The sequence below is a fragment of the Lactuca saligna genome, chromosome 7 (genome assembly GCF_052625555.1).
Source record: "Lactuca saligna cultivar CGN05327 chromosome 7, ASM5262555v1, whole genome shotgun sequence".
NCBI classification, from domain to species: Eukaryota; Viridiplantae; Streptophyta; class Magnoliopsida; order Asterales; family Asteraceae; genus Lactuca; species Lactuca saligna.
This window is the reverse complement of record NC_136423.1, coordinates 176,135,839-176,207,927: the sequence shown is the minus strand read 5'-3', so window position 1 is coordinate 176,207,927 and position 72,089 is coordinate 176,135,839. Positions and strand designations below refer to the sequence as shown.

The window sequence follows — 72,089 nt, the reverse complement described above, 5'->3', positions numbered from 1 at the left end:
TGTTATGAAGCTTATTTAGTGATTGTTTATGTTAAATAAGATTTAATCAATTTGAAGTTTATCTTATTTATGAATTTACATAACAACATTTTGAAGATGCAAAATTTTACTAGCTCACTTATTGGAAAAAAATTTACTAATCAAGTGATTTCGGATGGTTCAACTTTTCATGTGTTTTTTTTCCCTATTGGGATGTAGTTACATACTTGCCAAATTGACCTATTTGATGTAAATAAACTATTAACATGTATTTGATTTAAATTTCACATGCCGGTGACTAAAGATATGTTTTTCAAGCAAAAACTGCCAATACTAGATTGTTGTGTTAAGAGCGTTGAAATGGAAGATACAAGAAATGATGCTTAATCATGTAAATTAAAGTCAAACCAAGTTAAGATCTATGATGTTGAAGTTCACCCAATTACTATTAAGTTTAACCAAAGGTAAAACTTCATAAGTTTACGTAAAAATTCCAAGTTTGAGCGTATGAATTAGTAATCTCAAAATGCCAAGATTCATTGTATGAATTAGTAATCTCAAAATGCCAAGATTGTTTTGTATTTGTTGTTTATTTATATATATATTTTTTAATTATTGTTTTTTCTATAATTAATTATCACGTCCATCCTGCCAAGGTGCAACAAAGCAATCTTCAAGAAAGTTTAGTGTTTATAAAATACATACTTCCTCTTATGGTTTTCATTTTATCCAAAGCAAAATTTCCTAGATTGTTTTTGTTTTTGTTTTTTAATATTTCGATTAGCATTTGAAATTATAAAAGATTATAGTATGTTTCTTTTCAGTGGAAAAATATATAGTTTTCATAGTTTGTAATGGTTAGTTTTGTGATTTTAAATGACAAACTTTTAGAAATGGCGTATGCTTAAATCCCCCTTCCAACTTTAGAAATGGCGTATGCTCAAAGCCCCTTCTATCAGGTAGGACTGACACATTTGTTCAAATTTCATGAATTATGTTGAAAAGATCTGTATGTTTTTTGGTCATTATTTATATAGACATATTTAGTATTATGTTGCTAATTTTATTATCTCGTGGATAAGGGAATAGGGTAGCCAAGGAAACATGACATAATATACATGGGTAATTGAGGCAACGAAGCTGCCAACATGGCCATCTTTGAAGAAAACAAGACATAAGATACAAATTTCGCACCTGTCGCTTAGCACGGGTAAATGGCTAGTATATATATTAACAGTGTTTGCATTTGGCTGCTCTGTTGAAGATGAAGTAACTCACCACACCACACACATGTTGGCATGAGCTGTCATGAGGGTATTTTAGGAATAAATTCTTTTATGTAAATTCCTTGATTATAGGAGTAGATTAGCCTCTGTCCTTTTTTAGCTTCTTATGCTCCTATATAAAGTATTTCCTTCCTGTTATGAATTGATGAGAAATCACATACAAAAATACACTTTTTATCATGGTATCAGAGAGGCTTTGACTTGCCCTAGAAACTTAACCAGGTACTCCATTATACAACGTCTGTTAAACCTCACCAGGTACCTCCTTTTTCATAAGACATACATACTTAGTTATAATTCTAAGCTTTGGTGGTCACATGGATTTTTGGTGCATAATTGTTTTGATGTCTACATGTCTCAGATTTTGATTATGTTCTTGTGTTTGTTCATCTAAATACAGAATTTACACTTAACATTCATGGGTTCAAGATTTTGATTTTTTGGTTTTACCATTTAGGTAATCCAGGGATAGCAAATTAACTAGTCTTTTTCTTGATTCATCTGGTGGAAGGACTAAAACATGCATCATTGATACATTATCTCATGTCATGTGTAACAAACACAACCTTAATGTACAAGGTCTTTGTGATCCACCTATTTAATAAAAATGATAGTAATCCTTACTTACATGCTGTTTCTTTTTAACTTAATGGACATAAAGGGGACACAACTTAATCTTCTATGCTATATATACTTAAAGTAGCCTTCTGAAGATTTGAGCAAAATAAATACTTGAAGTAGCCTTCTGAAGATTTATGAGATTAACTAATCTAATTTGTGACTCTAGATATGTACTTACATGTTGAGTCTTTGTTGACTCTTTGTTTCATATAGTATTTTAAAGAATGTTGAGTCTTTGTTGACTGATTGTTGTTTTTTGTGCAGAAAGGTGCTTTATGTTCTGATACTAGTATTGGTCAAGGGGGTACTACTGCATGGAAGGTGCTTCAATACACACTTGCTTACAACAATAGATTGTATTTTTGTGAAGAAAGGTGCTTTATGTTGAGTCTTTATGTTTTGATACCAGTATTGGCTGATTGTTGTTTTTTGTCCATGGAACGATTATTTGTATGACATTAAATTTTATGCAATGGATTGTATTTTTTGTATATGATATTTTATTTTTTCTTATGAAACATTAAATACAAATTTAATTTGAAAATTAGTAAATTTATAAATATTTTTTTTAAACATTTAAAATTATGATACGCAAAAATGTGTGTCATCTTCAATTATCAAATAGCCTTTCTTGACATGGGCTTTCTTGATATGCATTGTGTGTCATTAACTCGCGCATCGTAAGGTTGCGACAAGTGTATGTGTGTCGTCTTCTTTTATGACATGGCCTTCCTTGATACGCATTGCGTGTCGTAAACGTGCGTCGTAATTGCGCGTCATAAATGAGCATCGTAAATGCGCGTCGTCTCTCTTTATGACAGGGCCTTCCTTGACGCGCATTTGCGTGTCGTCTGAGCCTTTTACGACGCGCAATGAGCGTCGTAAAAGGTTGTTTTTCTAGTAGTGTGTGTAGACCCACTTGCATATGGTGCATTAGCCTTTTGACTAATGAGTATTTTAGAGTGAGAGAGAGACATGTAAACACCTCTATATAAGGTGGGGTTGTCCACTTGTAGAGGTGTGCTTGAGAGATGTAGTTCATAGTGATTAGTGAGTGAGATATTTTTGAAGCTCTAGACTAGACCCCTTTTTGTACTTATTTACTATGATTGAATATATCTTTTAGCACCCAAATCACCATGTTCAATTGTGCAAACTTGAATTCCGCATGCCAAACCATGTTCTTTGTCACTACAAATGTATCGTTTGTTGTTCTTTAATATCTTTTCTCATTATTGTTTCATAATGGTGATTTGCGTTATTAAACGGGATATAAAGCACTAAACTAATTTTATGGTTGACCAGTTATTGACAATTCTTTATCAATGAATCCAAAACCTGAACAAGCTATTGCAGAGTTAATATTCTTACCTCATAAGGGTGAGACTCTTTTCTTATTATATATTTAATAATTTATATAAATTATGCCTCATCGATTTCTTATATTGAAAGGGAGTAAAATATTTTTGAAACCAAGTTAATAGGTGCATACCGATCTAAGGACCTTGCTGTCTTGCAGGTAAAACCTTTTTCATATACCTTTTTTTTTTGTAATGAACCATTATTATTTTTTTAACAATTTAAAAAACCATTTTCCTGGTTACTCTGTTTTGGAAAAAGGTTAAAATATAAAAAAGCAACATTTTATCGATTTACCCCTTAACTATTTTTTTTATTATTATAATATAATAGTTCAATTACTAAATGGATATCAAAACCAGGTGATTGGAAACATTTTTTTTTGTAATAAACCATTAATAACTTTTTAACAATTAAAAAAAAAAAAAAACATTTTCCTGGTTACTCGGTTTTGGAAAATGTTAAAAAATAAAAAAAAACACAACACCTTTCACCATTTTATCGATTTACCCATAAACTATTACTTTTTTATGATTATTATAATAATAATAGTTCAGTTACTAAATGAATATCAAAACCGTGTGATTTTAAACATTATTTTTTTCTAAATACGGTTAATAAAATATAATGGTTTTATCGCTGCAGAAAAAATATGCTTTTATTTTTCAAAAAGGGTTAATAAAGTATATCAAGTTATCCTCTCATCTATTATTTTCTGTAATGATAATTAGTGAATTCAAAGAAAAATAATAATTGTGTGGCTAAATCAATAAATGGTGAAAATATGTTGTGCTTATAGCCTTATCTTATTTGTTCTTATCTGTTGTATTTCACTATTTTCCCCCTGATTTGTAATAGGAAAAAAGAGTTCCTTGAATATGCTAAAAAAAATATTAATGGTTTAATTATAATAGTTTGGTAGGTAAATTGATAAAAATGGTGAAATTATAGGTGAAAGCATCTACAAATCTTTTAAGGGTAATCAAGATTGCCCAACTGTCTTTCTTAAAAGTTGGTTAACAATGTTTAACCATTAGGAATGGTTTGACCACACGCTCACTGTAGCTGCCTTAACAGAGACATATTTAGTTAAACTGGAGTCACAAGATGATGAATATCGTTTGTTTGATGGAGAAGAGATACACTTTTCAAGTTACATTTTTTTTCATTCATTTTGAACTTTATGGTGTTGTAACTTTATTTTTCACTTACTTAATATATATGACTACTAATATATACATGAACTTTATGGTGTTGTAACTTTATTTTTCACTTACTTAATATATATGACTACTAAAATTATACTTCTACTTACTCTGGTTTTTTGTTCATTTTCTATTGACATTAACTAGGGATTGGTTCCCTATCAGATTTACATGACATGTCAACTACTTTTCCAATGGTCAGCTTCCTTTCAACCAAACTATACTTCTACTTACTCTGGTTCTTTGCAATTTTGGCAGGATTACTACACATACAAATATGCACCTTCATTTACACTTTGTGAACAAGAAATCTTCATTTTATAAGTTGTTTTTGGAACATAAAAAAAGTCAAAACTGTTGACATTAGTTATTATTTTTTGCATTTATGGCAGCTTTACATGCAATACTTAACATGATGAAAAAAGAGCATGTTCAACCTCATTTTTAGTTTAAATCTTTGACAGGTTGTTTTTTTTTTTTAGGTGCAAACGCGGCTGAGAAGTTATCTCCAATATTGGTAATTAGCTAGATTTTTGAAAATACAAAGATGTAATAGTACAAAATGAAAGAAGGCTGGTATAATAAATAAATATATTAAAGTAGGTTGTTATTTCTTACAATCTAGATATGGATTAATTGAATCCGTCTAAAATATGGATGTTCTATATGTCTGGACTTCTACATACAAAACTTTTAACCAATTAAAAAAAATAAGCCTTATAATCCATGCAAAACATGAGTCACTTCCCTAGTTATTATTATTATTATTACAATTTTAATTTTTCTAACGTGTGTATATTTAAAATCGTAATTTTTTATTTTTAAAAATATATTTATATCGTAAAAAACGTATTTTAACATATTTATTAGGTATGCACATATTTCTTTTTATAAAAACATATTGATGCATTTCTATGTGTATGAAAATATTTATATGTCTAAATATGTATAAGAATGTTATTTATATGTATAAATAAAAGGTTATTGATGCATTTTTATATGAATGAAAAACATATATAAACGTATAAATATGTTTTTTATAAATAAAAAACACATCAATATGTTTTTATACGTAATTATGTGTATACATTATGTATAAAGATGTTTTGTGCATATTTATATGTATACATTATGTATAAATAGTGTATTTAAATGTATTTAGTATGTGTACATGTATTTATTTTGTATAAAACATATTGTATACATACAAATATGAAAAATACCATATAAATACATTCAAAAATATTTCTATATGTTTATATATGTATAAAAAATCTTGTGTATATGTATAAATACCATTTTTTTTACATATAAATAACGTTGTTATACATATTTAGACACATAAAAACGTTTTTCATACAAATAAAAATAAATCAAACATATTTTTATTAAATGTTGCAGTCTTTTGTTCCACCTCTTCTGCTACAGAGGATTGCAGAGGTGGTCCGCATACTTAAAATATTTCCGCTTCGAAAAAACAAATAGCACCTAACACATTCCAACACCAACAGATCAAACACGTTGACCTAGATATCCACTTGTTTGGGAAAAAGTTGTAGTCGGACACGTTCGGATTCTACATGTTCCATCATAGTACCGGTATTTTGATATTTTCACTAAGGAGTCAACTTCTTTGTCAAATATACATGTTCTAGTTTGAGTGTTGGCGAGTCTTCTGCTTAAATTGTGATGGTATATTAATAGCCATTGCTCTGATTTCGACAATTAGTGTATTTTTTTCTATTAGGTGTACGTCTTGAAATACGAATGCCACTATTAATTTAGATTTGTAGGAATTTTTTTTTTAGTGTCACCACTACTCAAACTTTCTATGTCCGCCATCTGTTAATAGCTATTGTGGGGGCATATGTGTACGTTAGCCTAAGCCCATACATCTATGCATATATTTTTGATTGTTTATCATAATGAACATAAATAATTATTCAGATCCATAATAACAATGTATTTATATTTTTTTTATATAATAACAACATATATGCATTCTTTACCAATAATAACATCGTAATTACAAATTCATTATTTATGATAACAAATTACTAAAAAATTTAGTTGATAACAAAAATATATAACAAATAAAGTATATTTATCCATATTAGCAACACAATACAAATAGTTATTTGTAGCTAGTGTGGGTGAAAAAAATCATGTACTTTCTTATTTGAATTCCTATGGTTTGTATATATTATTTTTTTTTTACTTTTTTTACATGATTATCTACAATTCCCATTAATGATTCTTATTTCTTAGTAAACCATAATAAAATCATTATTATAGAAATACATATCGATTACAATAATTGATTTTTAATAATTGTTCGATCTTTCAATTTTTAAACACGAGCAACTTCATGCAAAGAACATCGAGTGCTTCTATATTTTCAAAATCGATTAAAAAACAATAAAAGTGGCGTTTACTTTTTCAATGCTGTTTTATTTACTTTGAAAATCACCAAAAAAAAAAAGCTTAAAATTGGCACCAAATTTCATTTAAGTTGATAAGGACACAATTGATTGTCATGTTTGATCTTGACAAATGACAACTAATCTGGTCTATATTATATAATTAATATGAATTATCTTGTCTAAAAAATCACAACATGTTATTAGTGATTTTAAAATTAAATATACATAAAAGAAAAACCATTTTTTACAAGTACCCCCCATAAAATAACGGACAAATTCGGCCCAGCCCACAGATATTTAAAAGTTTAAACCGACGGACTTTTAACAGTTTTGGACATTTCGTTATGGCGCGCTGCTTGTTGTTACCGCCATTTTAGTGAAGGATTCAAGACGTACTGGTGAAATTCTCTTTCCAAATTGCATAATTACTTTGATTTCAATTCCGATTGCTTTGTTTTTGTTTGATTTCATTGCTATAATCGAATGATTTGAATTGGTATATTGTTTCGTCATCGAAGGAAGTTAACGAGGGGATACGAACTACTAGGGTTGAGTTTTCGATATAGAAAGTTTCAGTTGGTATGGTATACAACGATAGGATTCAGGAGAGATTATGCTTTTTGCATAATTTCATTCTTGTTGCTATACTTGGAATACATGATTCTTTTTGTGTAGATTTAATCGTTTTCGAAAACAATCTGAAATAAGAACAAAATTCTCATCGTTTTAAACAAGAGATTCACGTGATTTGATTCCACGCTTGCTCTTAAAGCAAATAATACGTGGACTTCATGATCTAAGATTCATAGTACTTTACAATATTAAGTTTAATTAGCAAAGCTATTTTGGATCTCCCAAAGCTCTTAACCTAGGATTCCTGTGATCTGCTTCGTCTTGAGAAACGCCAATCTATTTGTTTTTTAGAATCATAACAACAATATGTGTTTATGGAATGATGTGTTCTTTTTTTACCTTATCGATACTGAACAAATAGCTCCTAGTTTTGTCAGATAGTTAGTTCCAATCTTTACACAAGGCTTGGATTGCTATCAGCTAATAAGCACAAATGAAATCAAATTGATCTCTCTCTCTCTCTCTCTCTCTCCATTTCTCCCCATGGATGCCATAACTTTTGCTGTCATTGAAGGTGCCAAATCAATCTTTAAGTTAAGTCTTTCAGGAATCAAGACCCTTTCCAAATATGAAGAAAACATATGTGAACTCCAGGAAGAGATTTCATACCTAAGGAACAAAAAGATTTTGATTGAAGAAGAAGTCTCCATAGCCATAATGGATGGAAAAACTCCAAAACAGCAAGTAACAGAATGGTTAAGGAAGGTTTCTCGAGCTGAAGATGCTGTAAGGGCCACTGCTACAGATGCTACAGACGCCTGATCAACATATTGATGGCAGGAGCTTCAAGATTCTGCAACAATACCAGCAGGCATGGAGAGTAGCAAACAAACTCGAGCATGTGAAAGAGCTCAATTCTACTTATTTTGAACCGTTGCCCCTGAGAAATGCTCTCCAATAAAAGCTATGGAGGAAATGCAAGTCTCATCTCTTGTTGGGCAGCAGGCAGCTTCAGATATGATGAAGCTTCCTGAAATCTTGAAAAGTGACGATAACAAAAGGATTGGTGTGTGGGGGAAAGGTGGCATAGGGAAGACAACTTTAGTCAAGAACTTGATCAATCACTTGTGAAATTCCTCTCCAAATTCTTTTAATATCGTGCTCTGGGTTCAAGTCTCGAGGGACTTGAATTTGAGCATGATTCAGACTCAGATTGCCAAGAGACTTCATTTAAAAGTGGAAGCAGGAGACACCACTCACAGTTTAGCCAACAAAATTCTTCGAAGACTGAAGATGAGGGTGGAAGCTACCAGAAGGAAGATCTTTTTAGTCCTTGATGATGTCTGGGAAAAGATCGATTTAGATGTTGTGGGTATCCCTTCAAGGGATTCCTACTGTAAGATCCTTTTAACCACTCGATCTTTCGATGTCTGTAGGGACATGTCTGTTGATGTTCCTTTTCAGTTAAATCTCATGAGTGAAGATGATGCTTGGAATCTTTTCGTTCAAAGTGTTGGATCTGTACTTTATCTAGATGGGATACAATCTCCCGCAAGGAAGATCGTGGCAAGCTGTCGTGGACTCCCATTGGCTATAAAGACTCTTGGAAAATCCCTGAGGGACACACCACAGACTGCCACCTGGCGAAACACGTATCTTAGGTGGCGATGCTCATCACCCTTGTTCAAGAACATTGAAAAAGAAGTCTTTAGGCCTTTGCAGTGAGTTACCATTTTTTACCAAGTAAGATACTCCAACAATGCTTTCTGTTTTGCTCTTTATACCCTGCAAGCTTCTCCATAGATGTTGTTGAGCTAATCCAGTGTTGGGTGTCCGATGGGTTAATCCATGAGAATCAAACTGTTGAAGAAGCATTCAATTGTGGGATTGCTTTGATTGAACGCCTCAAGGATTCCTGCTTACTTGATCAGGATGGAGGACAAGGAAGTGTGAAGATGCATGATGTTTTTCGTGATTTGGCCATACTTTTATCTCAGAATGAAGAATTGTTTGGTTTCATTGTCAATCAAGTCTTCCATTTAACCAGATGCCAAAAGAATCTTCCAGAAGGGTATCTTTAATTGGATGCAAAATCTATAGGTTGCAAGAGTATCCTGTAAATTCCAATCTCACTGTTTTGTTTCTCCAAGGTAACCCTATAAAGATTATCCCGGATGACTACTTTCTAAATCTCAAGTCTCTAAGGGTACTGAATTTAAGCAAAACCGAAATTACATCTTTGCCCTCATCTTTTCTTTGCTTAGTCGAATTACGTTCTCTTTATCTCAGAGGCTGTTTTTCTTTAACAAAACTACCTTCTCTTGAACCTCTTTGTAAACTCCTTGTTCTTGATCTTTCTAGCACCCCAATACGAGAGCTTCCGGAAGGTTTAGGAAGTTTATGTCGTTTGAGGGAATTAAACCTCTCATACACTCATTTGTTGAAGAAGATTGCTTCCGGAAGCTATGACATCCCTATTTTCACGGCCAGAAAAGACCGATTTTGTTTATGCTTTATAAAAATCAGAGTTCTTCTTTTAATAAAAATGTTGCGGAATTTGTTCCCAGAAAAACATGATAAATACGTTATTAAAATATTTCCGAAGAAACGTACTTTACTCATTTTAAAACGTTTGGGATGTCATCGTCAATACAGGAACATGAGCATAAACAGAACTTACATTTATTTACACTAGTGATCTACATCTCTTTAAATCTCTCAGTGTAAAGTGACTTCGTATCAACACCTGTGATATAAATAAACTGAGTGGGTCAGGTTGGGAAACCTGGTGAGTACATAGGGTTTTCAACCCACAATAATATAATTATTATGTTTAAACAATCAAACAATCAACCCAATTACCCATCCCCATTATCTTCTTTAGTCTTAAGGATCTACCCTAAGAATCAGCTATTCCTCGTTTATTTATTCCTAAGGATCATCATAAGGAATCGACACGAAGTCCATCATTACCAAGACTTATAGAATATATCTGGTGAACACGTAGTCCGAAACATCTTGTAAACACTTAGTTCAAAAGTAACTAGTGAACACACTTAGTTCAAAATACCTAGTGAACACACTCAGTTCAAAGATACGTAGTGAACACACTCAGTTCAAAAATACCTAATGAGCACCTAGTTCAAAAATACCTACATGTTACGAAACTGCTATCGTTCCACTGGACCGTCTAGTATCGTCCATAGTCGTCATCTATACTCCACTAGATGACTGGATCACTGACAACACTGATGTCTCCCATCGTGTTATCACAAAACAACTATTTCATCTACCCATGTTTTTCCCAACACGTTTTGTAGATATAAAATACGTATACAGTTTAAATCATTTAAAACATGTATAAAAATCTTTTACTCATCATAGACAGCAAGTATTCAGACAATATGTACACATAGCACGTAATTTATATTAAAATACTTCATATCTAAGTGTAAGATGAAAGAGACTATGCACTCACAACACGTAAATTATATAATAAATACTTCATATCTATGTGTAAGATGAAAGGGACCATGCACTCACCTGAGAAGGTGGTGACTCGGTACTCGGACAACGCTTCGTTTACTTTAAAATAATTTCCTTCGACGAAACCTAGTATTATCACCAATAGATTTTAGTCTATTATTCGCCGAGACTAATTAATAGTCTAGCTATTATTACTATTATATAAGCGTTAAAAAAATTATATAACCCATAATAATAGCCCAAGTATTTATTATATGTTCTTAATAACGTTAATATAATTAAATAAAAACTATATTAAAAATAGCGTAGGCGTAGCTCACTTACAGCGGGTTTTATAGAAAACCAGGCTTTGCTTGGAGCAGCGTTTCCGAGCCGGAAATCTCTTCTTCTCGGAGCCGTCGAGCACTCCGGGGATTCCACCTCGTGCTAGGGAGGTTCCTTAGGCTTTTCGGGGGATTTCGGGGCTAGAGAGAGGTTTTAGAGAGAGAGTAAAGAGAAGAAAGAATGGGAAAGGTGTGAAGAAAATGAGGGAGGGAGAGGTGGTATTTATAGGGTGAAAATGGCTGAAGTTGGTGCCACATGTCACCCTCTAGTGGCAAGACTTGGGGAGAAAGCAATGGCCAAGATTGTGCCACATCAACTATTTTGGCACAGCACACTTCCGACTTCTAAAATTCGTAACTTTCACATACGACCTCCGTTTTTGATGTTATTTATATCCACGCGTAGGTAAAAATAATATCTACAAATTTCATTTTGACTCCGTCGGCTAATTCTCGACCGATCTTAAATTTAACAGTACGAGGCGTTTAGACTGTTAAATGACCGCGAAGAATCTGTAACTCCTTCATACGGACTCTGTTTTTGTCTGTCTTTTTACCGTTGAGTTCCTATTAATGAGATCTTCAACTCTCATTTAGGTCGCATAAGCCAAAAACCGCTCGAACTAAAATTCGAGTTTCGGGCTGTACACTGCTAAGCCGAATCTTAGAAAAATCATAACTTCTTCATACGAAGTCAGATTTGGGCGTTCTTTTTATGGATTTTCTCGGTTTAACATATTCTACGACTTTCGTTTAGATCACTAAGGCTAAATATCGCTCTGTTGTAAATTCACTTTTTACGCTTCCCGGTGCCGTGCCGGTTCCGTCGCGAAACTTCGACGGGTCATAACTTCTTTGTTATAACTCGGATTTCGGCGTTCTTTATATGTACGGAAATCTTGTGACATATAATACAACTTGGTTCAAATTATTTATTCTAAATAATATTTTGTCAAAAAGTCATTTTCGACCCCTATTATCTCTAAATTGACTAGCTCGGATCTACGGGCGTTACAATTATCTCCCCCTTAGGATGATTACGTCCCGGAATCATCAACGAAACAGGGCAGTGTAATGACTCCATACGTTATCTCTTCATCCTAGGTAATAACTGTAACTTCTATGTTGCTTCGAACGGGTATCTAACTCTTGGACTCCTTGATTGCAGGTGGTGCTTATTCTTGCACCTGCTCGTTAGACTTTCAGTCATGAACTTCATGTCACAAGCTCATTCTTTATCAGAGACACCTTCTTCTTCTTAGGATAAGTTAATTTGATTTCTACAATTGATCGAGGTGTCATATTCTAATGACCTATTATCGTACGTAACAACGCTTAGACTCAGGTCTCTTAGAGTCAAATTCCGGAATGAAATATGCCTTCCTTCATGGTCTAACGTGATATAATCACATTTTAACATGTAGAATTTCTAGCTACCAACTTTTTTTTAACAACGAGCGCAATACTTCTATTGATCGCTTTGATTTCAATCGTTTGGTTTAAGTCGGACGCTACATCAAACTTGGTTCTCTGAACCACGTAACCTACTCATCGTAGTCGGACTCAATGTGATATGACCACTAGGGTCGGGATAACAACAATTTTCTTAGTCATTACCGAAACAATGGTAACGGCATACTTGAATAAAACGAAATCAATTACTAGCTTCTTGGTAACCTTGTGACTTTCCCTGATCCAAGCGTGAGTCCTGTGCTTCCGGTAGTATATGCATCTACTACCTTTCACACCTACTCATACTCGTCCCAAGTATTGTCTCGCAGTTTTCCAAGTCACCATTCAAGAAAATCACATAACAGTTTAACACACCAGATAACAAAACGAAGATTTTATTATTTCTTGAAACTATTACATAGGTGTTCAAGTTCACCCTAGACTATGCCTCTAATAGGCTACATCATATGGTTCTATCTCTTTGGCTACCTCATAGCTTGATCTTCGGGTATGAATTCCTCATCCTTGGTTCCTTGCATTGTTTTCTGCTTCGTCGAGGATCATGTGGAATGCCCTTGGCCTCGGTGGCGTTTCTGGTCTTGCTACTTTATTTTTCTTTGGGCAATTCCTTGAAAGATGCCCCCCTTCTTTACAATCATAACACAACCTCTTGTTGGATGTACACTCATTGGCGTAATGCCCAGACTTTCCACACTTGAAACATGTAACCTCTTCGCCGCATTTTCCAAAGTGTTTCTTCTTGCATTTATCACACCATCTTGCTTCACCTCCTCCTCCAGGCTTCGAGAATTTTCTCTCCTGGTTGGACCTTGAAGATCCTTCAAACTTCCGCTTCTCTCCTGCCTTATCTTTTTCTAGACCCTTTTCCCTTATCTGGGCCTCTACATTCTTAGCTGCCCTAACAGCTGTTTTCAAGGTAGTTGCCATTTTGACCATTGGGCCAAAGTCAGTGGGTAATCCGTTAGCAAACCTATCAATCTTGGAGATTTCAGTAGGCACCAAGTAGGGGAATAGCTTCATCCTCTCGGTGAATGCGGTGGCATACTCATCAACACTCATCTTCCCTTTCTTTAGGTTCTGAAACTCATTGTTTAGGTCTATCAGATCTATCTCTAAGCAGTACTGCATTTTCAACTGTTCCAAGAACTCTTCCCATGACATCCTTAAGGCTTCTCCTCGTGGCATCGTATCTGCCAATAGCTTCCACCAGCTCAAAACTCCAGTTTTTAGTTGTCTTACAGCGAAGACGGTCTTCTGTTTCTCGCTACAGTCACAGCTCTCAAACACCATCTCCATCTCGGAGATCCAATCCATAATCTCAATAGGCTTTGGGCTTCCTGAGAGACTTGGTGGTTTCGCACCCAAGAAATTTTTGTACATTCGCCCATCCTTGTCGTTTCTCCTCTCCGGGCCATCCCTTTGATCACCTTGAGTCCCCACTTGACTCACTTGGCGGCTGTAGTTTCCTTCCTCCGATTGCTCAGGAATCAGCTCGGGTTGCTCAGTGGGCATAGTTGGTTCGTCCCTATTCAACATCCGCCTCATTTCTTCCCTTTGTTCAGCTAGCATAACCCGAATCATGGCTTGAACTCCAGCCATGGCGACTGGCTCAGGTGCAACTTCTTCTACAACATGTATTTGCTGAACCACTGGGGTTGGTTCCTATTCTCATTTGCATTCACGTTTCCGCTACGGGTCCTTGCCATCTTGATCTATACACCGAATAAGGTGAATCTAGACCCTTACATAGGATTGACGTTTAAATCATCCTTATCGCTCCGAAACGTTTATATGCTAGTTCTAATATCGTATTCGTACGTTTAGAATCCTAAACACATAAGGTTTCCAGATCCGGTCAGCAACAGACCATAGATCCGATCAAACTATAGCATAACAAATCATTTAGCACATAAAAGTAATTTAGGCATCATTCCTAAATTAAGCAAGTGCTCACACCTCACAATCATCGCTTAGCATCCTAAGTTTAAGTCTAGAAATAAATCCATATTCCTAGTTCGCTTAAACTAATGCTCTGATACCAACTATGACATCCCTATTTTCACGGCCAGAAAAGACCAATTTTGTTTATGCTTTATAAAAATCAGAGTTCTTCTTTTAATAAAAATGTTGCGGAATTTGTTCCCAGAAAAACATGATAAATACGTTATTAAAATATTTCCGAAGAAACGTACTTTACTCATTTTAAAACGTTTGGGATGTCATCGTCAATACATGAACATGAGCATAAACAGAACTTACATTTATTTACACTAGTGATCTACATCTCTTTAAATCTCTCAGTGTAAAGTGACTTCGTATCAACACCTGCGATATAAATAAACTGAGTGGGTCAGGTTGGGAAACCTGGTGAGTACATAGGGTTTTCAACCCACAATAATATAATTATTATGTTTAAACAATCAAACAATCAACCCAATTACCCATCCCCATTATCTTCTTTAGTCTTAAGGATCTACCCTAAGAATCAGCTATTCCTCGTTTATTTATTCCTAAGGATCATCATAAGGAATCGACACGAAGTCCATCATTACCAAGACTTATAGAATATATCTAGTGAACACGTAGTCCGAAACATCTTGTAAACACTTAGTTCAAAAGTAACTAGTGAACACACTTAGTTCAAAATACCTAGTGAACACACTCAGTTCAAAGATACGTAGTGAACACACTTAGTTCAAAAATACCTAATGAGCACCTAGTTCAAAAATACCTACATGTTACGAAACTGCTATCGTTCCACTGGACCGTCTAGTATCGTCCATAGTCGTCATCTATACTCCACTAGATGACTGGATCACTGACAACACTGATGTCTCCCATCGTGTTATCACAAAACAACTATTTCATCTACCCATGTTTTTCCCAACACGTTTTGTAGATATAAAATACGTATACAGTTTAAATCATTTAAAACATGTATAAAAATCTTTTACTCAGCATAGACAGCAAGTATTCAGACAATATGTACACATAGCACGTAATTTATATTAAAATACTTCATATCTAAGTGTAAGATGAAAGAGACTATGCACTCACAACACGTAAATTATATAATAAATACTTCATATCTATGTGTAAGATGAAAGGGACCATGCACTCACCTGAGAAGGTGGTGACTCGGTACTCGGACAGCGCTTCGTTTACTTTAAAATAATTTCCTTCGACGAAACCTAGTATTATCATCAATAGATTTTAGTCTATTATTCGCCGAGACTAATTAATAGTCTAGCTATTATTACTATTATATAAGCGTTAAAAAAATTATATAACCCATAATAATAGCCCAAGTATTTATTATATGTTCTTAATAACGTTAATATAATTAAATAAAAACTATATTAAAAATAGCGTAGGCGTAGCTCACTTACAGCGGGTTTTATAGAAAACCAGGCTTTGCTTGGAGCAGCGTTTCCGAGCCGGAAATCTCTTCTTCTCGGAGCCGTCGAGCACTCCGGGGCTTCCGCCTCGTGCTAGGGAGGTTCCCTAGGCTTTTCGGAGGATTTCGGGGCTAGAGAGAGGTTTTAGAGAGAGAGTAAAGAGAAGAAAGAATGGGAAAGGTGTGAAGAAAATGAGGGGGGGAGAGGTGGTATTTATAGGGTGAAAATGGCTGAAGTTGGTGCCACATGTCACCATCTAGTGGCAAGACTTGGGGAGAAAGCAATGGCCAAGATTGTGCCACATCAACTATTTTGGCACAGCACACTTCCGACTTCTAAAATTCGTAACTTTCACATACGATCTCCGTTTTTGACGTTATTTATATCCACGCGTAGGTAAAAATAATATCTACAACTTTCATTTTGACTCCGTCGGCTAATTCTCGACCGATCTTAAATTTAACAGTACGAGGCGTTTAAACTGTTAAATGACCGCGAAGAATCTGTAACTCCTTCATACGGACTCTGTTTTTGTCTGTCTTTTTACCGTTGAGTTCCTATTAATGAGATCTTCAACTCTCATTTAGGTCGCATAAGCCAAAAATCGCTCGAACTAAAATTCGAGTTTCGGGCTGTACACTGCTAAGCCGAATCTTAGAAAAATCATAACTTCTTCATACGAAGTCAGATTTGGGCGTTCTTTTTATGGATTTTCTCGGTTTAACATATTCTACGACTTTCGTTTAGATCACTAAGGCTAAATATCGCTCTGTTGTAAATTCACTTTTTACGCTTCCCGGTGCCGTGCCGATTCCGTCGCGAAACTTCGACGGGTCATAACTTCTTTGTTATAACTCGGATTTCGGCGTTCTTTATATGTACGGAAATCTTGTGACATATAATACAACTTGGTTCAAATTATTTATTCTAAATAATATTTTGTCAAAAAGTCATTTTCGACCCCTATTATCTCTAAATTGACTAGCTCGGATCTACGGGCGTTACAGAAGCATTTCAGGGTTATCAAGTCTCGAGACTCTAGACATGTCTTTCAGTGCTTATAACTGGAACCCTAAAATGGGTTCGTGTCATCAAAATGCAACATTTGATGAGCTGCTATCGTTGGATCGCCTTTCGGTTTTAAAAATAAGGCTTGACTCGGTTGAGTGTCCTGCATCTGCATCTTCATGGATCAAGAAATTAAGAAAGTTTGATATTCAAATCAATCCAAACGACTCGAATTATGATGCTCAATCCAATGAAAAAAGATTGGTTCTCAGAGGAGTCGATCTCCTTCAAGAACACCTTCAAAGTCTTCTACACAACACGACTTCCCTCAGCTTGTTAACATGTGAAGGCATGGCCCAAAGACATTGGCTTAGCTTATCCTCGCTGATGTCTCTCACAATATCCAATTGTAGTGGTATAAGAATTTTGATAAGTCAAGAAAAAAGTTCACATGCAATGTTCCCAAATCTACAACACTTGGTTCTCGATCATTTGAAAATTTTTGAGACTATTGTTGAAGGGATACTTTCTAGAGGGATCTGCCTTAGCAATTTGAAGACAATTCAAGTTCTTGATTTCCTGAAGCTAAAAGGAACCGTTTTGTATGCAATGCTTAGGCATGTTAAAAAGCTTGAGGAGATTAAGGTGAGTGGTTGTGAGAATATGTGTAGGGTTATTGAATTAGGGGGACAAAAGAAGAAAAATCTTCCGGTTTTGAGGGTGATTGAGGTAAAGAACATGGTCAAATTAAGAACAATATGTGATGGGATGTGGGTTTGTCCAGTGTTGCAGCAGATTGAGGTTTCTCATTGCTTTGAGTTGAAGAAACTTCCTATTTCGGTTGGGGATTCGTGTAGTTTGAAAGAGATTAGAGGTGATGTTAAGTGGTGGAATAATTTGATATGGGATAATCATGATGATAAGAGCTTCTTTCTGAAACACTTTCAAGCCTACCCTAGGGAGGACTGCTTGAAAAGGCAAAAATACAAGTAAGAACATCATGTTTTATATAAGTTGTGGTATACATAAGGTTTGTATTTTTTATTTTTTTGGGTACCAATTTACCCTCTCCAATTCCAAAGAACAATTTTAACAATATTCACCATTGTTTAATAAATAGAATCATAAATATCAAGCAAGAAAGAATTGAGTAGAATATGGCAAATGGAAAATGGCAAAAGGCAAAGCAAGACATTCTGTTTCCAGGTAAGTGCTAATAAAAGCACAGCCAGCATAGACGAATTTGTTGAATCATAGGAAAAGGAATGAGACGCTAAAAGTAGCATATGTTTATTAATTTCCCAAGTACAAATCGATGTCATCATTTTCCATAAGTTAACAACCAAAGAACATATGGACTATTGAAATGGAAATTTCAACACCACTTTCCACTAGAAATTGACACCCATGTTCCTTGGAAATTCCAATAAAATAATAGGTGGGTCTAATCATCTCCACCCCTACTATCATAAATATTAATTTATATTATGAAATTAATACTTGTTGTATTTAAATACTAATAAAGTTAAAAGGTAAGGGTGGTGTGGAGAACTAGACCAAAGTGGGAAGTATTTTGTAATGGCATTATTGTTTAAAGTATATAATCACACCATACCTTGAAGCAATGAGGATATTTGTTTCATGTCGTCATAATCTATCATGTGTGTATCTAACTCTATTAAATTGGCCTGAATTTTAGGCCAATCACATTTCATGAAGACCAAGACATTCAGACTCCACAATTTCCATAACCTTCAATTTATGTAAAGATGTAACATATATGGTTCGCCTTTTATATCTTGTATCTGATTTATGTAAATACACAGTATTATATGAAAATTGGTTGATGTGCGACTTAAAATAGTTTTTTTCCTGAGTATAAAATTGACTTGTTGGCTCATGATTTCCATGACATTTAACCCAATTTTAGATGTATTTGAACAACCATGTATGCGGGTTCTTTAGTTGACATTTCAAGTTGAAATCCTTATGCTTCACGAAACAAAGTTGTTAATGATGTGTTTATATCTCTCTTAATTTCCTCAAAATGTCAAACTTTGACCACTTTATATTTGAGATGATGATTTGAAGGCAAAGCCATCCGTCCATTATTAACTTCACACGGTTTAATTCTCAAGTATAGTTAGAATTCTTTTTCTTTATGCATAAACTCAAATGTTATGCAAACTATTAAATGAGTTGGACTTACTCTAACAACTCAAGAAGATGCATCTTATACTTGTTTTTCTTATATGATCTATCAACATCATGTGTGGAAACACATGGAATAACTCTTAACGTTTGATGAATGAAGAATAACTCTTCTGGCTCATTAGATATATCATTTGCATGATAATAAAAATATAGCTCCTTCTTGCAAAAAACGACAAAAGAACTTGAATTTTAGTGTTACATGCTTTCTTTTTAATTTTATTTTCTCTCTTGCATAATGTATGGTTTTTAGTAGATACGTTATTTGGAACTTTCTCTCGGTACTGATAGAATATCATGCGCATTCATTTTTTTTTCTTGAAAAATTTGCCACCAAACAAACTTCATTACCAAACGGTCATATTACATATGGATGGAATTCCAAAATGCATGTGTTATGTTTTTCACATACCACTTTTAACATCCATATTATTCTATGTAAGGTTATGTCCTTGGTTAGTATAGACACAAATTAGGTTCTATCTTCATACAGATTAAATTCTTTACACATTAATCCTCTTTACATATTAATCATATTAAGTAAAAAAAAAAACAAAGACCATCTTAGTCTTTAATGACATCAAATTCTAAGATCAATTTCAAAAGAAGCATAGTTTCTTGCAAATCACAAATCAAATGATTTAACTCATGTTAACATAGATAGGGAGATTGTTAAATTACTTGGGCTATGTTTGTTATCCACACCTAACTTATAATTTTTTTTTTCTAAATTTTCTAGATTGTCATTTTAGCAAGTCAACAAGTTGAGTTATTTAAAAATTTACCCACGCTAACAATTCAACAAGCCCATGATTTTTTTTTTTTAATTTTTTATAATTCCATCAAATATTTTCTTTATTAATTATAAAAAACGCATCCCCTAACTTTTTCATAAACAACACATATTTTAGCTTCATTGTATTTTGTTAGCTTTGTTGTAGTCAATGCATTCAATACATTTAACCATAACTAGCAACGTATTGAAATTTAATCTACTTTCATGTTTATTTATTTTAATTATACTTGAAACATTAACTAATTATAAACATTTTTAAGAGTTGTAAACAATAATATATATATATATATATATATATATATATATATATATATATATATATATATATATATATATATATATATATATAGGCTCACTGTAAAGGTCTAGTGTGATATTCTAGTGATATGTCATGCACAAATTAAATTTGCTTTTTATATGTTGAATGTTTGATAATTAAACTTGATAGATGTGGCTTTATCAAAGCCATGTGTTTAAAGCAACCATTGTTTAGATGAGATATTGATCTAGTCATGTGTCTAGAGCAACCATTTATATTTTGGGATCCAAGTAATCGAAGATAATATTAATAATGTTAAGTTTGCAAGAAACGTTATCTGAAGAATTTAGCTTGGCTGTAATATTTTTTAGTGAAATGTTATCTTTTCAAACTTTGTTGATGCTAGTATTTAGTTGGATGTTTATTCTTAATTTAATGGCATGTATAATGTATGTCATTTACATTTAGGCATTTAGCTAATTTATTAGGTAATTTTTATCAAACATTATTTTTTATCCTTTATTTCTTGAATTGTCATCTAATAGCTAATTGTTTAGCTATTAATTAGTTTTGTCAAACATAGTCATACACATTACTAGATGCTCCTCCTTTGATACATCATTATTATTAGGATTAAAACAACAAATTAATCAAAAAGAAATTATATTAAGAAAATATGGATAGAAAAACTATATGTTGAAACTTTATATATTAGGAAGAAACACATGAATCATTTTATAAATTACTGGTTGAAAGGTTGAAATACCAACTTTAGATAAAGATAATATAAAAAATGAAGTTCGAGTAAGAAACAAAATGAATATAAATCAAAACGATCAATTTTAATTTTTAAGTGCATGCTAGAATAGTTGGTTAGATCCACCTAGAGGTGCAGAACAGGTTCTGATAAGACACAAAAAAAAAAAAAAAAAAAAAAAAAAAACACCATTTTTACTAGAACCGGTTAGGTTAAAACCGAACCACCAATTAGGAATAGGTTTTTATAAGAAACAAATAAAAAATTTCTCGGTTTTTTTTAAAATCAGAAAAACGAATCGAACCGTTTTTAACTAAAAAAACCGATTTTTAATGCAATTTCATTTTAGAAAAATCGATTATAACCGATAATGATCTAGAAAATACCAATTTATTTAAAAAATAAAAACAGATTAAAACCAATCCACGTGTTAGATTTTTTGACATCATGTAACTTTACCAAGCCTAGCTAAAATGAATCAAAGAATTAAATCTCAAGTATTCGACCAATTAGTAGTCAACACATTCATGGAAGTGTCATTTTCCTATTTAGGAGATGTGTTTACGTCGCCCAGAAATAGAAAAATAAATATTACGTATTTTAAGTTTTAAATATTTGGATGGTAAATAACTTTAAAGCCAAACCATCACCAAACTACCCCCTCCTTTTTATTTTTCTACTCTACAAAGTACAAACCTTGAATCAAATAACATATTTTAAGATACATATTTTAAATGATCTTTTTCATTTACATAAACTTCTATCTAATATTAATTAGATGAAAGCATAGTTTAACTACAGCAACTATAAGGCTTGTACATTTCTAAATCCAGTATTCTATAAAACTTAAAACCTTTTTTAATTTTGCACTTCTGAGGATAAATTTTATGTAAGTATAAAATATATTCTTTAAACCATAAAAAACATACATAATTATTTGAAATAATTTTTTCCAGTTTAACCGCTAAGAGTTTATTTTAATTTTCAGAAAAACCACTACATAAAATATTAGATCCTGTACAATTTGAATAACTCTGATTTGTTTCTAAAAAAAACCCATCTTTAACAAAAAAAAAAATGTTCCGAACTTCCGATTGTTGACTGATACTAAGTTAGTGTTATAAATGTTTTGTGAATGTTGATAAGGGATATACACTTTAAAAAAAACTTAAAATATATATTATAATAAAAAGAAGGAAAAAAAACACTAAAGCTTAAGCAAGGTAAAGGTTAGGTAGAAGATGGGAAAACCTCAACAACATTGAATATAGGAATAAAGCATCCCCTTCAATTTGCAAACCATCTTCTCCCATATCTACCCAAAACATAGTATTACCAAAATCGTATCACGTTAAACCATATCAGAAGAAGGTTCCAATTTTGAGGCCTTAATTTTACGTATATATATATTTAGGGTTGGGTTTCTTGTTTTAGTGTGTTTGATAAACAACAAAATGCAGTTACATATATCTCCAAGTTTGCGACACGTTACACTGTTGCCAGGGAAAGGTGTAAGAGAGTTTATAAAAGTTAAGGTTGGGTCTCGAAGGTTGTCTTACAAGATGTTGTTTTATTCGCTTTTGTTGTTCATATTTCTTCTCAGATTCATCTATGTGTTAAGTACAGTTGACACCATTGATGATGAAACCAAATGTTCCAATATTGGTATGTATATGCATATTTTAATATGTTATTACTTATTTATTACTTCTTAGATATTAATTGTTTGATTTCTTGATTATTTGGTATGTAGGTTGTAAGGGAGAAAAACTAGCATCGGGTGTTTTAAGGGGGAGAAGCCTTCGATTGAATCCAGCTGTAATATACCAAATATCCAATGTTATTTATTTGAATTCGGAGAATTTTGAGACTAAAATGTTTTTTTTTTTTTTTAATCTGAGAAGGTACCAGAAGTAATATATGAAATCTTGGAGGACCGGTCTAGCGAAGATGAGATAGTGGGAGGGCCTGATATTCCTCAGACATTGGAAGAATTTGTTAATAGTATGAAAGGTAGCAAAAGACTAGATGCAAAGACATTTGCCATCAAGCTTAAGTCCATGGTATCCTCCCAATTTCTCTTCTATAACACACACACAAATACACAATATACATAATTAATTTGGTTAGCTAAATTGATAAATAAATAAAAAATCACTGACTAAACGATAAAAAATAGTTCACTAATTAAAATGTTATGTGTGTGTATTTTTTTTTTTTTTCTTTTGGATTTTGTTGATATCAAAACTAGTTAACTGAAGAATATAAGTTTGTTTTATAAATAGCATAAAGAAAATGTAAGATCATCATTAACATGTAACACTATTTTTTCATCAAAATGGTGTGATAATTTATATAAAAAAAATATTTTATTTTTAACTATGTACACAATTTTTTAGACAAAAAAATTCCAAGTATATATAAATTCTTTTATTTGTAACTTAAATAGATTTTCAAAAGACATTCCTTATTTTCATACTTTTTACGAATTTGTCTTATATTTTATTTTTAAAATACTTCTATTATTACTAATTATAGCCAAATAAATTATCAATCCATATGATCAATTAATATCATTTTTATATACAACATAACATTAAAAAATATTTCATTTATACTATAACTATAATTAAATTAACTGAAAATACATAAACTCAAATTTAAAAGATTAAAATTATACACATGAAAATTTGACACCATGTTCAATGTAACATTAATAAAATAACATAAAAGTCAGATTTACTGTTGGGTTGAAAATAATTTAAAGTTTTAATCGTTCCAAAATAGTTAAAGTTAACTGGTTTTTATGCTTTTCTAGGTGACACTTCTTGAAAAGAGGACTAGAACAGCCAAAATCCAAGAATACCTCTACAGACACGTGGCATCCAGTAGCATACCCAAACAACTCCACTGCCTCTCCCTCCGCCTAGCCCACGAACACGCCACCAATGCAAACTCCCGCCTCCAGCTCCCTTTACCGGAGCTAGTCCCCACCCTCGTCAACAACTCCTACTTCCACTTCGTCCTTGCCTCCGACAACATCCTCGCCGCCTCCGTCGTAGCAACGTCTCTCGTTTACAACTCTTTACGCCCTGAAACGGTGGTCCTTCACATAATCACCGACAGAAAGACGTTCGCTCCGATGCAGGCGTGGTTCTCCTTGCATCCTTTATCTCCGGCGGTGATTGAAGTCAAGGCGTTGCATCATTTCGATTGGTTCGCAAAAGGAAAGGTTCCGGTTTTGGAGGCCATGGAGAAGGATCAAAAAATTAGAGCTCAGTTTAGAGGCGGCTCGTCCGCCATTGTTGCTAATAACACCGAGAAACCTTATGTCATCGCCGCAAAGTTGCAAGCTATGAGCCCTAAGTACAATTCCGTCATGAATCACGTTCGGATTTATCTCCCACAGGTGAATTTTAAGAAATTCGTGTAAAATCGAGTTTAATCGATCGACGCTCATCGGATCTGGTTTTGTAGATGTTTCCGAGTCTAAACAAGGTGGTGTTCCTAGACGACGACCTGGTGGTTCAGTCAGATCTATCGCCGTTATTTGAGATTGAGATGAATGGAAAAGTGAACGGAGCGGTTGAAACATGTCACGGCGGCGATAAGTTCGTGATGTCGAAGCGATTCAAAAGCTACCTAAATTTTTCTCATCCATTAATATCGAAGAATTTTGACGCAAACGAATGTGCTTGGGCCTATGGGATGAACATTTTCGATCTGGAGGCTTGGAGAAAGACGAACATAAGCGAGAACTACCATTACTGGCTCGAAGAGGTGAGTGATTCAACACAGATCATTAACACACACACACACAAACAACATCTAAGTATCTAATTTTTTATATTTCGAATGCAGAATTTGAAATCGGATCTAAGTTTATGGCAGCTAGGAACGTTACCTCCAGGATTGATCGCGTTTCATGGACATGTGCAAGTTATCGATCCTTTCTGGCATATGTTGGGCCTCGGCTACCAGGAGAATTCAACCATGGCAGATGTTGAACGTGCTGCTGTTGTTCATTTTAATGGCAGAGCGAAACCTTGGTTAGATATAGCGTTTCCACAGCTTCGTAAACTATGGACTAAATATGTCGACTTCTCAGATAAGTTCATCAAGTCCTGCCACATTAGACCATAGGCCACAACAATCGCAATACTTCATGCGCTTTTTTTTGTATTATATATATACACATAAGGCTTTGTATATTTGGTTCACGATTTAAAGGAAACATACGGATTTTTTTTTCAAGGGGCATTTCATCAAACAAACAGTTAGAGTGCAAGTTGTGAACACAAATCACACACATAAACGGTTAAATTATAATAATAGTGTGTTTGATCGTAGTTATACAAACGGAAACCTAATACAGAGTCATAGATCAATGACAACCTGCCTGAACATAAATGCAAAGATCGCCGGAATTAGGCCACCGGAGGGTGGAGGACATGATCTTGTGAGGTGTCAACAGCAGCAGGCGGCATGAATTGCCACATCGCCATGCCTGGGTAACTAATCATCGGAACCAACTTATTGCCTCCATATGCAGCAGCAGGGATTGCAGGTGGATGATGAGCCATTGGCATGAAGCTTGGTTGTGCGTTCATGGTGTTTACCTGTTGCTCAAGCTTCTCTTTCTCAATCTTCAACCTCTGCTTCTCATCACGAAGCTCGTTCTTTTCAGTCTACAACCAAACACCAATTCAAAAAAAAAAAAAAAATGAAATCACATTATCAAAACACACAGATTATTGAATATATATTTTAAAAATAGAAAAAGATTAAATAAATACCTTGAGCTCTTTGATTTTCTCTTGAAGATCAGAACTAGAATCTTTCAACTTCTGTGCTTCTTTTCGTAATTGAGTGACTGTTCGAACAGCATCAACCAAAATTGCAGCTTTATCTATTTTAGGTGGTCTTCCGGGTTCCAGAATTGAGGCCAATTCAAGAAACCTAAAATAGTAAAATGTAAGTGATAATTGATGAGAGGACTAAAGAGGACACGTGGCAGAAAAAATAAATTGTACTTGTCATTTAGTTTATCTCTTCTCAATTTCTCTCGACATGCTTTGCTACTTGTACCACTGCAAGATTCAGATCTTCCCCTATCAAAGTAACAAATTTTGTTTATAAATCTAACAGAAAAAAATGAAGAACACATCTTTTCACAGCATTCGTGTATACGAACTTAAAGAAGGAAGAAATAATTACCGTTTTTTGGATCTGGAGTCATTATGGCTGTCTGAATCCACAGTTGAGCCATCAAGATCCAAACTAGAAGCAAATTTCAGCAAACAATATGAATTAATGGAGGAAACAGTAAAATAGTTGAGAAACATCAATCAAAGTCCTTTCATCTCCTATAAATTGCATCTAATGTGAACAGAAGAAGCCAAATTAGTGAAAATAAGATTTGGTCAACGCCATTAAAGCTCTACCACCAACCACTCCAAGGTACTGATACGATTGTCAATGTTTTCCACCACAATTTCATGAATCTATATAAAGCATCTGTTGGACCAAAATTAGGGCAACAACAGAGGAGACCTAGAATTCTGCTAAAGGAAGAGAAAAGGCATAAACGATGCCCTAGATACGTTGTGTGATTAAGCTGTAACTGTGTAACATCTACTAACACCCCCAATTTCGGTAAATCATTCTCTAGTTCTCCGTACTTGCTCTATGGAACTACTTTGATTCCTCCATATCATACATCAAAACATGAAAGGTTTTTACAGCTCATACATTTGATCGAGCAATCAATGTTTCTGATATAATTAGGTCGATTTTGATGATAAGTGCATTAAACAAAAGAAGAGAAGAGAGTACCTAGGGTTTGATGAGGAACCGTTTAAGGTCGCTTGAATTGACCACTGAATCCAGAAACAGGAACGGTGTAATTAGCATCAGGTACAGCAATATCATCAATCAATCCGTATTTGTAGATCCAATTGGTGTTTTCCGGGGAAACCATTGCCGGAATATAAACAAATTGAAGATTTCCCGATGGAGGTTATGGTGGAAAGGAAGAACACAAATGGGGTTTGGGTTATTGTGTAGAGATGGGAGAGAGAAAATGGAGATTTGAAAGGGAATAATTGGTTGATTGGTTGTGTTGCTGTGTTGGGGTTCTTTTAGATTTTATTTTTTTATTCGTCCACTAGAAAGTTTTAGTTGGTATGGTATACAGCGATAGGATTAAGGAGAGATTATGCTTTTTGCATAATTTCATTCTTGTTGCTATACTTGGAATACATGATTCTTTTTGTCTAGATTTAATCGTTTTCGAAAACAATCTGAAATAAGAACAAAATTCTCATCGTTTTAAACAAGAGATTCACATGATTTGATTCCACGCTTGCTCTTGAAGCAAATAATATGTGGACTTCATGATCTAAGATTCATAGTACTTTACAATATTAAGTTTAATTAGCAAAGCTATTTTGGATCTCCCAAAGCTCTTAACCTAGGATTCCTGTGATCTGCTTCGTCTTGAGAAACGCCTATGTATTTGTTTTTTAGAATCATAACAACAATATGTGTTTATGGAAGGATGTGTTCTTTTTTTACCTTATCGATACTGAACAAATAGCTCCTAGTTTTGTCAGATAGTTAGTCCCAATCTTTACTTAAGGCTTGGATTGCTATCAGTTAATAACCACAAATGAAATCAAATTAATCTCTCTCTCTCTCTCTGACTCTCTTCTCTCTCTTTCTTACTCTCTCTCTCCCCCCATGGATGCCATAACTTCTGCTGTCATTGAAGGTGCCAAATCAATCTTTAAGTTAAGTCTTTCAGGAATCAAGACCCTTTCCAAATATGAAGAAAACATATGTGAACTCCAGGAAGAGATTTCATACCTAAGGAACAAAAAGATTTTGATTGAAGAAGAAGTCTCCATAGCCATAATGGATGGAAAAACTCCAAAACAGCAAGTAACAGAATGGTTAAGGAAGGTTTCTCGAGCTGAAGATGCTGTAAGGCCACTGCTACAGATGCTACAGATGCCTGATCAACATATTGATGGCAAGAGCTTCAAGATGCTTCAACAATACCAGCAGGCATGGAGAGTAGCAAACAAACTCGAGCATGTGAAAGAGCTCAATTCTACTTATTTTGAAACCGTTTCCCCTGAAAAAAGCTCTCCAATAAAAGCTATGGAGGAAATGCAAGTCTCATCTCTCGTTGGGCAGCAGGCAACTTCAGATATGATGAAGCTTCTTGAAATCTTGAAAAGTGATGACAACAAAAGGATTGGTGTGTGGGGGAAAGGTGGCATAGGGAAGACAACTTCAGTCAAGAACTTGATCAATCACTTGTGCAATTCCTCTCCAAATTTTTTTAATATCGTGATCTGGGTTCAAGTCTCGAGGGACTTGAATTTGAGCATGATTCAGACTCAGATTGCCAAGAGACTTCATTTAAAAGTGGAAGCAGGAGACACCACTCACAGTTTAGCCAACAGAATTCTTCGAAGACTGAAGATGAGGGTGGAAGCTACCAGAAGGAAGATCCTTTTAGTCCTTGATGATGTCTGGGAAAAGATCGACTTAGATGGTGTGGGTATTCCTTCAAGGGATTCCTGCTGTAAGATCCTCTTAACCACTCGATCTTTCGATGTCTGTAGGGGCATGTCTGTTGATGTTTCTTTTCAGTTAAATCTCATGAGTGAAGATGATGCTTGGAATCTTTTCGTTCAAAGTGTTGGATCTGTACTTTATCTAGATGGGATACAATCTCCCGCAAGGAAGATCGTGGCAAGCTGTCGTGGACTCCCATTGGCTATAAAGACTCTTGGAAAATCCCTGAGGGACACACCACAGACTGCCATCTGGCGAAACACGTATCTGAGGTGGCGATGCTCATCACCCTTGTTCAAGAACATTGAAAAAGAAGTATTTAGGCCTTTAGCAGCGAGTTACCATTTTTTACCAAGTAAGATACTCCAACAATGCTTTCTGTTTTGCTCTTTATACCCTGCAAGCTTCTCCATAAATGTTGTTGAGCTTATCCAGTGTTGGGTGTCTGATGGGTTAATACATGAGAATCAAACTGTTGAAGAAGCATTTAATTGTGGGGTTGCTTTGATTGAACGCCTCAAGGATTCCTGCTTACTTGATCAGGATGGAGGACAAGGAACTGTGAAGATGCATGATGTTTTTCGTGATTTGGCTATTCTTTTATCTCAGAATGAAGAGTTGTTTGGGTTTCATTGTCAATCAAGTCTTCCATTTAACCAGATGCCAAAAGAATCTTCCAGAAGGGTATCTTTAATCGGATGCAAAATCTATAGGTTGCAAGAGTATCCTGTATATTCCAATATTACTGTTTTGTTTCTCCAAGGTAACCCTATAAAGATCATCCCGGATGACTACTTTCTCAATCTCAAGTCTCTAAGGGTACTGAATTTAAGCAAAACCGAAATTACATCTTTGCCCTCATCTTTTCTTTGCTTAGTCGAATTACGTTCTCTTTATCTCAGAGGCTGTTTTTCTTTAACGAAACTACCTTCTCTTGAACCTCTTTGTAAACTCCTTATTCTTGACCTTTCTAGCACCCCAATACGAGAGCTTCCGGAAGGTTTAGGAAGTTTATGTCGTTTGAGGGAATTAAACCTCTCATACACTCGTTTGTTGAAGAAGATTGCTTCCGGAAGCATTTCAAGGTTATCAAGTCTCGAGACTCTAGACATGTCTTTCAGTGCTTATAACTGGAACCCTAAAATGGGTTCGTGTCATCAAAATGCAACATTTGATGAGTTGCTATCGTTGGAGCACCTTTCGGTTTTAAAAATAAGGCTCGACTCGGTTGAGTATCTTGCATCTGCATCTTCATGGATCAAGAAATTAAGAAAGTTTGATATTCAAATCAGTCCAAACGACTCGAGTTATGATGCTCAATCCAATGAAAAAAGATTGGTTCTCAGAGGAGTCGATCTCCTTCAAGAACACCTTCAAAGTCTTCTACACAACACGACTTCCCTCAGCTTGTTAACATGTGAAGGCATGGCCCAAAGACACTGGCTTAGCTTATCCTCACTGATGTCACTCACAATATCCAATTGCAGTGGTATAAGAATTTTGATAAGTCAAGAAAAAAGTTCACATGCAATGTTCCCAAATCTACAACACTTGGTTCTCGATCATTTGAAAAATTTGGAGACTATTGTTGAAGGGATACTTTCTAGAGGGATCTGCCTTAGCAATTTGAAGACAATTCAAGTTCTTGATTGCCCGAAGCTAAAAGGAACCGTTTCTTATGCAATGCTTAGACATGTTAAAAAGCTTGAGGAAATTAAGGTGAGTGGTTGTGAGAATATGTGTAGGGTTATTGAATCAGGGGGACAAAAGAAGAAAAATCTTCCAGTTTTGAGGGTGATTGAGGTAAAGAACATGGTGAAATTAAGAACAATATGTGATGGGATGTGGGTTTGTCCAGTGTTGCAGCAGATTGAGGTTTCTCATTGCTTTGAGTTGAAGAAACTTCCTATTTCGGTTGGGGATTCGTGTAGTTTGAAAGAGATTAGAGGTGATGTTAAGTGGTGGAATAATTTGATATGGGAGAATCATGATGATAAGAGCTTCTTTCTGAAACACTTTCAAGCCTACCCTAGGGAGGACTGCTTGAAAAGGCAAAAATACAAGTAAGAACATCATGTTTTATGGATAAGTTGTGGTATACATAAGGTTATTATTTTTTATTTTTTGGGGTACCAATTTACCCTCTCCCATTCCAAAGATCAATTTTAACTATATTCACCATTGTTTAATAAATAGAATCATAAATCAAGCAAGAAAGAATTGAGTAGAATATGGCAAAAGGCAAAGCAAGACATTCTATTTCCAGGCAAGTGCTAATAAAAGCACAGCCAACGTAGACGAATTTGTTGAATCATAGGAAAAGGAATGAGACGCTAAAAGTAGCATATGTTTATTAATTTCCCAAGTACAAATCGATGACATCATTTTCCATAAGTTTATAACTAAAGAACATATGGACTATTGAAATGGAAATTTCAACACCATTTTCCACTAGAAATTGACACCCATGTTCCTTGGAAATTCCAATAAAAGAATAGGTGGGTCTAATCATCTCCACCCCTACTATCATAATATTATATTATGAAACTAATACTTGTTATATTTAAATACTATTAAAGTTAAAAGTTAAGGGTGGTATGGAGAATTAGACCAAAGTGGGAAGTATTTAGTAATGGCATTATTGTTTAAAGTATATAATCACACCATACCTTGAAGCAATGAGGATATTTGTTTCATGTTGTTGTAATCTATCGTGTGTGTATCTAACTCTATTAAATTGACCTGAATTTTAGGCCAATCACATTTCATGAAGACCAAGACATTCAGACTCCACAATTTCCATAAGATTCAATTTATGTAAAGATGTAACATATATGGTTCGCCTTTTATATCTTGTACCTGATTTATGTAAATACACAATATTATATGAAAAATTAGTTGATGTGTGACTTAAAATATTTTTTTTCCTCAGTATAAAATTTGACTTGTTGGCTCATGATTCTCCATGACATTTAACCTAATTTTAGATGTATTTGAACAACCATATATGCGGCTTCTTTACTTGACATTTCAAGTTGAAATCCTTATGCTTCACGAAAAAAGTTGTTAATGATGTGTTTATATCTCTCTTAATTTCCTCAAAATGTCAAACTTTGACCACCTTATATTTGAGATGATGATTTCAAGGCAAAGCCATTCATCCATTATTAACTTCACACAGTTTAATTCTCAAGTATAGTTAGAATTCTTTTTCTTTATGCATAAACTCAAATGTTATGCAAACTATCAAATGAGTTGGACTTACTCTAACAACTCAAGAAGATGCATCTTATATTTGTTTTTCTTATATGATCTATCAACATCATGTGTGGAAACACATGGAATAACTCTTAACTTTTGATGAATGAAGAATAACTCTTCTGGCTCATTAGATATATCATTTGCATGATAATAAAAATATAGCCCCTTCTTGCAAAAAACGACAAAAGAACTTGAATCACGTTCGGATTTATCTCCCACAGGTGAATTTTAAGGAATTCGTGTAAAATCGAGTTTAATCGATCGACGCTCATCGGATCTGGTTTTGTAGATGTTTCCGAGTCTAAACAAGGTGGTGTTCCTAGACGACGACCTGGTGGTTCAGTCAGATCTATCGCCGTTATTTGAGATTGAGATGAATGGAAAAGTGAACGGAGCGGTTGAAACATGTCACGGCGGCGATAAGTTCGTGATGTCGAAGCGATTCAAAAGCTACCTAAATTTTTCTCATCCATTAATATCGAAGAATTTTGACGCAAACGAATGTGCTTGGGCCTATGGGATGAACATTTTCGATCTGGAGGCTTGGAGAAAGACGAACATAAGCGAGAACTACCATTACTGGCTCGAAGAGGTGAGTGATTCAACACAGATCATTAACACACACACACACAAACAACATCTAAGTATCTAATTTTTTATATTTCGAATGCAGAATTTGAAATCGGATCTAAGTTTATGGCAGCTAGGAACGTTACCTCCAGGATTGATCGCGTTTCATGGACATGTGCAAGTTATCGATCCTTTCTGGCATATGTTGGGCCTCGGCTACCAGGAGAATTCAACCATGGCAGATGTTGAACGTGCTGCTGTTGTTCATTTTAATGGCAGAGCGAAACCTTGGTTAGATATAGCGTTTCCACAGCTTCGTAAACTATGGACTAAATATGTCGACTTCTCAGATAAGTTCATCAAGTCCTGCCACATTAGACCATAGGCCACAACAATCGCAATACTTCATGCGCTTTTTTTTGTATTATATATATACACATAAGGCTTTGTATATTTGGTTCACGATTTAAAGGAAACATACGGATTTTTTTTTCAAGGGGCATTTCATCAAACAAACAGTTAGAGTGCAAGTTGTGAACACAAATCACACACATAAACGGTTAAATTATAATAATAGTGTGTTTGATCGTAGTTATACAAACGGAAACCTAATACAGAGTCATAGATCAATGACAACCTGCCTGAACATAAATGCAAAGATCGCCGGAATTAGGCCACCGGAGGGTGGAGGACATGATCTTGTGAGGTGTCAACAGCAGCAGGCGGCATGAATTGCCACATCGCCATGCCTGGGTAACTAATCATCGGAACCAACTTATTGCCTCCATATGCAGCAGCAGGGATTGCAGGTGGATGATGAGCCATTGGCATGAAGCTTGGTTGTGCGTTCATGGTGTTTACCTGTTGCTCAAGCTTCTCTTTCTCAATCTTCAACCTCTGCTTCTCATCACGAAGCTCGTTCTTTTCAGTCTACAACCAAACACCAATTCAAAAAAAAAAAAAAAATGAAATCACATTATCAAAACACACAGATTATTGAATATATATTTTAAAAATAGAAAAAGATTAAATAAATACCTTGAGCTCTTTGATTTTCTCTTGAAGATCAGAACTAGAATCTTTCAACTTCTGTGCTTCTTTTCGTAATTGAGTGACTGTTCGAACAGCATCAACCAAAATTGCAGCTTTATCTATTTTAGGTGGTCTTCCGGGTTCCAGAATTGAGGCCAATTCAAGAAACCTAAAATAGTAAAATGTAAGTGATAATTGATGAGAGGACTAAAGAGGACACGTGGCAGAAAAAATAAATTGTACTTGTCATTTAGTTTATCTCTTCTCAATTTCTCTCGACATGCTTTGCTACTTGTACCACTGCAAGATTCAGATCTTCCCCTATCAAAGTAACAAATTTTGTTTATAAATCTAACAGAAAAAAATGAAGAACACATCTTTTCACAGCATTCGTGTATACGAACTTAAAGAAGGAAGAAATAATTACCGTTTTTTGGATCTGGAGTCATTATGGCTGTCTGAATCCACAGTTGAGCCATCAAGATCCAAACTAGAAGCAAATTTCAGCAAACAATATGAATTAATGGAGGAAACAGTAAAATAGTTGAGAAACATCAATCAAAGTCCTTTCATCTCCTATAAATTGCATCTAATGTGAACAGAAGAAGCCAAATTAGTGAAAATAAGATTTGGTCAACGCCATTAAAGCTCTACCACCAACCACTCCAAGGTACTGATACGATTGTCAATGTTTTCCACCACAATTTCATGAATCTATATAAAGCATCTGTTGGACCAAAATTAGGGCAACAACAGAGGAGACCTAGAATTCTGCTAAAGGAAGAGAAAAGGCATAAACGATGCCCTAGATACGTTGTGTGATTAAGCTGTAACTGTGTAACATCTACTAACACCCCCAATTTCGGTAAATCATTCTCTAGTTCTCCGTACTTGCTCTATGGAACTACTTTGATTCCTCCATATCATACATCAAAACATGAAAGGTTTTTACAGCTCATACATTTGATCGAGCAATCAATGTTTCTGATATAATTAGGTCGATTTTGATGATAAGTGCATTAAACAGAAGAAGAGAAGAGAGTACCTAGGGTTTGATGAGGAACCGTTTAAGGTCGCTTGAATTGGCCAACTGAATCCAGAAACAGGAACGGTGTAATTAGCATCAGGTACAGCAATATCATCAATCAATCCGTATTCGTAGATCCAATTGGTGTTTTCCGGGGAAACCATTGCCGGAATATAAACAAATTGAAGATTTCCCGATGGAGGTTATGGTGGAAAGGTAGAACACAAATGGGGTTTGGGTGTTATTGTGTAGAGATGGGAGAGAGAAAATGGAGATTTGAAAGGGAATAATTGGTTGATTGGTGGTGTTGCTGTGTTGGGGTTCTTTTAGATTTCATTTTTTTATTCGTCCACTAGATGAGAGTGGTTCAGCGTCATTGAGCAGACTTTGTTTTTATTTTAAAGTATATAAAATGAAGACAAAATTTCAAAAATAATCCCTGTGGTTTTCAAAAATATCAAATTTAGTTCTGAAGTTTAAAAAATCTAACATATGGTCTCTATGGTTTCAAAACTTTTAACAAATGGTCTTTTTTACTAACTCCGTTAGTTTTTGACCGTTAAGCGAAGGACATTTCAATCATTTCACAACCACATGGACCATTTATGAAGTTTTACCTTAATTTTTTTTAAAAAAAAAGAAAAATAAATATAATTATTTAATATTAAAGACCCCACCCTCCCTCTCTCTCCCTCCCTCCCTCCCTCCCTCTCTCGTGCTTACTTCACATGAAAAATAAAAGACGAAGAGGAGGGTTGCCACCCTCCGTTCCAACCACGAACGCAACCTCCACCTCCCTTCTTTTCATTAACCAAGCAACCAACAAACCTTAGTAGATGTCTTGCTTTGTTTTTTTGATGAGAAAACAGTCGGCAAGCCAAGGGGCTTCCACTGCACCACCCATTCCGGCCTCTTTCACCTCCTTTTCATCGACCAAAATAGCCCCCAAACCAATTATCACCTTTCTTGCTTTGTTTTTCTTCCATCGAGACCCAAAACAGCCTCAAAGAGATTTGGATAGTACAACAGGTGTTACTTATAGTATGTAATTAATCATCATCGATTACAGTCTCTGTTTCTTCCATCTAGGCATTTTCACGAACAGTTGATGTGCATAGGTGTTTTCAGTAGATTCATACATTAGAGATGAATTGAGATAGTACAACAGGTGTTACTTATGGTGATATGGTGATATCTACCATCTTGGAGTTAAACAACAGGTATGTAATTAATCATTATCGATTACAATCTCTGTTTCTTCCTTCAGATTTCATTTACATTCATCTGAATCTAATCCACATTTTGAATTCATGAACTCGGGTTATAGGGGATTTTGATAAACAGGCAATTTCCAGGGCCACAAATCGATTCAGTGACTAATGACAACGTGATTGTTAGTATCTACAACAGCTTGGATGAACCATTCCTCATTACCTGATTTGTTCTTCATCAAATATTTTTGAATTTGTTGTTTAAGTGTTCATAATCGATGAAAGAAATGTGAAATCTGATGAAATGATTACTTGTATGGATGATGGATCAGGAACGGGATACAGCAGAGAAGGAATTCATGGCAGGATGGAGTTTATGGCACAAATTGTCCCATTCCACCTAGTCAAAACTTCACCTACATTCTTCAAGTAAAGGATCAAATTGGTAGCTTCTTCTACTTCCCTTCCATTGCTTTTCATCGAGCTGCCGGAGGCTTCGGCGACATCACCGTCTCCAACCGCCCTAGGATTACGGTCCCATTCCCACCACCCGACGGAGATTTCACCATTCTCGCCGGTGACTGGTTCAAGAAAAACCGACGGAGATTTCACCATTCTCGCCGGTGACGAAGATTTCACCATTCTCAGTTATATCAATCATCACCTCCCTTTATTGTAATCAGCTGACCTGAAATTGTTGAGAGAGAGGGGGTGGGGCCTTTAATATTAAATAATTATATTTATTTTTCTTTTTTTAAAAAAAAATTAAGGTAAAACTTCATAAATGATCCATGTGGTTGAGAAATGACTGAAATACCCTTCATTTAATTGTCAAAAGCTAACGGAGTTAGTAAAAAGGATCATTTGTTAAAAGTTTTGAAACCACAGGGACCATCTGTGAGGTTTTTTGAATTTAGAGACTAAACTTGATATTTTTGAAAATCACAAAAACCATTTTTGAAGTTTTGTCTAAAATAAATTTTGCAAAATTATTAAAAAAATCAAAATATATTATGTTGTTTTTTATTTATATATTATTTACAAAATTAACTTTTTAACACTTATTTTAAAAATAATTTTTGCATCAAATAAAGAAATGATTACAATAAGTAATAATGTATTTTTTTATATTGTTATATTTTTAAAATTTTATTTTCTATTAAATCATTATAGTTTGAGCTTTTGGTTTAGTTATAGAAGTATCACTTAAATGCAAATTATTTTTTAAATATTCTTTAAATTTATTATCTTTTAATAGTTTTGGAAGTCATTTGAAAAAAATATGGATTAAATAAATTTTTATAATAATTTTTATTTTTATTTTTAAGGTCTTATTTAACCCCTAAATTATTAAAAATGCTTATATTATAGATAATTTTTCTAGGAAGGTCCAAATTTTAATCTCATGTTTAAGAAAAGAACTTGAACCGTAGATTTAAAAAAACTATCTTATATATTGGGCTAGAAGCCCTTTGGTATTATTTATAAAATTACTATTTGTTTTAATAAATACTTAAAAGATATGAATATCTAACAAATGGAATTTATCAAATTAAGCAAGTGCTCATTTAATTCATACGTTTTTCTTATAATAAGGCGATTACATCATGACGCATCAAAAGTCTCAAAGAGATTAAGAAACAAAGATAAAGAAATCAAATGTATATACTTGATTAAGTTATCATCTTGTTATTAAAAGTTTAAACTTTCAAGCAGTTTCAAATAGATTTTAAACATATTTATAATGGAAAACTATGCATACTAATTTTAAAGTAATTTCAATCGATTTGTATTGATGTTAAAACATGCCATTATGGTATAGATTTCCATAGTATAATATGCTCATTAAAAAAACTATGGATATAATACACTTATAAATAAAAAATTACATTGTTATTGCATGGATTTAACATCATTACAAATTGATTGAAATGACGTTGAAATTGCATTTCTTATATGCAAAATTCTCCATTAAAATATTTTAATCTATTTAAACATATTATGCTTGAAAGTTGAAACTTCTAATAAGATGATAACTTAATCAAGTCTATACATTTGATTTCTTTATCTTCGTTTCTTAATCTCTTTGAGACTTTTAATGCATCATGATGTCATCACCTTATTATAAGAAAAAACATACGAACAAAATTAACACTTGCTTAATTTAAGAAATCCCATTTGTTCGATCCTCAACCCTTTAAGTTGTCCTCTTTATTTATTTATTTATTTACGTATTTTGTGAAACGGTAAAAGGGTAGAATCGTCCATAATTTTCCCTAGGGGGAAATCGGCCAAATTAGAGCATCTAGCTTCAAGAAATCGTGATTAACCTTCAGACTTCACTATGACGTTCGCCTTGTTGTGTTGTAATTTTCTCCAGATTGCATTGAAACTTCTGCTATATATCACAGTGAGTGTTTCATTGACACAAAGACAGTTATCCCCACTCCTTAAAGAAATTGTTCCATTTGTGAATACTGAATAGTAACGTCCTTTTGGTAGTTTGAACAAGATGAGTAAGATTAATTGATAGCTTCAACACCTTCAGTCATCATGGAGTTCACCTGAAAAGATGTAACATTAGCATACAAATACTAAAAGAAACGCACATCAAGTTTTATACCCTCTCAACCCCAAACTTTCACACGAAAGAGAACACCATGAAAAGAAACTAATTGCAGTCAATTTCTAACATATGTCTATCCTATGAAAGAGACTCACGCCATTTTTTTTTTTTTCAGATGTAAATTCTAAGTTCGCATTTGGCTGTGGTTCAAGGTGTAGAGAAACTCTTTGTCTTCAAGTCTTTGCAACAAAGAAGACCCTCTCTTTCTAAAAGACTCGTTTCAAGGAAAGAAAAGAATGAAGCTCACTAGTTAATTTGGAAAACTTGAAACGATTTGGTGTTCAAGAGGAAAAGGTGCACTTCATTAAAAGTAGCGGTACGTTTAGTTGTGGTTAACTGGGTCTATAATAAATATTCTTATAAATTTATTTGTTAGTTTGATTGGTGTATTTTCTCCTTTATTGGTAGTAACTTGTAATGTTTGTACTCTTGTTTAGTTAGTTTCTCGCTAGTCTTTTAATGTATTTCTAGTTCAAAAAAAATCAATCACTCATTTTAATTTTTAACCCGATAGCATTTGAAAAGAAAAAACTTTTATTATGTATGCATTTATTAAATACTAAAAGAGTATGAGTATGATGGTCGAACAAATGGTGCTTATTAAATTAAGCAAACTCATATGATATTTATTAAATTAAGCAAGTGTTGGTTAATTCATTTTTTTTCTTATAATAAGGTGACGACATGAGTCTCAAACAGATTAAGATGAAGAGATAAGAAATCAAATGTATAGAATTGATCAAGCATTTACATTATTTATTAGATTACTTAATTTATATTTTCAAGGTTTCATAACTACAATTCGCCAAATCATTGACGTCTATATACTAATTCCGTCTTTTAGATAACCTTTGCAAAATGGAAGAACTTCTTGAAATGGTCAAGGAAAAAACTTGTTATTCTTCTACAAAAAAAAATCTTTAATATTTTCAATCGCAGCCTAATCTTTTCAAAAAATTTCAAGCATAGCATGTTCTAAATAGATTTTAAACTTTTTTTATAATAGAAAGCCATGCATACAAGATGTAATATCTATTAAATGGATCAAGTTAGGACCCTGGAATTATAGGGTTTTGGTTTGAGACCTACTTAGGTGTGGAATATATCAGTGGGGTGATCCAAACTTTCGGTTTGTGTTTTGGGAGTCCAAGGGTATAACGGTAACAGTTTGAATTGAGGATTTAAGTTCGGAATGTTTTAAGTTGAAGGAGATTTTATGGGATTGTAGAGTCTTTCATTACCTCTCCGAACATATAAAGAACGCCGAAAACGGATTTGGGACGCTTAAGTTATGGTCTTTGGAAGTTTGAATGGGGTAGAGTTTGGCAAGTACGCTGAGCGTACAAGGCATGTATGTTGGTCGTACATGGCATAATGATCGCGGTGATTCACCCTATTACCCTAGGCATACGTGGAGTACGCTAGGCGCACGCATGGTAGGGTCAAACCATAATTTTTGGGTCTTAGACCTTATTTAAAGGTCTTAACCTCTTGAAAAGCCTTCTTACCTTCAACCTCCACCCTCTAAAGAAGTTCCCTATCACCTCGTAAGTAAAACAAGAATGTCTCGCACTTAACTGTCGGTCTAGACTCTGCCTACATATATCACATTCATCTCTAATTAACAATTTATATTAACAACTCCAAAGATGTTAAGCTAACTCCTCTACTAAAATCTCAGAAAGGGTGAAAGACCATTTTACCCCTTCATGGTCACCAAAGTTCACAACTTGACCAAACCCTAAAAAGTCAACAAAAGTCAACACTCAAGTCAACAGTCCATGTTGACTTAACTCGTCGAGTGCATCTATGCGACTCGTTGAGTTCCTTCTGTTCTCAGAAAATCAGGAAAATTTGAGTCAATTCATCGAGTTTGTACAGTGTCCAGAATATCGAGGAAAAGCCTAACCAACTCGTCGAGTTGGCTAACCAAGTTGTCGAGTTCCTTCAGCCCTTTCTCTCATTCAGACGTTTTTAAGCGAGGCTAAGGCCCCAAACTCTAGATCTAGCCTTCTAGGGCTGAGATACCACGTAAGGCTGCAAGCTTTACATCCATGCAAGGCATTTAGGGGCTAACTTTGCCAAAACAAGGCTCAACAAGGGGTTTAAGGCATGAAGATTGGCTAAAGCTTGATAAAGCTTGAGTCCTTAGGCCTAAAGGGCCTAGTAGTGTCCAGATCTGAAGTCTTAGCTTCAAATCATGCTCAAAACTAATAATGACTCAAAAAGAAGCTAGAAATGCCCATAAACTCTCAAACAGAGAGATTTAACAAATTAGTGATCAAGGTAATGGATTTTTACGTTCAAATGACTGCTACAACTGAATGGATGTCGGATCTAATGACTCCTTCTTGTTCCAATCCCTTTACTTTTCAAGTTTCTTTAAGGAATGCACCAAAACATACACTCTTAGCCTTACATACTCTTAAAATGGAAGATAGCTTGATTAGGGTTTGTCTCTGGGTGATAAGGTGATGAGGGAGGCGGGGTAAAGGACTTAAGGTCCTTTAAATAGGGTGCAAACCCGAAAGATTAGGGTTTTCACACTCAGCTTCAACTTATCGAGTTGAGTCCTCCAACTCGTCGAGTTGGGCGTACGTCTTGAGCACCCGCAATTCATTAACCAGCACTACGCTGGTCGTACCCCAAATTACGCTAGGCGTACTCACCTGGCTGCCACCTTGTAACGACCAAAAATTTCAACAAATTTTAACTTTTCAAAAACAACCCATTTTAATAATGTTATTACAAAAAGATTTTCAATACATTTATTATCAGAGTATTACCAGAACCATATCATAAAACATAAACATGAGGAGCGGTACGATCACGCCTTTGCTTTGCCACGGTCTCCTGAAGAACCTGAAAAACATTAAACAACAACTATAAGCCCGAAAGCTTAGTGAGATACCCCCAAAATACCAAACACATATACCATACACACAACATGCTATATCACAACAAATCGTAGAACAACCATGTATATCGGGTCTACTATGTGACTGGTCCGTCGTGTCGGGCCTTCAATCCACCTGGTCCACCCTCCGAGTCTAGTCATGTCCCTCGAGTATGCAGTATGGTTGGTCCGCCCGCACCGGGCCTTCAACCCACCCGGTCCACTCTCTGAGTCTACAGTATGACTAGTCCGCCCGCATCGGGCCTTCAGTCGGCCTGGTCCACTCTCCGAGCCTCGGCACGTCTGGTCCTCCCTCATGGGGCCTACAGCCTATCCGGACCGCTCGTTGGGCCTTCGGAATAACCGGTCCGCCCTGGGTATGTTGGCCTATAGCACAAAGCAGGTATCACCTCAACCTAACCCCAGTCAAACAACTATGTGCACATAAACATACAATCATATAACAATTTACATTCAATCAAACCGATCTAGCAGATCACGTAACACAACATACTCTAAGTAGGATAGCGACCTAACCGGTCACTAGCATAGCATCACCCTATATACCAGGATACTATAACGCCCGGGTTTTCAGGGCTAAGCATTTTTGTCAATGTAATAGTCTAGGTCAACTATTGTAACTCTTTTTGAAGTAATAAATATGAAATATTTGAGTATTATGTGAATTATGTGTGTTTATGTGTTTATTATTTAATTATAAATGTATAATTAATAAAGAATAAAAATGAGCGTCAAAATTAAAGTGTGAGATAATCCCGATATCTCTACATAAAGTTGTAGAATATGTCTCAAGGTTTCCGTACATATAAAGAATGCCGAAATCCGAGCTATAACGAAAAAGTTATGGCCCGCCGAAGTTTTACGGCAAAACCGGCACGACACCGAGAGACGTAAATAGTGAATTTACGATAGAAGACTTTTTAGCCTTAGCAATCTAAACAAAAGTCGTAGAATATGTTAAACTAAGAACATCGATAAAAAGAACGCCCAAATCTGACTTCGTATGAAGAAGTTATGATTTTTCTAAGATTCGGCTTAGCAGTGCACGACCTGAAACTCGAATTTTAGTTCGAGCGGTTTTTGGCTTATGCAATGTAAATGAGAGTTAAAGATCTCATTAATAGGAAATCAACGGTAAAAAGACAGACAAAAACAGAGTCCGTATGTAGAAGTTATTAATTTTACGCAGACGTTTAACAGTATAATCTCCTTGTACTGTTAAATTTAAGATCGGTCGAGAATTAGCTGACGGTGTCAAAATGGAAGTTGTAGATCTTATTATTACCTACGCGTGGATATAAAGAACGTAAAAAACGGAGGTCGTATGTGAAAGTTACGGATTTTAGAAGTCGGAAGTGTGCTGTGCGAAAATGGGTGATGTGGCACAATCTTGGCCATTGCTTTCTCCCCAAGGCTTGCCACCAGATGGTGACATGTGGCACCAAGTTCAGCCACATTTCACCCTATAAATACTACCTCTCCCACCCTCATTTTCTTCACACCTTTCTCATTCTTTCTTCTCTTTACTCTCTCTCTCTCTCTCTCTCTAGAACCTCTCTCTAGCCCCGAAATCCCCCGAAAAGCCTAGGGAACCTCCCTAGCACGAGGCGGAAGCCCCGGAGTGCTCGAAGGCTCTGAGAAGAAGAGCTTTTCGGCTCGGGAACGCTGCTCCAAGCAAAGCCCGGTTTTCTATAAAACCCGCTGTAAGTGAGCTACGCCTACGCTATTTTTAATATAACTTTTATTTAATTATAGTAACGTTATTAGGAACTTATAATAAATACTTGGGCTATTATTATGGGTTATATAAGTATTTTTTTTACGCTTATATAATAATAATAATAATAGCTAGACTATTAATTAGTCTCGACGAATAATAAACTAAACTCTAGTGGTAATAATACTAGGTTTCGTCGAAGAAAAAATTCTTTTTAAGAAGCGAAGCGCTGTCTGAGTTCGGAATCACCACCTTTTCCGGTGAGTGCATAGTTACTTTCAGCTTACACATAGATATGAAGTATTTTATATAAATTACGTGCTATGTGTGCATATTATCTGAATACTTGCTATCTACGTTAGATGAACGTTGTTATACATGTTTTCAATGATTTAAACTGTATATGTATTTTATATCTACGAAAATGTTGGGGTAAAACATGGGTAGATGTAATAGGTGATGTGTGATAAAATGATGAGAGACCTCGATGTTGTTGTTGTTGATCCAGTCATCTAGCGGAGTATAGATGACGACCACGGACTCTTCTAGACAGTCCAGTGGAACACTAGCAGGCTCGCAACCTGTAGGTGTTGTGAACGATGTGTTCACCGGTGTACTCCATCCCCCACATGGTTGCCTATTAGGACATTTATTGCTGAGGAATCCCCTTAGCAGTAGTGTTCGTCCCGATGATGATCCTTAGGCTAGGTCCCTTATGATAGGTGTTTAGGGACGTAAAGTGAGGATAACGGGAACGGGTAATCGGGTTATTGTTGATTGATGAAATTAATAAACTTATTTATTTTGGGTTGAAAACCCTATGTGCTCACCAGGCTCCCAAGCCTGACCCACTCAGTTTTATGCATTACAGGTAGTGGCGCATGAGCATAGGTGTGATGTTTTGGACAAGGGATTACGGATATAGGCCTGTAGATATGAAATAATGTAGTAAGGCTTATATTGTACTGTTTATACTTTTGATCTGTACGAACATGACATCCCGAGTCTTTTAATGAAATACATTTCTATGGAAATGCTTTTGATAAATCTTTATCATATTATTGTTTTGGGACAAATTCCGCAACCCTTTTATTAAAAGATAACTCTGATTTTGAAATAAAGTATAAACAAAACCGATCTTTTCTGGCCGTGATTTTGGGGATGTCACAGATACCGACCTTAACCAGGTCTCTAACGAATACCATCCTAACTACCAGGATGCAAACATAGTAAAACAGCAACATAACAACAATACCCGAATTACAATCCGATAAAGGGTCGGTCTTGGTGCCTTAGACCCTGTTGATATAGTGAGGATAAATCACCTCGCAACTGCTGACTGGAAAGATAAGACCGAGATGCTCCGACCACTGACACGATCTCCACCACTGGCCAGCACCAACACTGAACTCAAAACAATAGCCAATAATTACCAAAATGCCCTTAGAAGTCAACTGGTCAACTCTTGGTCAAAGTCAAAGTCAACCTTCTGGCTGACTCTACTCGCCGAGTCAGCCCGCTGACTCGCCGAGTCCCCCCAAACACTAAAAAGGACCCATTTCAACTCACTGAGTCATCCCTTGACTCACCGATTCTTAGCTTAACCAGGAAAGGCTAAGACCTCAAAACCAAAATCGCCGAGTCCAAGGTTATCGTCAATCAACTCGCTGAGTTGTTCTTCCAACTCGTCGAGTTCCTGCCCACCTTCAAGCAACTCGCCGAGTACACCCTTGTGACTCGCCGAGTACCACTAGCTCTTAACCCATACAGAAGCCTTCCAGGCCATGCAATCGATCCAAAACGTAGATCTACCCTTCTACAACCCTTACATCACGTAAAGTGGCAAACTTTACGTGAATCCAAAGAGATCTAGGCATTTTACACTCTAGGGCTAGGGTTTGGGACAAGATGGCTTCACCAAACACTCAATAACAGGGACTTTAATGCCCTCTAGACCTTCTCCATTCCAGATCTAAGGTAGTAACCTCAGATCTAACCTTCAAACTCTAAATACCACAAGCTAAACTTCCTACACATCCTAAAAATGATGAATCTAGATGAATAGCAGCCCAAAAACGAGATAATACCTCAAAAGGATGCCCCAACAGCAAGGAAATCCGAATCTAAGCAAAGCCCCTTGCTCCAAGCCTCCTAATTGTCCAAGATCTTCCTCCAACTTTCTTCTTTAAGGCTCAATTGCACTCAAATCCTTCACAATCACGCTTCTAGGGTTTTCTGTACTTTAAGGGAAGGTAAGGAGGCTGGGGAGAGGGTATAATATCCTTTATATAGGGCTCATCCCCCGAAATTAAGGTTTTCTTCACTCAGCGCCTACTCGCCGAGTGCAGCCTTGGACTCGCCGAGTTGGCCACTTAACACGCGACCTGAGTCGCGACCCTACTCGCCGAGTCCACCCATGGACTCGCCGAGTTGCCCTTCAAATTTACACTTTGAACCCTGAACTTGCATTCCTGGACTCGGGATGTTACACACCTTGCATGCATGGGCTGAAATGCAAGATTTTCCATTTAGGGACCAATTCTGCCAACAACTTCAAAGTACTATAACTTCTTCGTTCTAAATCTGTTTCCAACGAACTTTATATCCACGAAAAGGTGGCAAGAAGCCCTACGCTCCTAGCTACACCCCAAGCCTTAAAACCTTTCGAATAAAACCCAAGACTCATAAAAGACCGAATCACCAGCTTACACTTATATCCTTGGCCTCCGAAGACACAATCGAACACTTTCAAAAACTCGGTGTTACAACTCTCTCCCGCTTAAATTAGATTTCATCCTCGAAATCATTCATTACCATTCCTCACGCCAAATAACTAAGGCCTCATGGTCATATCCCCAAACATACCATAGCCTTTCCAAGGCAACCGAAACCAACCCTCGTAGGGTTCTACATTGCAACCTAATAACATCTGCTTCATCCGAAATCTGAAGTCTCGAGATGGGTTGTCGCCCTGACAAACTGCCCACATCGAATCATCATCGAACTGATTTCACAAGAAACCAGCATAGATAAAGTATTTCCCACTCGTAATACCTTGAGGCTTCCTACGAACAAAATCACCGATCAATGCGACTAGCGAATACAAGTAATTTCATACACAGACCCCAAATTACTGAAGTCGCTCCTACTCCTCTTGCTGCCACATGGTTGCTTTTAGTCCCACCCAAAAGGGTGGAACAAGAGGGAACAAACTTATAATGACAAAAACACTCTCTCTGTATTATCCAGTTTTATTGTCGGCAAGTCTCAATTCACGATTCCTAAAACAACGATTCATAAGAAAGTTTTGAAATAGCACTAATAAGTTTATATAATTAAGAAAGATGATAGATAACAATTTAAAACTAATATATCAGACCATTGTGGCCTTTGTTCACGAAGATTGCCTCCAAACTTTTTGTTTCTCACTTTTGATTGGAAAAGAAAAGCCGAAAGTATTGTATGCATAAGAAATGCAATATTTTATAATTTATGACAACTTCGAAGTGATAAGCGAAAAATACAATTGGATAATGAATTGTTTTAATTTGGAGATTACAATTACGATTATTATAATAGCACATTTGGATATTTGATTATTTGAGAGGCGGTGGGTGAAAGGTAGGGAAATCGTATGGTGGAAGAAGATAAAAGAGGCGATGGATGTATGTAACAAGGGTCTAATAATAATAATAATAATAATAATAATAATAAAAAAAGGATAATTTTGTAATTTTAATGTATTGTTCCGTCCTGTACTAGTCAAACCAAACGTTGGATATATAATATATTTAGTTCAGTCCAGTCCAGTCCAATAATGTTCAGTTCAGTTTAGTTCAGTTCTACTCGGTCCATGTACCAAACGCTACCTTAAGGTTTTGGTTAGTCAGATTCAATTAAACTGTAAGATGGATTAGTGTTGTATCATTTTAGTAAATCTGGTATTAGGGACTGAAAATGTAACTTGCAAGAAAAGGCTCAATTCATTTTGATATATACGGAGAAAAGAGGGAAGGTAAGATTGATTAATGTTGTTTGATTTTAGAAAATCTAAGTACTAGGGATTGAAGATGTAGACTTCCCATAACGCTTCAATTATTTTTAACTTTAATGCTAGTGTAAGGATAGAGGGAGTGGTGTCACACTTGTCACAGTCCACATAGACGCTATGTAGGATTTGTCACATTGCTTCAAAATTTTGTCATTCTGAGGACGTGTGTTGTCATGATTGTCATGCTAATTTCTTTTTTTTTTTTAACTAATTTAAAAAAATAAACATTTTAAACAAATTATTTTTATAAAATCTAAATTTTCATTAAACTTGAAAGGAAATTACAACACGGTTAAAAAAACACAACATACTTGGCATGAAAATTTAAAAACACAAGACAGCTAGAAGTTAAAACACAAGAGCAACAGAAAATTAAAACACAACACTAGTTTATTTGCAATGTTGACGTCATTTGTCGCAATGTTGCTTAAACTCAACAAATCGAAAATGTTTGTTAGTTTCTTCACGAAAAGCTTCAAGAGCATTGACCAACAAAACTCATTCAGTTTCACCATTCCCTGCTTCACACCTAATCCTACGAAAGTGAAACTACATTGCAACTGCGTTAGTATTTATCCATTTAGAGAAATGTTAATCTTTACTTCGAGGTTAACCAGCTTACGGTTGTATCTTTTGATGACTCTCGTCCAGAAAGTGTAGACACATAGACGTTGAAGTTGATTGCCTCTTCGGCTATATCAATCTATGAACGAGCCGATATGATACCTTCATCCGTGGACAAACACAAAAGCCATTTTTCAGAGATAAAATTTTGAAGAAGATAGAACATAAAGATGTTAGGGGAGTTGAATGAATAATGTTTGAATGTGGTGAAAAATGAAAAAAGATGTTAGTATTTATAGTAAATGTTGGAATGTTTAAATTTTGAATTTTTGAAAATAAGATATATTTTGAAAATGAGGTGTTTTTTTTAATTGTAATATTTGATTAAATGGTAATAAATACAAAGGCATTTATCTCTTATCGGTGTAGTTGTACCGAGTTTGGTGGCAGAGTGTGTGTTTGCCAAAGTCAGTTTTAGGGATGAGCAGTTTGTCCCAAATCTCGATCTCGTACCAGTACCGTACCGAATTAAAAAATACGGGATGGTACTTGGTACTCCAAATACATAAAATTCAGGAATCGGTACCGCAGGTACCGGTACTAGTACCGAGTACCGGGGACGTTAATTCGGTTCGGTACTCGGGATTAAATTTCGATCAAATTTGGTATTTAGGAAATCGGGAACGGGACAGATCGGTACCGGTTCCATCCCACACTCATCCCTAGCCAGCTTGGACATTCCGAACATAACCACCCTCCACTCCACCTAGCCTAAGGGAGAAAAACAAAAGTATATACTTATAAAGTTTTCTTGTTCTCCTTGTTATAACCAATTCAAAGGGTTATGCAAGTAAATCGTCGACTGTACATGGAATCCTCAACTTAAAAACAGTGCAAGTCAGGCAATGACGTACATTAATCAGCGATATTAGCAAAGATAGTCTTAAACGTAAAAGGGGTGTACCATATGCATTAACTATTATTGCACATTGTGTTTGCATATAGAAACCATAAATCAGGTTATTCAGGCTAACCCAAGCCCAAATAAAAGCGAATGCTACCCGAAACCCCCTACCCTATATAATTTTACATAATTTTTTAGGTTAACCCGATTTTATTTTTCAACCCAACCCCATTTAGCTAATTCGAGTTCGGATCGGGTTAATCCGGTTCTGGCTTTTGATGCCTACGAAACCACCAAATTACCAATCAATATAATATCTCCGACTATTAAGTTTTTCATCAAATCAACAAGTACAAATCTCGTGTTTTCAATACATCTACCTATCCATCTTTCACTGTTACAAGCCATGTATCTTTTTTCCCCTATACACATTACTACAGGCAGATTGTTAGAACTTACAACGGGATTTCGATTCTAGGTTAATAATTACGAATCCCGTGTTCAATTCAAATCCAGTGTTAACAACAATACAGAGTTACAAACAACAGACAGACTTATCCATAACTTAGTCGAGGCTCCAAATATCTCATGGAAGTTTGGCGTCGAGGGATGCTAATCTCACACGCATTCACTCTTGCAGCAAATCGAAGAGAACAAAGCGACTCGTTAACCGAGGATGGTGCCGGGGACACGTTTACCACCATTAACGTCTTTGAATCGCCGCCTAAGCAAGGCTGTTTTCACAATTGAAGACAATTGTAAGTTAAAATTGTAGACCTAAGATTTGTTAAATTTTTTGATTTTATTGAAAATGTACCTGAAGAAGATACGTAAGTTTTGAATTCCTGTAAGGTATATGTTCTTCCTTCTTAGCTAATGCAAATATTACATCAGTCAACGATGACAAACTTTTGTTGATGGCCTGATTTTATTCAAAGTAAGAATTAGTAAAATTAGAAACAAATAATTGCAATTTTTGTTACATTTGCATATATCCTGTGGGATCAACAAGGCAGATTCATACCTGAGTTTCTTTAAGACGATCCCCAGTGGATCCACTTTTGGAAAGACGTTCACTACCCGCAAGATCAATAAGGTTGAGAACCCCTTGTACATGTTGCTCCATGGTCTAAAAAAGTCAACCAAGAGTTCATCATCAGCAAGACAACAAGGGTATTTTGGTCCATATATACATGCACCCAAAATGACAATATTATCCTTACCTCATTAACTCCCGATATCCGTAAGGTGAATACAAAATGACTTCTTGACGACTGTTCGTTCATTTGAGTCTTGCCCACAGACCTAAATTGAAAAGAAGCTATTTCAAAATCCATGTTCTTAAACACAAATTTTTAGGTTTTTTTTTTAATTTTTTTAATATCAATATACCTGCTTTGTGCAGCGCGATTTAACAAAAACGCGACTTCTTTACTACTACGAACATCCACAATCGTCAAATCCGAAACATTCGTGTTCCCATTTGAATCATGTTTGATTGCATATTGTTGTTTATTACCACTATCCGTTGAACAAGATTTGTTTGATGATAACAAATCACGGATTGTTTCGTTGTATATCTCCAACATCGAGACCTACGCAACAAATTGCAACGTTTGTTTCATTGACGTTATTAGTCTCTCTCAGTCAAAATACAATGAGCAAAAAAGAAGGAAAATTAGAGATTTGAGATTTTAATATCAAACCTGCATTTCGTATTTCCACCCTTGTTCTTTAAGCTTTTCTCGAGCATCAAATATTTGTTCTAATGAACGGGGGATTAGTCCTTTATCATCGTAGCTTCCTGGTGTCCCCATCATTGTATGTGTTTTCCCGGATCCGGTTTGACCATAAGCAAAGATGCAAACCTACAAATCAAAAAATAATATAGTAACCTTTTTCTTAATCCTAAATTACAGATAGTTTTGTAAAACTAGTAATGTTTCTATAAGAGAGGGAAAAAATTAAAACATTTTTTGGAAGATTTATTTATAAGTATTATGTAAAAGAGTAATATGTTTTAAATATAAAGAACTGAACATTATATAAAGATGTCCATTTCATCAATTAGGTCATTACATCAATTAATTGTTCAAAGAATGAAAATTGGTCAAACACTTGCAAAACGATTATTTGATTATTACAACTTCAAACAACATAAATATATCCAAGCACCACCTTCGGAAGCTCATTTTGTTACTCTTAATTATTTGATTCTGATTAACTTTTCGAACACCCTTTTATTAAATTTTTTACCAACATACTTGGCTTTTCGTTTAAAAGTAACAAAAATCTTGACGAATATAAGCTTTATACTATATCAAGAATGAGCAAATTAGGACATATTGTGACCATAATGAAATTCACTTATTCTTGCAAACGATAGTAACAAATTCTTAAAGGGTACCTAAATTTTAAGGACGAAGGGGAAAATAAGCAATTATTACCTTATAACCATCAAGTGCACTTTGTACAAGTTGTGATATCTCTACAAACACCTCCTCTTGTGACGATTGAGGCGTAAACACCTTGTCAAACATGAACGGATGCGTTTGCCCTTTATCAAAAAATAAAAGGAAAATTATATAAGAGACAAAGGCAAGATAAAAATAAATAAATACACAAAGAGATTGATATTTCTTCAACCAATTAAAAAAAAATATACCTTGTTGAACCACTTCAATGCCTCGACCTAGAGCTTCAGTTGTTGTTGGAAAAGAAATAGTCTTTGTTACACTGTCAATACCATCATCCGACAAGAAGGGTCGCACTCTGCAGAAAACTCGAATGTTTCCTTTTAATTCCTGTCACAAAAAAGGACACGTTTGTCTGAAAGCAAGTTGCAAAAAGCCAATACTTAATGAAGAAAGCCTATTTTCCATGACTTTATCTGTTAAGTCGTTATTTTTGTATTAGAAAAAAAGAAACTCGTATATAACTTACCAATATCGTATTATGCATTTTTTTCCGTAACGCTTCTCCTTCAATAACTTTCGATTCTGCCTCCACTAGACGGATTTGTAACTCCGAATTAACTTTTTTTTGTTCTTCATATCCTATTCTTGTCTCCACTGACGATAAATCAGATATCTACAACAAAAAAAATCAAATATTAAACCTTGTTTTCTAATTAAAAGTCGTCTGGTTACATATTTGATAATTTTTTTGAGAAAATAACATCCCACTTGATGCAAAATGGAAAAGGAAACCAAAGATTGGAAAAAGTTAGGACTAAATGGAAATCCTCTTTTCCTTTTTCCCTCTCTTTTAAGTTTGAAGTGGTTAATTAAGGAAAAAAGTAGTTGCAAAAAATGACCAAAATGACCCTCTTTTTGACTTTTTAGACAAATGATCAAAATGGTACATCCTTTTGTCTCAATGGGACCACTCTTAAATCATTTTTTGCTGAAAATAAGTTCATATATTGCAAACTTGTTCATATATTGTGAAATACATAAGTTTTCATTCAAATTTTCTTTTGACGTTTTTGTTTTGTGGTGGGTAATATTCAAAAAGCAATTTCTCAGCAAAAAGTGATTTCAAAGTGGTCTCATTGCGAACATTTGTGTAAAAAGTCCAAAATGGTTATTTTGTTTCCCCATTTTGGTCATTTTTTGTGATTTTCTCGAAATTGTAACACTTATATGTAGCTTACTCTATTAAATCATTATGTTGCATTAAGTAATTGAAACACTCAATACATATAGACAAAAAGAATACCTCCAAACTTTTCTGAGCAGTTGCAAGTTCCTCTTGCAATCTTCTTATTGTTTCACTTTGTAAAGTACACGTAGCCTAAAAGAACACAAATATCAACCATTTCAGAAATTACAACTTATAAAATCTATAAGAAACACAAAGGGTATCTAAAAAACATAAATAACAACCATTTTACAAATTATAATTTATAAAACTTATAAAAGAAAAACACAATAAGTATCTAATAACCTCGAGCTCAATCGATCTTGATGTTAATGTACCCAATTCAGCTGCAGATTTTCCAGTGCACTCTTTATATTGCAACACCTCAGCTGTTAAATCTTGAACTAATGCCAGCTGGCGATCACGATCATCTCTCACTTGTTGCAAATCCGCTCTTAAACATCCAACTTCTGTCACTAATCCATCTTTTAGCTTCATTGTCTCTTCTAAACTCGCCTAAAGTGATAAATTTTTATCAGCAAACAATCATTAGAAGATTTGAAGAAGAAATTAAGTCAAGAATTTGATTGACTTACTTTGGTATTAATCAACTGATCTTGTTGCGCATCATGGTAGCCTCTTAAATTGCTTAAATTTTCAGTCAAAGCAGCCTTTTCTCGTTCAACGTTCTTGAGTGTTTCACTGGTTTGATTAAGCTCTGTTTGCAGCTTACTGTTGTATTGTTGTAAGCTTGTGTTGTATTCTTGTAGCCTTTTATACATGTCGTTGAGTGATATTATCTAGAAAAAAGGAGGGAAATCGATTTTGGTAAGAAGACATTATCAAATCTATAGATTTTGATGAATTTTTTTTAAGTTATAACCTTTTGATTTGCACTTGAACTCTCTCTAAGAGCTTTTTCAAGATCTTCAGTGAGGGAGGCTTGTGATCTCTCGGCTGATAGTCTAGCGTCTTTTTCCGTCATTAATGTTTGGATTGCAGCCTGAAATTAAGATCGATCAATCGTCAATATTTTCTCAAGAATTTGAAATGATTTTGGTGTAGATTTGGATCATACTAATTTGTCGGTTTCTTCTTTCGTGAATTTGTCTTGTAAAGTGGCGTAATTTGTTTGTAGTTCCATGATTATAGAGTTTAGCTCTTCTTCCTTTGCGTTCATTAGTGATTCTGGAAACCAGTTGGATAAAAGATAGAATCAAATAAGGTAAAATCAAATATCGAAAACAGAAAGATTAAGGTCAAATATCTATATACCCATATCGTTGGATTTCTTTTCTGCTGATTCAAACATCTTTTTGAGTTTTTCATGTTCTAATGAAAGCTCCCCTTCAAATTCTTGAAACCATCTTACACACATCCTGAGCTTCTTTATGTACTCCATCATTATCTCGCATTTTTCCTAAAAATCCACAAAAATAATATTTGATCCCAATAGAGAAAAAAAACACACACACTTCATACAAGAAGAACAAGAAGAAGAAAGAACCTTGAGATTGAATTTATCTTTAGTTCTGATCTTCATATTCAACAATGCTTCAACTTCTTCTCTTGTAAACTCAATCCCTCCACAATCCGACCCAGCAATGCTTCCGGGTCCGGACCGGGTACCCGGATCTTGTCCGCCATTGACGACCGAAAAAGCTTGTCGTGGTGTAACTGGTGTTCTACTACCATTAGCCGTTCCCACCATTTTTGTCAACCCTTTTCCGCCGCTCAGATCTTTAACACAGTCTCATCAAAACCCGAAAAAAAAAAGGCTGTTTAGATCTTCTTCTTCTTCTATGTTTTTGAAAACCCAGAAAAATATAATAAAACCCCAAAAAAGAAAGGGTAAAAAACAAATTGCCAGACAAAGAAAAAGGGTTTTGTAACTGAGAAACAAGGGAGGAGCTTGTGCTTGTGCTTGTGCTTGTGGTGGTGGGTCCGTGAATTGGAATCAAAGCTATCATCAGTTTGCAATCAGAGCCGTTGCTTTAATTTTCAGGAAGGGTATGATGCTGATGATGGGAGTATCAGAGAGAGAAATTGTTTTCTAGCTTTCTTTATTGTCAAATTTAAAAAAGTATTTAAAGAAATTCAAGAAAGAAGATAAATATTTAAAAAAAAAAAAATTGAATTTTTAACCACCCTTGGGTCTGGTGAATGCGGTGTTAGGTGTGACTTGACTGCCCTAGGCTATTAAATTAAGGAGTGAGGTAAATTGAGTCGATGAAAAATAAGTGTGTAAAGCCTTGGACAAATAGTTTGAATTATTAGCTACATTTGATTACCCACCGTACCAAAAACACTTTTCTATATACATTAAAAAGAGTAAACTACATGCATAGTCCCTTGAATTTGGTTTTCATAGCAATTTTGATCCGACTATCTTGATTGTTGCAAGTTTGGCCCCTATTTTAAACCAAACTATCATGTTTGGTCATCATACTATGAGTAAAAAAAATTGACGCGATAAGAATCCGACATGTAAATAAATGAGTTTAGGTTGACATTAAACAAGTTTGGGTCATTAAGAGGTTGATTCATGTAACCCGTTTATTATACAGGTCATGTTCAGGTTGGAAAAATAGGTTTACAGACTCACCCATCAACCCATTTAATTATATAAGGCTAAATTTTTTTTGAAAAAAAACACATATTTGTTTAATTGCTTTTCACTTTTTTGAATATGTCAAATGCCAACGATTAGTAAATGCTTATATTTTAAGTGATGTCTTAGCCGCCTAAATCTCGTCCTCACAATCATTCATTTCTAATGTCAACCACCGGCTAACATGCAACAAGCAACAACTTGACCATCCATATGTCTCGCCCTTTTTCCTTTGTTGTAGCAAACATGTTCGACTCGTGATCTATCATTTGTAATTAATATTTTAATTGATATATTTATTCAACTTGAGACTTGAAAGTTGAGGTAGATTTGTAGCACCAATTTCCATTATTGGATGTCAATCGATTCTTGTCCAATCTCGAAGTTTGTCATTGTTGGATTTTATTGGATTTCAATTTCAGTTGATTTCCATTATTGAGTTTCCTCTGACATATTTGTTTAACTTGAGACTTGAAAGTTTGCCATTGATTTGTTTCTTTCTATGGTTTACCATTGATTTGTTTCTTTTGACTATTTCAATTTCCACTGATTTATTTGTAAATATAATCACTTGTTTATTTCTTTCATATGTAACAATTATAGAATATTATTTTCTTGTGAACGGTTCTACTGATTTGTTTCTCTCTACTATTTAGATCTTCATATGTCATTGTTTCTTAATTTTTTTCAATCAATCCTACTGATCCTGTGATAATACATATAATGTTTTTATTTTCTTTTTTGTAGTTAAGTTATGGAATATAGTAATAACAAGCTTGTAGACATCCATGATGAAAGTGATGATTTCATTGAAGAAACTGCACTAAAAAAAGATTCACAAGGTGATGAAAGTGCCCATACAAAGAAAAGAAAAACAAGGAAACAAACTCCAAATGTTTTGAAGAGTCGTTGGAAGCTCCCACAAAAACAAAATGATCCATCTACTCTGAGTGCATTAAATATGGTTCAAATGCCTAGAATCAATCAAATATGATACATATAATTGAATTTGTCATCAAAAAGCATGCATTCAAACATCAACCAAAGATATTTGTTAATATATGATTTCTTCTGGCAAGGGTGTTATGGATATAAGAACTCCAAAGTTTAATCAATAAAAAACTAGGGAATTATTGGTTTATGTTATAGTTAGACATTACTTGTGATTATCTTTTGCAGAATATGAAGCAATTGGAAATATATTCACATACTTGAAACCATGTGTAAATCGTACATGCAGGAACACATCAAAGTATGATATTTAGAGGTTATATAAATGTCAATGTAATAGAGTTTATGGTAATTTAGTCAAATTTCCTAGTAAAAATGCTTAACTTTTTATGCTTGGAGCTCAATTGTTGTGGCATCCCCATTTTTACGATCCGAAAACAAATTTTCTTTATGGTTATTTTAAAACATAGTATTTATTATAAATGCAGAATTTGTCTCATAAAAGTATTTTCGAAGAAACGTTTTTCATTGATTATTAAAAAATAGGGATGGTATAACTGATATAAGAAACATAAGCATAAACATAGTCATTACAAGTGTGACATCCCCAATTTCACGGCCAGAAAAGACCGATTTGTTTATGTTGTATTTGAAAATTAGAGTATCATCTTGAAGAAATATGTTGCAAAATTTGTTCCAAAAAATATGATAAAGATATTATCAAAGCATTTTCCGAAGAAATGTATTTTTATTATATTAAAAACATCGGGATGTCATTGTCAATACAATACACTAGCATAAACAGAAATAGTACAGGCCTTACTGTTGGATTAGGTGGCTTAGCTCATAACTATAATTGGTATGTACTTGATCTGATAGTAGCATGGGCTTTTTGGGTTGCCTTCACCGTAGCAACTTGACAGGATGATTTTTGGATAAAGAGGTTGATAAATGATTTATTGATATATTATAAGAATAATATATTAATTGAGAAATCATATTATCTAATTAGTATTAATCAGAAATTAATTTGGAATTAACTTTGGATTAAAGGAACTGATTAAAAGAACGGGGATTGATACTGCAAATCATTGATAGTTGCAATGTTGGGCTGATAGACTCCTTGAGAAGGGAGTGGACAAAATCTATAGGAAGCCATATAGAGATTTTGTGTAAGGCTTCTAGGAAGGAGGTCCATGGACTGCTTAAGGCCTAAGCAATAAGATTAGGGTTTCCACCTGAAAACCTTAGCAACCTCAACTATATAAGGAACCCCTTGGTATACAATTTTCATCCCTATACATTCTAAGAGAACCCTAGCTGAAAATTGAAGAGCCTCCATCACCTTTCTCCTTCATCCTTTTCTAGTGGTGTTTATGACTCCATTAGAGGTACAACGCATGGGGCACTAAGCTCTTAGAAGTCAATATCAAGCAAGGAATACTTGTTATTAATAGATAACAAGAAAGGTATTCTTCTAACCCTAATAATATATAGATTTTGATTCTATATATACTAGATCTAGTTATTGCTTTGGAAATTTTATTTGCATGTATAACTTAAGAAAAACTTAGATACAAAGCAATTAGGGTTGCATATACACATAGGAATGTTGGAACATCCATAAAAATCATGCCAAATTTAAACTTTTTCAAAACATTTCAAAACCATTAATTATTACAAAACTCGTTTTCAAAATAGTATAATATCAGAGTATCCCATAAACAAGTGATAAACATGAGGATTCGTACGATCACGCCTTTGCCTTTCCGCGATCATCCGATGTACCTGAAACAAAAACTGAAATTGTAAGCCCGAAGCTTAGTGAATTCCCTAAAAATGCTGATACATAACAACAATGCACATAATAACAACATGTAATGGGTCCACGGTTCTACATACTGGATTACCTCATGGGCCCACAGTGTGAGTCTGGCATGCCTTTCGGGCCCACAGCTCACATATGGCCTACCTTTAAGCCCACAACATAAGTTTGGTTTGCTTTCGAGCCCATAGCTTATGACTTGCTTGCCCCCTGTAGTCCTAAGACTGGAACATAACTGATTTACCCTCAGTACGAGTTTGGCATAACACTTGGTCCTCAGCTCGTATCTGGCATGCAAATGAGTCCTCAGTATGAGTTTGGTATGCCTTCCCGGCCCTCAGCTCATATTTGGCATACTCCAGGGTTTGTTGGTCACTGCACGAGGCAGTGCAAACTCAACCCTACCCACACAACATGTTTGCATATACAACTAATTACGCATACAAATAACCAAACAGTAACACAGGTAGTCCTACAGATCTACCTATTTGGCATGGAAAACTAGCATGTATAACTATCTCATACTCAACATATCATTAAACAACTGGGATATAAAATCCAATGGGACCCCTTAGTATAGTGACGATAACTCACTTCTCAACTGTCGAATCAAAATGATAACTCAAACTCTCGAACCACCGCCACGAACTCCACTACCTATATTTACCACAAGACATTTTCCATAAATTTCCAATTTACCAAAATATCCTAGAAGTCAACTAGTCAACCCTTGGTCAAATTCCAAGTCAATGGTCAAGGTCAATAGTCCATGTTGACCCAACTCGTCGAGTGCAATCCATTAACTTGTCGACTCCTTCTTGAACTTGAGAAATCGTGAAATCCCCAGTTGAATCGTCGAGCTTCCCTGAAACTCGCCGAGTTCATGCATGTCTAAATGTCAGGGAAACCCTAGTTGACTCGCCGAGTCACCCTACTGACTCGCCAAGTCCATATAGAAGTCCTTGTACTACAATCTTCATTGGACTCGCCAAGTTACCCATGCAACTCGTCGAGTCTCGTCGGTCCTTTCTCCATTCAGATGCTTTTTAAGCCATTCCAAAGCTCCATATTGTAGATCAAGCTTCCAAGGCATGTTTATCATGTAAAGTTGCAAACTTTATGTGCATGTAAGGCTTTAAAGGCTTAGAATGTCAAATCCAAGCTTGTAATGGGGTTTAACTCTCAAGAGAAGGTTCATACTTGCTAAATCTAAAGACTCTATCGACATAGAGACCAAAGTAAGTTCAGATCTGAAGTTGCAACTTCAGATCCTAGCCCATACCCAAGATGGCTAGCATAAATATGCTAGAAAAGCCCTAATCTTTAACATAATGAGATATAGAAGGAAAGAAGGTCAAGGTAACGACTTGTTACCTTCAAATTGATATCAAGAAGTAGAAGAGTCAGGTCCACTAGCTCCTCTTGCACTACTCCTCTTATACGTCAAGTCTTATCCTTGTAAAACACCTTCTAAGCTTGAAAATCACACAAGAATGGATCACACACACAAATTAGGGTTTCTGGACTCACAAGGGGTTGTAAGGGAGGCTAATGACCCTTTATATGGGGTGCAAAACTCCAGAAATTAGGGTTTCATCCTCCAGCTCCAACTCGGCTAGTTGGTCATTTAAAACGTGTGGCCTTAAAAGTTCCTACTCGACGGGTTAGGGAATCAACTCGTCGAGTAGACCTTTCAATATGAAAAATAAAGCTGTAAAAATTAATACCTGAGAGTTGAGGCGTTACAATTCTCCCCCCACTTGAACTAGACTTCGTCCTCAAAGTCCGTTGTGGTGAACATCTCCGGATAGTGCTACCGCATCTCAGCCTCCGGCTCCCACGTCCACTTGGACCCTCTTTGGTGCTCCCATTATACATTTACCAAAGATATTTTATTGTTCCGCAAAACCTTCACCTTCCTTTCTAGAATGGCCACATGCCTCTCCACATAATTCAGGCGCTCATCGACCTGAATGTCCTCCAATGATACTACGACCTCCTCGTCAAGTATGCATTTTCACAATTGCGAAACGTGAAAAGTGTTATGGATCTGACTGAGCTCCTCAAGAAAATCTAGTCTGTAAGCTACCTTGCCCACCCTGGAAATGACCCTGAATGGCCCGATGTATCGGGGACCCAATTTCCCACTTTGTTTGAAGTGGATCACACCCTTCCAGGCGAGACCTTTAGGAGTACCATGTCACTGACCTGGAACTCTAACTCTAATCAGTGTCGGTCGACGTAGCTCTTCTATCTACTTCGTGCATTCTGTAACTGTTGTCTAATTTTTTGAATCTTCTCAGTAGTTTGTAAAACTACCTCTGTCCGCCCCATCACTCGGTGACCAACCTCACCCCAACAAACCGGTGTGCGACATTTCCTCCCATACAACAGCTCAAAATGTGGGGCACCAATACTGGAATGATAGTTTTTATTGTAGGCGAACTCTGCAATGGGCAAGTCGGAATCCCAGCTCCCACCAAAATCTATGAGACTATGACACAAGCCCTCAACATGTCCTCGAGGGTCTGTATAGTCCGCTCGCTCTGACCATCGATCTACGGGTGATAGGTTGTGCCAAAATGCAGTCGCGTGCCCAGATCCTCGTGGAACTTCTGCCAGAAGTGGGATGTGAATCTAACATCTCGATCGGAAACAATGGAGATCGGAACTCCGTGGCGAGAAATGATCTCGCGGACAGACACATTGGCCAGCTTCTCGGCTGACGAACTCTCCCGTATGGCCAGGAAATGGGCACTCTTGGTCAATCGATCCATGATGACCCATATAGCATCATACCCCTTCGTCGTCCTTTATGACTTGGTAATGAAGCCCATCGTGATATGTGTTGGGTTTTGAGCAATCTAACACTTCCTAAGTGTGCATGCAACCCTAATAAACCTTGGATCTATGTTTGTCTAAATACATACAAAATAATAATTTTCCAAGGTTTATAACCTATCTAACATGGCATGGGGAACATTTCAACATAAAAGAGTTAGAAGAGATTACATACCTTTTGGTGAGTTTGGTTCTAAGGAGTTTGAGGGCCAAGCACCAATAGTGTGAATGCCTCAAATGGAATCACAAACACCACAAACTCTTGGAAAACTTTGAGAGAGTATACACCCTTGTATAAAATCGACCACACACATGCACACACATACTAGTTCACTAGTTTTCTCTTAGGCTCCATTTCATGCTCCATAAGCATGCTTATATAGTGTGCATGGTTAGGGTGAAACCCTAATAACCCATGTCTTTTCCTTTCCAAGGATCCATGGGTTAAAAGCTCCATGGATCATCCATGGACTTCCACATAAGCCTAGCCCATTAACAAATGAGTATTAGCCAACAAATAGCCCATAATCTAATTAGTCTTCCTTTTAATCTCTAAATTAATTCATAATTAATTTAAGACTAAAACTAATTAAATAACGTAACTTCATATTAATATATTATAACTCATAATATATTAATAAACATATGTGTATAACTCTCACAAAATCATCCATAATAGTTTGGATGAGATGCAACCCAAATGGACCATGCCGGTCGGGTCAAGTATATACCAAATAAGTTATGGACTTAGACACCTTATCCAACAGACTCCCACTTGGATAAGTCTAATAACTATATTTGCCTATAACTTCAGGAACCAACCAGCAATCGTAGCTCTCGAAAACTCCCTCGAACTATGAAGACTCTGTCGAACTATGAAACGCCATTTTAGATAAGTGATCACATAATCCTCTGTTCTCATAATATCAGCCGGACAAACACATGGAACTATGTCTTGCTTATTGTCTAGCAGTTGTTTCTCGATTTTCCGATTTGTTTGACGAAGAACTTCACTGAACACATCGGTTTAGTTCTGACCAGGCCTGGTACATGGGTCAACACAAAATCATCGAGGGGACCAGATATCGCTTCTATTTCTAGAAGGAACAGATAAAATTCGACTGATATGCTTGTTCTACTACTTATTGAATTGTACACAAAGGCACGTTTTATAACATCAAGTTACTGATGTGTTTACGTGTAATCAATGCACAACCAACTCATAGGTAACAACTCATATCTCTAGGTTTAAAGATTTATATGATGTTATCGTCTCACGATCACTCGAGATAAATTCTGTCACACCCCCGAACCAGACGGCGGAAACGTCCGGGGGCTGTCATGACTCAATTGAATACCATCACAATGCATATACATGAAACATAACATTATACATCACCAACATTTGGAATGATACAACTGGTAGCGTTTGCATTCATTACATTGTTTCAAAACATTACATTCTCAAAAATAACTGTTTGATACTAAATTAGACCACAGCGAAACGTCTTAGAGTACAATTCATCCTCCACTTTATCTGTTACCTGAGAATACAAGTATTTTGAAAAAAAAAACGTCAACATATGAAATGTTGGTGAGTTCATAAGTAATGTTTGAAATCCAATGTTTGTATTGTTTCGAAAACCTCCAGAAAATCCGATATTTTCTGAAAATAGTATGGTAAAAAAAATGCGAAGATCCGTAAGTATGCTTGTTTGTTTTCTATAGATGTAAGTGTACGAGTTGTAAAATTCGGCATGTAATTCGTAAGTGTATTAGTTGAAAACCCTAGGAAAACCCGACGTTTTCCTATCACTTTGCTTTACTTAGTTTGTGTACTGTTATTTCGTTGCGTTAGAGATATTCGTTGAGCTCCGGAGGCATTGAGTATACAGTGGGTGGTGAATTGTTGTGACGTCCGCTGATGTAAACGTCCAGTCGACAACCTTACAAGCGATCCCTTAGGCGTCACTCGCAGTTATTCACACAACTCAATCCTCCCGGACTTGTGTAGTCCCACGACCGGAGGGAAGGAGAGAAGGTGCGAAACCCTCGGTATTTCCCCGCGTCGTTCAAGACCATTGCAATTGCGAAGGGCCCGAAGCCCAACCCGCAATCGTGAGTTACAGACTTTACTAGCAGCACTGAAGGACCCTTGGGGACCAGCAGCAAGTTTGCCATTGAAAGTCCTTTTACGTTATGTCGGATCGGTAAAACCCAACACTTCGTAAGAGAGAGGTCTTCGGGCCTTAAGATCAGGTCATTGGGCTAGCTAGGCTCAACAAACAAGATTTTACACTTTTGGGGCCCAAAGATGGTGCGTAGACGTCTGTGCACACTCGTATGTATAGTGACTTCCCAATCGTTATTAGTTATGAATCGTAATGTCGTAATGTCATAGTGTCGTCGTGTTAGTAGTTTCGGATTTTTATTGGTTCGAGACCGAACCAATTCGTTTGACAACGACTTTTGGTGTTGTAATGTATTGTATTTCGTCGATAGTCGTGGTGCCATCATTTGGTCAAATTGCATGTATTGAACTAGCCTTGAGAATTTTCTGTTTTCAGTCCCTCCTTGTTTGTAAAATTTACTTTTTCAACCCCTTTATTTAAATACTTTACGGTTTGGTACTTAAATCAATTTTCTTGACATTTTAATACCAAAAATTATTGAAATAAATATTTTCCAGCATATTTTTCATAGAAAACAGCTTAAGCCCCTGAAATTTCAGTTTTCTCGGTTATAACCCATCTTTTTCGCAAGTTTGACAATTTTGGCCCAAGTTGTAAAATTTTTGCAACTTTAGTCCCCTTTAAATTTAAAAAGCATTTTAAACCTTTGAAAAGGACTTGGAACACTTATAGTCCACTGTTTTACAGAAAAATACAGTTTTTGGCCCTTCAAAACAGATAATTTCGCATAATGGGCCCTATTGGGCTGAAATTGTCATTTTTAGCCCATTAAGCTTGAAATTTATGTTTTTGATCTTCCATAAGGGTATATTTTCAGAAAATACATTATGGAATATGTTTTGACTCATCTCACCCATCAGATTTCGAAATATTTCATTTTGGGCCCTTTAACTTTGTATTTTTAACATTTATGTCAAAAAAATGAGTTTTTAGCCCAAAGTATGTATTGTTAAGCCACATAGCTATTTTTCTTGGCATACTTTGTATGTAGTAGTATATTTCATGCTAGTATAAGGTATATCTCGGTTTTTAGCAAGTCATAATTAGATCTAGCATCAAAATCATACAAAACATACATATAAGCATAGAAATCAACCAAAACATACACATAATGATGGATCTACACCTTTGCTTGTATTCTCCCCCACAAAAACTTATAAAAACCGAAAATAAGGGGGTATGAAACTCACCTTGGGTTTGTTGTTTCAATTTTTAAGGAAGAAATGGAGGGATCTTAGCCTTTAGCAAGCTTTCTTGAATGGATTCGAACTTAAGAAGTTCTTGGTGGCTAAATCACGAAATTTTGGTGGTAAGAGGAGTGAATTAATGTAGAAAGAAGATATGTTACATAGGTTTGTGAGATCTTACCTCTAGAATGAAACTTGAAGTGATTTTTGGATGAAAAATTCCTTGGAATGCTTCTAATTCTCGAAATTTTTGGATGAAAAGAAGAGAGTATCCTTGAATGTTTTGAAGAATATTTTTGAGATAATATGGGTGGTGTGGGTGTGTGGTCTCGGCCAAGAAGAAGAAAAAGGGGAGGAAAGGAAAGTTTGCATGGAAACATGAGACTAGGCATTGTTATACATTGAACAATGTTCAATTATCCATTAAACCATGTTGAGGTGTCTAATTCTCAATTATCCTCCTTAAGCTTTTCTTTTTTTTTTCTTTTTTTTTTTTAGATGGGCCGAGACTCTTGGGCCAAGAAGAAAAAGGGGTGGAGTAGCTTGGGTCCATTAAGTGTAGTGAGGTTCTTTGGATTCTAATCATAAAAATTTTGGCCCATTGGGCCCTTGGAAGCATTCACGACCCAAAAAAATAAAAGAGATTAGTTTAGGGCCCATTAGGGCTAATTAAATCCTTTATGGCCCATCATGGCCCAAAAAGTTATAGATTTATGAAATGGGTCCAATTAGAACATAATTAGGGTTTTTAGGCCCAAAGTAGTTAACTTGGATACTTATTGGTCCATTAGGCCCAACAAGAGAATCCTAGAACACATTAGACTTGAATCGGGCTTTCTAGGGTTTCCAACCCTTATTTGAACATATGAGATGTATTTGAATGAGAATAGAGTATAGACTTTTACAATGGATGATGTTTATATGAGAATAAAATTTCCTAGCTAAAATGCTAGTTGTGACAAATTCCATGAAGTGATACAAGTGAGCGTGGGTTTATACCAATACTCATAACTTATGAGTACTCATGAATGTTGCAGCAACCATTGCCATGTCTAAACACCTTTAGGGCATCTACAAACCCAATTCATGACAATCTTGATTCATACCTACTTCCGACGTATGATCGATTGTGGAGGTTTGAATAAATTAATTATTCTGGAAGTCAAAACATGCAAAACTGAAACAATAGTAAATAATTGACAATGATAGTAACACTTTACTCATAAATAAATCACAAATTTTATTCATCATCAAACGTCGATTACATTTTACAAGTTTTAGGAAAACTATCTAATTTGTAAAACTAATATCGTCCCTCAGCCCGATGCGTCTTGCATGCTGAAAATGCTTAACCCTCTTCAGTCCCTTCATAAGGGGATCTGCAGGATTCTCATCCGACGATATCCTCCTTGTCACAAGGAATGCTTCTTCAATCTCGTGTCTTATGAAGTGATATTTTCTGTCAATGTGTCGAGATCTACCATGATCTCTTGGTTCCTTGGCTAAGATAACCGCACCATTGTTGTCACAGAAAATCTCTATAGGTTCCTTAATAGTTGGTACAACTCCAAGGTCTCCGATGAAGTTCTTTAGCCATATCGCCTCCTTCGCTGCTTCACTCGCTGCTATATACTCTGATTCACAAGTCGAATCAGCCACCGTTTCCTGCTTGGAACTTTTCCAAGAAATTGCCCCTCCATTTAAGGTAAAGATCCAACCCGACTGAGAGCGGAAATTATCCCTATCAGTCTGAAAACCAGCATCACTATACCCTAATACTCTCAAGTCATCACTGCCACCAAGGGTAAGGATCCAATCCTTAGTCCTCCGCAGGTACTTGAGAATGTTCTTTACCGCGGTCCAATGAGCCTTGCCAGGTTCCCCTGATACCTGCTGACCATGCTCAAAGCAAATGCCACATCAGGACGGGTACAAGTCATAGCATACATGATCGAGCCAACTGCGGAAGCATACGGTAATTGGCTCATCTCAGCTATCTCTGCCTCTGTACTCGGACTCTGAGTCTTACTCAGTTTGGTATTGCTTTGGATCGGTAAATCTCCTTTCTTGGAATTCTCCATGTTGAACCTTTTCAACACCTTGTCCAAGTAGATACTCTGACTAAGTCCAATTAGTCTTCTACTCCTTTCTCTTAATATCCTTATCCCTAGGATATAGGTAGCCTCCCCTAGGTCCTTCATAGCAAAGCACTTCCCAAGCCAGGACTTAACCTCCTGCAAGGTTGGGATGTCATTTCCTATGAGTAGTATGTCATCCACATACAGTACCAAGAAGCTAACTATACTCCCACTAGCTCTGACATACACGCAAGACTCATCTTCGCTTCTCGAGAAGCCAAACTCTTTTACTTTCTCATCAAAACAAAGATTCCAGCTACGAGATGCTTGTTTTAATCCATAAATGGATTTCTCAAGCTTGCATACTCTATTAGGGTACTCTGCACTTACAAAACCCTCTGGCTGATTCATGTACACATCCTCAACCAACTTTCCGTTAAGGAAAGCGGTTTTGACATCCATTTGTCATATTTCATAATCATGAAATGCTGCAATGGCTAACATAACCCTAATAGACTTAATCTTTGCTACCGGCGAGAAGGTTTCATCATAATCAATACCTTGAGTTTGAGTAAAACCCTTCGCAACCAGTCGAGCCTTATAAGTATGCACTTTTCCTTCCATGTCTGTCTTCTTCTTGAAGATCCATTTGCACCCGACTGTTTTACAGCCTGGTACATGGTCAACCAAGTTCCAAACTTGATTGTCATACATGGACTGTATCTCGCTGTCCATAGCCTCCTTTCATTTAGCAGACTCCGGGCCTGCCATGGCTTCCTTAACACTGCTAGGTTCATCCAAATTTACCAGTGTACTATCACTGATGAATGTATCACCTTCCATAGTAATATGAAAACCATAATAGAACGAAGGTGTGTTCCTAACCCGTGTGGAACGCCTCGGAGGTACATACTCGTCAGCTGGATCAACAGGAGTTTCCTCCTCAGGTTGATTGCTAGTGTCTGAGGTTCCTTCACCAATTGATTCTTGAATTTCTTCAAGATCAATCTGCCTCCCACTGTCTCCTTGGCTTATAAATTCTTTCTCGCGAAAGATCCCTCTTCGTGCTACAAAGACCACATTCTCACTGGGTCTGTAGAAGAGGTAACCGAAGGATTTTTGTGGGTAGCCGATGAAAATACACCTTTCACTTTGGGGTTCAAGCTTATCATGAGTTTCACGCCTCACGAAATCCTCGCAACCCCAAATTTTGATGTGGTCCAAATTGGGAACCTTCCCAGTCCACATCTCATGAGGTGTTTTGGTAACCTTCTTTGTAGGGACTAGATTAAGGATATGGGCGGCAGTCTCTAAGGCATACCCCCAAAAAGAGATTGGTAACGAAACTCAACTCATCATAGAGCGAACCATGTCCAACAAAGTTCGATTACGCCTCTCAGCTACACCATTCAGCCGTGGTGTCCTGGGAGGAGTCAATTGTGAGACAATCCTACACTCCTTAAGATAGTCAAGGAACTCGGTGCTAAGATACTCACCACCTCGATCGGATCGAAGCATCTTAATGTTCCTGCCCAATTGATTTTCTACTTCCTGTTTGAATTCCTTAAACCTTTCAAAGGTTTCTGACTTATGTTTGATTAAGTAGACATACCCATATCTACTAAAATCATCAATAAAAGTCACATAATACCGATTAGCATCCCTTGTGGCGGTTTTGAATGGCCCACATACATCAGTATGTATTAGGTCCAATAAACCCTCACCCCTCTCACAAGTTCCAGTGAAGGGTGATTTTGTCATCTTTCCAAGTAGACAAGATTCACAATTATCATCCGATGTAAGGTCAAATGATTCCAAGACTCCACTCTTTTGGAGTTGGCCTATGCGTTTCTTGTTTACATGTCCAAGACGACAATGCCATAATGATGCCTTATCTAGGCTAGTAGAAGAATCAATATACAACACATTATTTCCTAAGTTGTCTACAATCGACACAGTTTCATACACACCATCACAAAGTAATGCTTTAGAATAAAACACATTTTTAAAGAAAGCATTAATACCACCACATTCATTATCAAACGAAAAGGTAAAACCTTGTTTGTACAAAGCATGAAAAGAAATAATATTCCTCGCCATTTCAGACGAGTACACACATTTATTTAAATCTAATTTTAACCCATTATTAAGCAACAAAGTATAAACTCCAATCTTGGAAACAGGTGAAGCCTTCCTATTCCCCATGATTAAGTTTATCTTCCCTTGCTCCACATCCTCACTTCTTCTTAGGCCCTGCAAATCAGAACATATGTGAATACCACATCCTGTATCAAGCACCCAAGAGTTAGAGTATGTTGAGTAATTAGACAATATAGTGTAAATACCTGCATAGTTGGGTTTCACTTTCCCATCCTTTAGATCCTGCAAGTACTTAGGGCGGTTTCGCTTCCAGTGTGCCTTTTCATGGCAATAAAAGTATTCAGCATCATTGGGAATGGCAGAAGGAGTGGCAGACCCGTTCTTGGTCTTTGATGAGGAGCCTTCAAGAGACTTTCCCTTGGTACCCTTCGAAGGGTGCTTCCTCTTCTTCCCTTTGCCTTGCCCAATAGCTAAAACAGGGGTGGATGTTGGAGTAGGAGTAGTAGAGGTAACAACCGCTTTACCCTTAAGACCGGATTTCGCGGTCTTCAAGAGTCCTTGAAGCTTGCTGAGGGTAACTTCCTCCTTGTCCATATGATATGTCATTCGAAAATGATCATAACAAGGAGGCAAGGAGTGCAAAATGATGTTAATTGCCAACTCCTCAGGGATGTTAACATTCAGCTTCAGGAAACGGTCCACATACCTTTGCATCTTTTGCATGTGGCCCGTGACGGATTCACCGTCCTTCATGCGGGTAGTTATTATGGAGGAGATTATTTCATACTGCTCCTGACGAGCACTCTGATGGTACCTTTCCATCAGGTCTTGGTGCATCTCAAAAGGGTAGAAATCTTCATATGACTTTTGGAGCTCGGCTGTCATTGTGGCCATCATGATACATGCCACTTTAGTAGCATCTCTCTCATGAGTCCTGAATTCAGCGATCTCCTCAGGAGTAGCAGTAGACTCATCAAGTTCTTTTAACTCCTTATCGAGGACATATTCCTTGTCCTCGTAACGAGTAACCATCCTGATGTTCCTAATCCAATCCATGAAGTTGGAACCATCAAAGATGACCCTCCCACAAAGATTCATGAGAGAGAAAGAACCAGTTGGGTTAGAGCCTGAAGCATTAGTGTTGGAAGACATCTGAAAGAAGAAAGTAAGTTTAGATTAGATATATAGGATCCTTAATAAGACACCCAAATGTAATATTAAGGCTAGGATCCAATCACAATATATTACACTTAGAAGAGGGATGCCGTAATCTAAGTAATAATGTATTTGAAAGGTAGGTGAATGACGATTCACCAATTTCCACCATGAAAACGAAATGATTTATTACGTTTAATTGGATTTGAAATTCCTAGATTCTTTTGAGATTCATTGAACTTTTCAATGGCATGTTTCAATCTTGATTGTGCCCTTCAAGTTTTGTGACTGGGATGCCGAGGATCACAAAACAAGGTGTGAATAACCATGCTAATTCACTTGGTACCCTTAATATTATCACCTAATCAATGTGCCGGTTAACCACACACGCTCCATTGATCTATGACAAACATTAAGTCACCCTTCGTGATCCTTACTAGTCCTAGTTAGTGTGCCGGTTAACCACACACGCTCCACCAATGACTTGGTAAGGTACAAAGTGTAAATTCCATGGACTAGCACCATGTTCACATTTTTCCTAAAATAACTAAGATTGGGAATTAAAAGAGTTTAGTTATTTTATAATATTCATTATACTTTTAATGAGGATTTAAAGTCATTGTTCTACCCGTTCGGCTAACGACCCTCCACCGATCAAGCAAGCGGTGGGTGAGAGTATACACCCATTAAGTCGCCATTTTATAGGCAACAACCTTATACCCACCTTATAGACCGGCTTCGTGAATGAGGCCTACTAACGGTAAAACGACTTATTCTTATACATATATATAATAATTAACCATTAATGTTATAAATAGTATAAGGGTTGAATTTTAACTATTAAAACTCTAAGGGTTGGAATTAAAGTTTCTTAAAGTGTGTGAAACTTTACAAATTCCAAAACTTGAGGGCAAGTTTTGTAACTTTGCAAAACTCTTCATTTCATAACTTATGAATTAAAGGTTCATAAAAATGAAGACTCTTCATTTTCATGTAACTTATGTGTTTTAAGTGTGTGTTAAATGAAAGTGACCTTTGGAAATCCATAACTTGAGGACAAATTATGGACTCCATTAAAACACATAAATGATAAAGAATTAATCCTAAACAATTCAACAAATAATTCCTATCATTTTTCTAAATTCATGAGAACATGAACATGATCATCAAAAATTCAAGAATTATATGAACACATAAAATCATGGAATTTTGATATATGCTACTGTAAATGGATTAGAAAAAACATTACACCAACTAAAATAAGTTTTATAACACCAAAACAATTTAGGGTAATGTTTCTATTCCATTTCCAGCAGCAAAAGTCGAGAATCTGCACTCTTTCGATCCTACTCGTCGAGTGCATGAACTGACTCGTCGAGTAGGTTGAAGTTTGCCTTGGACTCGTCGAGTCCCCCCAATGGACTCGGCGAGTCCACCATGTAGACAGCAACGATTTCGACTTTTTTTTACTATTTTGCATCAAGTATCAAACAAGCAAGCCTAGGCTCTGATACCACTGTTGGGTTTTGAGAAATCTAACACTTCCTAAGTGTGCATGCAACCCTAATAAACCTTGGATCTATGTTTGTCTAAATACATGCAAAATAATAATTTTTCAAGGTTTATAACCTATCTAACATGGCATGGGGAACATTTCAACATAAAAGAGTTAGAAGAGATTACATACCTTTTGGTGAGTTTGGTTCTAAGGAGTTTGAGGGCCAAGCACCAATAGTGTGAATGCCTCAAATGGAATCACAAACACCACAAACTCTTGGAAAACTTTGAGAGAGTATACACCCTTGTATAAAATTGGCCACACACATGCACACACACACTAGTTCACTAGTTTTCTCTTAGGCTCCATTTCATGCTCCATAAGCATGCTTATATAGTGTGCATGGTTAGGGTGAAACCCTAATAACCCATGTCTTTTCCTTTCCAAGGATCCATGGGTTAAAAGCTCCATGGATCATCCATGGACTTCCACATAAGCCTAGCCCATTAACAAATGAGTATTAGCCCACACTATATAAAACAAATAGCCCATAATCTAATTAGTCTTCCTTTTAATCTCTAAATTAATTAATAATTAATTTAAGACTAAAACTAATTAAATAATGTAACTTCATATTAATATATTATAACTCATAATATATTAATAAACATATGTGTATAACTCTCACAAAATCATCCATAATAGTTTGGATGAGATGCAACCCAAATGGACCATGTCGGTCGGGTCAAGTATATACCAAATAAGTTATGGACTTAGACACCTTATCCAACAATATGTTCCCACTTCCACATGGGAATCTCTAAAGGTTGCAGATTTCTATGCGGCCTCTGATGCTTGACCTTGACCATCCTACCGATCAAGCACTTTTCGACGTACCAAGCGATTTCTCGCTTCATGCACGGCCACCAGTAGCTCAAACTCAAATCCTGGCACATCTTGGTGGCTCTCGAGTGAATAGAGAAGTGAGACTTATGAGCCTCCTCAATAACCGTCTGCCTGACTCCACCAGACATCGGAACCCATACCCGACCGCATCGAGTTAATAATCTCCGGCTATCCTGCATAAATCGGGTGTTCTCACCACTGATCCTCTCCAGTTTCCAGTTCTCTGGTCGCATGCCCTCAGCCTGAGTATCTCTAATCAAACTCACGAATGGAGAATCCACCGATATCCTCATACATATCGCTGTTTTGGAAGACCCAGTTGACTTGCGGCTCAGAGCATCCGCCACCACGTTCACTTTACCTGGGTGGTAAAAGATCTCACAGTCGTAGTCCTTGACTACATCTAGCCACTTGCGTTGTCTCATGTTCAGGTTCGGCTGATCCATGATATGTCTTAGGATCTTTTGATCTGTGTATAT

At 35.8% G+C, this 72,089-nt stretch overlaps 4 protein-coding genes and 1 pseudogene across 5 annotated transcripts; 2 read left to right on the top strand and 3 right to left on the bottom strand.

The window, feature by feature from the left end:
• Window positions 1–22,435: 22,435 nt before the first annotated feature.
• On the top strand, window positions 22,436–25,411 carry LOC145006516 (putative galacturonosyltransferase 12). Its single transcript, XM_078965598.1, has 6 exons — window positions 22,436–22,822; window positions 22,911–22,975; window positions 23,062–23,220; window positions 23,976–24,566; window positions 24,635–24,937; window positions 25,019–25,411. Exons 1-6 carry the CDS (start codon window positions 22,612–22,614, stop codon window positions 25,298–25,300), a joined length of 1,611 nt encoding a protein of 536 aa, XP_078821724.1. The 5' UTR covers window positions 22,436–22,611; the 3' UTR covers window positions 25,301–25,411.
• Window positions 25,412–25,446: 35 nt separating this feature from the next.
• On the bottom strand, window positions 25,447–27,264 carry LOC145006517 (transcription factor ILR3-like; annotated as a pseudogene). The gene is made up of 5 exons (XR_013662930.1): window positions 26,993–27,264; window positions 26,375–26,437; window positions 26,191–26,268; window positions 25,954–26,116; window positions 25,447–25,845 (listed from the first exon to the last, which is right to left on the bottom strand). The product of XR_013662930.1 is annotated as a transcription factor ILR3-like (transcript).
• Window positions 27,265–27,898: 634 nt separating this feature from the next.
• LOC145007471 (putative disease resistance protein At4g27220) lies at window positions 27,899–33,071 on the top strand. Its single transcript, XM_078966403.1, has 5 exons — window positions 27,899–30,807; window positions 30,955–31,010; window positions 32,168–32,226; window positions 32,295–32,597; window positions 32,679–33,071. Exons 1-5 carry the CDS (start codon window positions 27,899–27,901, stop codon window positions 32,958–32,960), a joined length of 3,609 nt encoding a protein of 1,202 aa, XP_078822529.1. The 3' UTR covers window positions 32,961–33,071.
• A 35-nt stretch (window positions 33,072–33,106) lies between these two features.
• On the bottom strand, window positions 33,107–35,001 carry ILR3 (basic helix-loop-helix (bHLH) DNA-binding superfamily protein). Its single transcript, XM_078963435.1, has 5 exons — window positions 34,653–35,001; window positions 34,035–34,097; window positions 33,851–33,928; window positions 33,614–33,776; window positions 33,107–33,505 (listed from the first exon to the last, which is right to left on the bottom strand). Exons 1-5 carry the CDS (start codon window positions 34,796–34,798, stop codon window positions 33,245–33,247), a joined length of 711 nt encoding a protein of 236 aa, XP_078819561.1. The 5' UTR covers window positions 34,799–35,001; the 3' UTR covers window positions 33,107–33,244.
• A 13,921-nt stretch (window positions 35,002–48,922) lies between these two features.
• On the bottom strand, window positions 48,923–54,294 carry LOC145004545 (kinesin-like protein KIN-14N). Its single transcript, XM_078963481.1, has 16 exons — window positions 53,774–54,294; window positions 53,542–53,686; window positions 53,345–53,454; window positions 53,150–53,269; window positions 52,863–53,066; window positions 52,573–52,782; window positions 52,345–52,419; window positions 51,568–51,714; window positions 51,290–51,428; window positions 51,072–51,181; window positions 50,331–50,492; window positions 50,017–50,219; window positions 49,848–49,929; window positions 49,649–49,753; window positions 49,442–49,546; window positions 48,923–49,358 (listed from the first exon to the last, which is right to left on the bottom strand). The coding sequence occupies exons 1-16, from the start codon at window positions 53,975–53,977 to the stop codon at window positions 49,179–49,181; spliced, it is 2,301 nt and encodes a 766-aa protein (XP_078819607.1). The 5' UTR covers window positions 53,978–54,294; the 3' UTR covers window positions 48,923–49,178.
• Window positions 54,295–72,089: the final 17,795 nt, after the last annotated feature.

What these genes read in the sequence shown, in the direction of transcription:
- LOC145006516 (XM_078965598.1), top strand. Translation starts at nt 22,612, where the DNA reads ATGCAGTTACATATATCTCCAAGTTTGCGACACGTTACACTGTTGCCA. An exon ending in GCCTTCGATTGAATCCAGCT is followed by an intron (nt 22,976 to 23,061) that starts GTAATATACCAA and finishes TAATCTGAGAAG; the next exon opens with GTACCAGAAGTAATATATGA. An exon ending in TTCGGATTTATCTCCCACAG is followed by an intron (nt 24,567 to 24,634) that starts GTGAATTTTAAG and finishes CTGGTTTTGTAG; the next exon opens with ATGTTTCCGAGTCTAAACAA.
- LOC145007471 (XM_078966403.1), top strand. Translation starts at nt 27,899, where the DNA reads ATGGATGCCATAACTTCTGCTGTCATTGAAGGTGCCAAATCAATCTTT. An exon ending in TTGAAAAGGCAAAAATACAA is followed by an intron (nt 30,808 to 30,954) that starts GTAAGAACATCA and finishes TCATAAATCAAG; the next exon opens with CAAGAAAGAATTGAGTAGAA. An exon ending in GCAAGACATTCTATTTCCAG is followed by an intron (nt 31,011 to 32,167) that starts GCAAGTGCTAAT and finishes ATAAAAATATAG; the next exon opens with CCCCTTCTTGCAAAAAACGA.
- LOC145004545 (XM_078963481.1), bottom strand. Translation starts at nt 53,977, where the DNA reads ATGGTGGGAACGGCTAATGGTAGTAGAACACCAGTTACACCACGACAA. An exon ending in AAATGCATAATACGATATTG is followed by an intron (nt 51,429 to 51,567) that starts GTAAGTTATATA and finishes TTTTTGTGACAG; the next exon opens with GAATTAAAAGGAAACATTCG. An exon ending in CATTGAAGTGGTTCAACAAG is followed by an intron (nt 51,182 to 51,289) that starts GTATATTTTTTT and finishes TTTTTGATAAAG; the next exon opens with GGCAAACGCATCCGTTCATG.
- ILR3 (XM_078963435.1), bottom strand. Translation starts at nt 34,798, where the DNA reads ATGGTTTCCCCGGAAAACACCAATTGGATCTACGAATACGGATTGATT. An exon ending in GGTTCCTCATCAAACCCTAG is followed by an intron (nt 34,098 to 34,652) that starts GTACTCTCTTCT and finishes ATTTGCTTCTAG; the next exon opens with TTTGGATCTTGATGGCTCAA. An exon ending in AGAGATAAACTAAATGACAA is followed by an intron (nt 33,777 to 33,850) that starts GTACAATTTATT and finishes TTACTATTTTAG; the next exon opens with GTTTCTTGAATTGGCCTCAA.